Source organism: Wolffia australiana, chromosome 2 (assembly GCF_029677425.1).
Source record: "Wolffia australiana isolate 7733 chromosome 2, ASM2967742v1".
Taxonomy (NCBI): domain Eukaryota; kingdom Viridiplantae; phylum Streptophyta; class Magnoliopsida; order Alismatales; family Araceae; genus Wolffia; species Wolffia australiana.
In genome coordinates, this window is record NC_135836.1 from 4,268,880 (window position 1) to 4,340,968 (window position 72,089).

Genomic DNA, 72,089 nt, shown 5'->3' on the forward strand with positions numbered 1-72,089 from the left:
ACAGAGAGGCAGAAATTCAATTTCAGAAATTTTCTCAAGATTGGGGTGAAGACAATGATTATAAAAGTGAAAATATAATTTCTGGGATTTTTCTAGATTTTTAAGAAGTTTCTATAATTTCCTATGATTTAAGTAAAAGCCAAAATACAAAGAAAACATAAAAAATATTTTTACACATTTTCCTAATTTTTTTTCACAAACTAAATCAAAAATAAATATTTTTAGAATTTTCTGGAATTTAATTTACACGAAAAGCCACTAGAAATGTTAAAAACGAGAGTTAGATATGTTTTAGAATTTTTTTTGGATGTTAAAATGACTATAAATTGGTTATATGATTTTCCTGGGTTTTCCTAATTTTTTTGGAATTTTTAAATGCATAAAATAATTTTTTCTATTTTTTCTGATTTTTACTGATTTTCTGATAATTTTTTAAATACTAAAAATATGCAAATTACCTGTTCCAGCGATCGTCGACGGCAAAGGTGGCGGGTTGCGGTGGTGTGGCGGCAGCAGGTGGCGGTGTGGCAGCAGCAGGGGTGGAGCAGTGGCGGTGGAGCAGCGACGGGCGGCGATGGTGTGGCGGCGGTGGGTGGTGGTGTTGTGGCGGCGGCGGCGGCGGCGGTGGTGCGGCGGCGGGCAACGACAATACGATAGTGGTAGGTGGCGGTGCGGCGGCGGCAGAGGCAGAAGACCAGATGGGGCAGAAGGCTTGGTGTGGCCTGTATAGGGCTGGTCTTAGTGGGTCAGCCGACTAAAGTTTAGCACAATTTGGCTAAGTGAAGACTTAGCCAAATGGGCTTAAACCTTATTGGGCTTAACCCAATGGTCAGGACGTAGCCGGTTTGGCTAAGTCCTGCACAGGGTTACCCTGTGCCCTGTGATCGTGTGTGCTGCCCGTGAGCAGACCGGCAGCCAGAGGGCTATCCCTGCTGCACAAGCATTGCACGGCAGCGCACAACGGCAGCTAGAAGAGTGAAATTTTGATTTTTGAAATGATAAAAGTGATATTTTAATGCGATTTGTTTTGGGGATTCAAAGTGGGGAATGCTTGAGGGTCTGGAGAGAGGTAGGGAGATATTTTAGAGGAATAAATAAACGTGTTTAGGGAGATAAAATGTCGAAATGAGAGGATATAGAGAGAAAATGAAGTGATAGAGAGAGAGAAAATGAATAGATGGTGTAGAGAGAGTTTGAGAGGGAATTTGAAGCTCTAAATGAAGGCATTTTTTATAAAATTTTGAGGGAATGAACTAGGAATATGGATAAATTCCTAGAGAGAGAAATAACTAATTCTAGAGAGAGAAAATACCAAAATGAGGAGATAGAGAGAGAAAATGAAGAGAGAGTGTAAAAGGAGTTTTAGATAGAATTTGAATGTGCAAATGAAGAAGATTTTTTATGCAATTTTTAGGTGAGTAAAAATACCAAAATGAGGAGATAGAGAGAGAAAATGAAGAGAGAGTGTAAAAGGAGTTTTAGATAGAATTTGAATGTGCAAATGAAGAAGATATAGATGAAGGTATAGAGAGAGCAAAAACCTTTTCTAGAGAGAGAAAGTAGAGAAAATGAGTGTTTAGAGTGGGAAAATGATGGTTTTTAAAGGTAAATGGATGGGAAATGATGGATAAAGTAGAAATCTAAGATCCTAAAGCCTCAATGCAAGTCCAATGATCCCTCAATGCTTCATCTCAAGTCTGGATCCTTATATTTCTCCAGGATCAGGCATTTTTCAATGCAAACAAGAGATGAGATTAAGTGAAAACTTCAATAACTTACATGAAAATACCTTCAATAAGCAGGTTGAACAACCTGGATTCTGAAAAAGGCCTTGTCCTTCTGGCCAGCCACTTTCTAGAGCACATCTAGAATGAGGGGAAATGAGGGAGAAATACTCTATTTATACATTGGGAGAATTATTAAAATACCCTTTTCTGCATTTTCTATTATCTTTTCTTGCCATTTTGCCTCTTTTTCTCCATCGGTTGGGAGCTTCCTCTTGTAATCTTTAGCATCTTTCTTTAAAAGGTTTTTGAGAGACCAATGGAAAGGTCAGATAGTGGCCCATCTTCCTCAAATTTCTCATTTGAAGGTCCACAACTCTACTTGATCCTTTCAAGCCTCTTTATAGAATCACTAAGCTCACAAAATTCTCCAACTCTTTAAGAGTTACCATCTTCTCATTCCTGTAAATTTCTGCACATGTGAAACTATAGAATACTCACCAGTACTACAATTGCTTGAATTCAAAGAAGTCAAGAAGTTTAGTAAAAAATAACCATGATGTGCCAAAAATAGAATGTATAGCTAGTGCATAAATATTTAGTTAATTAGAGTGATAAGATGATAAATGCTAAATTAATAATACCAAAAACATCTAAAATCTATGAAAATATACATGCACTCATCATGTTACTAGAGGTTCGATACAGTAGAACCCATCATGAACTATTCGGGTGAGGAGCAATTCCCCCGTTGTGTGATCCTTTACATAAAAGACATTAAGATGAAATTCAACAAATACATGATTATCGGATGTTAATTTATGAATGGAGAGAAGATTCTTTGAAATTTGGGGAACATGGAGAACAATTTTCAAAAGCAGAGTGCGATAAATATGATATGAAGAAATTTCAGTTGAGCCAAGAGATTTTATGGGCAAACCTGAGCCGTCGCCTACATACAAGCCCTGTAGAAACTGTGTACATCAGATGTAACGTGGTGAGTAGCACCATTGTCCAAATACCATGCTTGATGGTAAGGATGCGATCGTGGAGTCAGCAATGGGCGAGGCAATGGAGCGACTGATCCAGCAAATGTTGTGGCATAAGTTTGTGGAGGTCCTCCAAATGCGTGCACAAGGGGATGAGCCATGACTGTTGAAGGAGGGTTGGAGTGCGTAGGTCGATAGGACGCAAATCGACACTTTGGAGCTCAATGACCTTGCTTAAGACAGAGTTGACACATGGGAATGAACCAGCCATTGCGTCCTCCCGACCATGACTGTCTCCTCCACGATAGCCATGGTGTGTACCACGTTCTCGATGAGAAGTGGACTGCTGGCTGTTGTAAGAGGCCTGGTTGGCATGGGTTGTCTGGACTTGATTTGCCATTGGGGCAACAGGTGCATCCATGGCCTCATTGTCACTTTCAAAGTTATCTAGAGAAACCTCAGAATAGAGGGCAGCTAACAAATCATCAAAGGAGAGGTTTTCGTTTCAAATAGTGACACCAGTTTGAAATGAACAAAACTTAGATCCAAGGCCTTGGAGGAACACAAACTTCACGGTTCGTTCAGCAACATGTTCCCCTGCATTCATTGACTCAATTAGGACTTGCCAAAATTTAGAAATGTAGTCGTCGAGGGATCTATCCATCATTTTGATGGAGTGAAATAATGAAGTTAACTCCATGATTTGGGATTCGGACATCGAGGAAAGTTTGGCAGGGAGCTCCTCCCAAGCTTCTCGTGCTTTAAGACAGCTCGTGTTGAGAGGAAGAAGCTCAACTGACATGGATGAAATAATAGTAGATAGTACATGTTGATCACTTCATTTCCATGGAGTAGTTTCATTGTTCGTATCTTCTTCTTTGGCTGGTGGAGGATGAGTGAGATGCCTTCACGATGGGAACGATCTGGATTTTCCAAATCAAATAGTTGGCTTTTGTAAGCTTTGTCGACATTGCGAGAGTCGTTGACACGGTAGATGCTCGTGGCGGTTTTGGATTGTGGCCAGCATGCGCTTCAATGACCATTCGTATCCCTTTAGTGAAGGCACTATCGGCCTCATTCAGCTCTGATACCATGAAAGAAGATGGAGTAGTAGCAAAGGAGAGAGAGGAAGATGAGGAAGAGATTAAGAATGAAGAAGAAAATCCCATACATTCTCAAGCTGAGTGTTCAGCTATTTATAGGCGTTAGAAGGTGGTTCGGGGCATTTATGGCAATATTCAACTGCCTCAGCATCACCACACCGAATGGCATGATGATGCACATCGAGCTTCGTGGCGTCTCTGGCCGGCAAGTGAGAGTCTCTTTGGGACCATGCGACAACTGTGCTGGAATGACGTGGTCGTGGCAGAGAGTTACTTGTCCCAAGAACATTGGCAGAACCATTCTAGGTTAGAGAAGCTTCGATGGCTTCTCGTTAGTCGATGTGTACGGATGGTGGTGGCATGCGGCAAACGCTTCCATGAGATGCGTGCTTGGTGCCATACGGACGTCGTGACATTCCTTTTGGAGCCAGTCGCTTGTCAGTGCATTAACAAACCTGTCCCCCCTTCTGTCTTTACTCCTTCCCACTCATATGCATTTCTTTCTCGGCATGCCGCAGTAAGCTCCCTTCGTCAACGTAACAGTTCATCCAATAGTTGAGGTTTCACCCCGTCCCCCACATTAGATGATGCGAAAAAGGAACCATATATGACAATGAGGTCCTTGGTATCCGTAGGAAGTGCCCACCATGTCAACTCTACAGCTACGGCCAATCCCGAAGGCTATGTTGCTGCCGGGGGGGCTTGTCAGTTGCAATGCTATTTTAATATTCCCTAGTGGGGCTGACCGACTCCCCCGATGACCTCGAGCCAATTGCCCATCCCCGGTCCCAAAAAAGAGCCCGCTACCACCCACTTGGGCAGGGCTTTGAAAGTGGGTCAGACCCCAACCTAAGAAGGGGTGTTCATCCTTGTGCAACCGGCCGCAGAGCGATGATGGCAGGATAGACATAAACAAAGGTCTTGCCGTGGCCCATGGATATTTCCTTACATTCTCAGTTGTTGCGCGAAGAAATGCCCGTGCTTAAGACTCCTCAAAAGCTTTCAATGAGTCGTCTGCGAAAGAGATGGGTACACAAAGGGAGGTTGCACATTGCACACTCCCAGCTCCGGCAGCCACATCCCCCAACCGCCAACCCCTACCTGTGGCCTTCAAGTTGGAAAGTCCTCGGCGTCTCCACCAGCACTCCGGCCTCCTGTGAACTCCATATATATAATAGTGCCACTGTCGGAGCTGACCCACCCATGCCTCCAAATTATCCTCTTACCTTCTCTGCTCCCTCACGCCTCGTGGTCCTTAGCTTTATACCCTGGTGCGATAGGCGGCAAAGACTCAACTAGTGGCCACCTTCCTGCTCCTGAACATGGCTTTCTTCACATTTGCGTCTACGCAGATACTCGGCACTGTTCTCGGGTGCGTTGGTGACATCACCCAGGCCACCACGTGTAATGTCGCACTCAGTCTTGTCAAATGCGACGGCATCACCCCCTTTTTCAAGGACGCCTGTTGCAAATTGATCATAGCCCTCGCTTCGGAAGCGGCTAGCAAGTGCCTCTGCGCACTGGCCAATGCAAATCTTCTTGGGATCAAGCTCACTGCCAACATCCCCGATAGCATCAACCTCATGCTCAGCGCCTACGGCAAGCCAGAAAACATCCTCAGATGCTAAACTAATCTGTCACGATGATCTGTGAGCCAATGTCTGGCCTTGCTCGAACCTATCTGAAACCTATCTAATAAAATTCACCCTATCGCAAGATCCCCTAGTCTCTCATCGTTGTGCGTCGTAATATTCTCACTCCCGTGCGCTTCATCCCGGTACCTCTCCAGTCCAACCCTGTAGACCCGCGTGATCTCATGCACAAATTATGAAGGCACCTCCCGTGCAAATAAAGTTCGAACCCTTTCCCTCCTTCTCGTGAGCTGATGCCTCCCATGCACCCCCGGGTCTTTCCGCAAACCGAGGAGTCTATCCACGTCCCGAGTAGTGAATCGATATGTGCTCTTTCAAGACACTTAACTCCTAGGATCACGACGACGTCAGCTTTTACATTTAGACATATCCTGGAAGTTTTAACGATCTATGTTTCCTGCTTAATACATTGTTCATCAATGTGATATTTCAACGCCTAGGACTTGAGCAGAAAAGGGGGACAACGAGGCGCTCTATTAAAGTCCCATGAGAAAGAACATAAGGTTTGTGGCTTCTTCTTGGTCAACTAGGGTCTCAGGGAACTGAGTGAAAAATATCAAATTGTAAATGCCAGATAAGCTGAAAAGCCAATCACTTGATTTGTTTCCTTCTCTATAGTAAATCCAGCTGAAGAGCCAATCATTTTATAAAGTCAATCACTTAATTTTTTCCCTTCTCAACAGTAAATTCGAAAGCCATGTTAGGGAGGTCCGGGCAAGAGGTGTCAATCCATCGGCACACGTGCCGAAAATACATCGTAAAACACTTGGAGGCTAGAGGGAGGTAAAGAAAATAACAAAACTACGGGTTCCGCACAAAATAAGAATAGTAATATCCGCACACAAACGGGGAATGACAATACGCATGTCATTTTGAACAGCGAAACGCTTGTACCATGATCCAAGAAGAGTAGGCCGGTCGGGGGCGACACAAAAAAAAGACTTGTACGGAAAAGGGGTTGACATAGGAAGTCTAATATGAGGGCTAGCTGAGATTTGTTTTAGTCGAGCGATAGATGAGACTAGGGGTTATGCCCGCATACTTTTCTGTCATGCTCCCATCCGTCAAGCCTCTAGACTACCGCTCTGTCATGGCATACATCTCGCCACAAAATTTAGGACACGGCGGTCATTTGTGTTACGTCAGTGTGCCCATCGTGCAACACCTAGCGCCTCTTGCCCACGCGCTCAGCGCCCTACCCGCGCACACCTCCGCCCCTGCGCTGCACGCCCCTTGCCACAGAGTGTCTAGACAACCGCCCACGATTGACTAGTGTCTTCCAACTGTGCCTCCATTGCTCAACTAAGCATGTCATCAATCAGCACCTCGCTAACTCATCAATTCCTATTACCATAGACTTTCGGGTTATGACCCCATCAGTTGCCATCGTTTCCCCATTTTAATTGCAGTATCATTATCTCTTGCAGTGCCGTATAGAATTTCTCCTCTGTCTAGTGAGTTACAAAATCTTAGGATAGCCATCTTTGTCGAGACATAGAGATTTCATTGTGATAACAGCTAGGATCATTAACCATGGAGGTCGTGGACGTTGTTGGACACTTCGTTGTCCCTCACCTCATAGGTCGTTTAGTTGATCTGATTCAGGTCATTGGGAGTCTGAGCGTGGTTTAGTCCCTCTGACTCCTTAATTAATCATCGATCCACTCAACAGTTGCCTCGTGTTTTCTCATTACTTTCTCATTGCTCCCGCATCCATGTGAAATCGTTACGTTCATATCATCGTTATACCTTGTGTTGTAACACGAGCGGACCGATCCCGGCAGTCGTGTTTCATCACAGGTTGTTAAGAATTCTTTAGTATAAAAACATACAATATTTACACCTAATTTATCTGAAATATGTAATTTGATTTTAAAAAATCCTTTGAGACCCTGTATTCAATTTTCCTTATTCTAAGGTCAGCTGGTTACCCCCAAAAAATGTTACACATCTATTTTAAAAAATAAATGATAGAACTTTATGGAATCAATGAATTCAAATAAAGGTCATTGAGTAAAAAAATTAAGTCAAAGAAATAACAAACCTCTCCTTTGTACTCTAATGCTTTTGTCTTTATATTTAGACCAAATAAAAGACCCCAAAGGATAAATATTTTAGTCTATAGTTTATGAACGTCTATTTTACATATAATTTAGTATTTTCTGAATCTTTAATTGTCATGGAATCAAAAAAAAGTTCTTGATAAATTAGAAAACTCATTTGGATATTCTGTTACTTAAATGAAATTTGATGAGTGTAAGTATCTTGTCAAAAAAAAGAATAAATAATGATGCAACATGGACAGATACAATCACTGAACTTTCATATCATATGATTGACGCTATATTTTTTCTCTCTTATCCATCAAAGTTCAGCCTCCAAGGTCCCCTCCAGATATCCTTTGTCATTTATGGAAGCATTAAGACCTTTTTCAAGTGCCTTAATTTTTGCCTTCTTTCTTACATACCTCATGAGCTAACCCTGGAGAATGGATATGATGTTTTAAGTTTTAAGCTTCCTCTTCCAAGGGTTCTTCTTTCTCCTTATGAACTAGAAAAAATCCACCAACAGAATCAGGAGATCTTTGACTACGTTAAGGAGTTTCCACACCTTTAGAGATTCCCACCTCCTCTTTGGGGCCATGGAACCTAACCACCATCACTAGGTCAATTTGGTCTAGACATAAAATGTAACCTGAATTAATGTGTTGTCAAAGTTGGCGTTCTAGTACTAAAAAAATAATAGAGTTCCATGTAGTATTTTTATTGGGTAGATGCTACTAACACATACTTTATATGGATTTATTTGTCCAATTCACAAAAGTTATGCTTACTATATATGAAGTTCTGAAGGCCAGCATAGTTGTATTGGGTAACCTCTAGGGGATAGTGTGTCTACAATGAGAGCAACCTATCACCACATGGGTTGCTTCTAAGGTAAAGCTTTTTCAGAAATACATTTTTTATAGTAATCACTCTTTCCTGAATGAAATATCACAGAGAATATGCCAAGACTAAATAAGTTCAAACATTTATATCGTATAAAATTCCATTCATTAACTCCTGCTGTGTGCGGTCTCTAGGAATTTCTGTATTTAACCGTCTCGCAATTCTGGATGAGGTTAAGATACACTACTTGTTGGAAATTTCCCTCTATCATGTGGAAACTATATAAGACACTTATGGTAATGAAATGAAATGCAAAAAGATTATTTCCCTAAAAGCACAAACATTCCTTTTCAAAGGTGTACCACAATATGTATCATTTATTATCAAGGGATTCTTTGATCTCTGGATAATTCTTCTTCCCCCTAGAACAAGCCACCATGGGGTCTTTTAGAACCAGAACCCTCCAACACTTGGTGTCTCCTATTACAAGGGACTTCTCATGAGGCAAAGGTTAACATAGTAGGGTTTTTTTATGTGACAGCAGCCCATGAGAGAATCAGAGTAGTTCAATCTGCCTGTGTTATAGTTGCAAAGGATATGGGCATTTAATCTGCATCCTGACCTTCATAGGATCTCATAATTGCTTAATAATATTCACAAGTGGTAGATACCCCTAATGTTAAGCAATGTTTTGAGAATGAAGAGTTCAAGGCGGAGCGCAACTTCATCAAGCCATCTAAAGAAGCTGCCAATCTCCATCTCCTATAGTACCTACTTAATTAGTTGTCTGGCACAGAACCACACAGGCACATCCATTCTCTACACCTTTAAATGCATGGACAACACTCATCACAATCTCATAACTGACAACAAGAGTAGCATGAACACCATATCTAAAGATGTAATCACAAAATGAAATTCCCTTCAAAAGCATATAACCTTGGGTCTTGTGCTACATATCCTTCCTTTTAACATGATATTCAAAGATGTTCGTCTAGTCCCTAAAACTTTTTTTCTAAAATATCCCACATTGGTGACAACAGCTGAACCACTTTGGGAGATATATCCCATCATCAAATATCTGAAAATAGAGTTTCCAAACATTTTTTCAGTAATTTTCCAGGTGGCCTCCCCCTCTTTGTGATATTCAGCACGTCATTGACATCCAGATCATTGTTCTTCCCTTCTGAATCTGCCTCACATGGTCTTGCACCTGTAGAGCATGATTTTGACTCGATCATGATTTTAAAGAGGAAGTCCCACTCCATATGTTTTACTGTTATTTTTATATCCACTAGGGATGGGTCCTGACTATGTGCATTGATTGTGGATAGGTCAATTAGATCACTCACAACAAGATTATTTTACATTCCCCATCTGGATGATTTCATTGATTTGCTGGTAGGGCTTGACTTTTCTCATAGATCAACTTATGGAATAGATATGTCCAAGTCTCCATTTACAAAGGGGATGAATGGATGACTACTTTCAAAACGAATGATAATTTATCTGAGTGGTTGTTATGCCTTTTGGCTTATCCAGCGCACCCTACACTTTGATGTGTATGACGATGCATATCTTTTATGAGTATGTGGGAAACTTTATTCCCGTTAACTGCTGATAAACTATTCATGCATTTTTTAAAGTCCTATTGATACATATTGATTCATAAAATTTCTATGAGGAACACAAATCATGTATTATTTATTGACATTTACTTTTATTTTATGGAATAAACTCTAAGATTCTTTTGTGGATTAGTTTATACATTTATTTGTAGTTTTAGAAGCACCAATTTGTAACCTCCTTTATTGGTTTTTATATTTTATATTTTGAATTAGAAATATAAGATGTTAAAAGGAGTAATATTTTATCCCCAACTTCACATTATATCCAAATGAATGCAGATTCCTATTAGATTTATATTTCTAAAATTCTAATCTTTTGCGCCTCAGCCAACTTCCTATCCTAATAACAAAGTTAGAAGTTATAAGTTCTAACCTCCTTTATTCTTCTTTGAATTTAATTTATATAAGCTTAACTTACATACATTTGCATCCAACCTTATCTCACCCACTAGCTACTTTAGTGATGATGTAATATTCATTTAGTAGTTTGGATTGAACATCTTAGAGTTTAAAGAGTATACTAATTCAGTTTTTCATGATCAAGTTCATAAAACTGTCTGGACATAGAAAAACTATGTTCACATATTTTGGTCCAGTTCTTTAAATTCAAGGACTTAGTGAATTTTAACAAGAATATATGGACTGAAAGGGGAGAAAAGACGAAAATGATAGTCATGACCTGGAACGGACAATGAGGTCCAAGATACAAAAGTGATTATTTGAAGCCAAATAAAATATATTTAGAAACTGAGGGAAATGGAGGTCTTTACGGATATGTGGAAATTTTGGATCTCAAACTTATTTCCCATATATATAGGCCTTCAAAAGATATAGATGTGAACTGAATCTCTAGTCATCTTGGCCTTCCAATTTAATCAAAAGTTGACAATCATGAAAGTTGACCAAATGCAATTCCACAAAATTAAATCCAAAATCATGAAAGTCTAAAAAATTAAAAATGGGGAAGTTCATTGTGTGAACTTCTAGAAGTTCCAAGAAAATTCAGTCGATAAATGTGGACTTCATGTTTTGGTTATTATGAAGTAAAATATGAAATTTAGGCTCTAACTTATGCATCAAAATGAATTTCCCTAATCATTGAGTTCAGGAAAATAGCATATGATAATCAACTATTCCAAATAGTTAAATATAGAAAACACTTACTTTAAGATTCACGATTAAACATTTAATTATGACTGGAACTTAATTCTAATAAAAAACTATTTTTTTATTCAGATTGGCACACATATTAATCACTATTTATGGGATCCCACTAGGCCTTTCTACTCTTTTGAGAAGTACATGAAAAGGTTAAACAAAAAAATGTACTTGTCTTGATGTTCTCTAATATGGATTTGATATGGGCCTACCTACGAAGTTAGCCTTTTATTAGTAATACCTTGTGATTTAATATTTGGCAGGCTAGAAATCCCAGTCCATCTTACGAGGCGTTATGTGAGACTTGAAATTTACAATGATAAACCCTCAAATTTTTTAAAAGAAAGAGGGAGTATAGAGACATGGAAGGAGTAAGAGAGAGGGATGAGAAAGAGTACCTGGAGAAGCAATTTAAAAAGATATGCTTCATATTTGTTCCTTTATTTAATAAACCATAAATTTATTTGAGTCAGCCTTTCCTAAAGAATTTTTACACAATACTGCCTTTTGAATTAAATTGTGATAAGAGAATCAAGAAATCACAGTATATCTTATCTGGTTTCATGTAAAACAAATGAAACTTTTATTTCTCAGTAATTATAACTCTTTAATAGAAAGATGGGTTTATGCAAACTCACTTGTTGTCGAATGAACAGGAATTTCGATGCTGACATCGTCTGTCACAAATAACCGTAAGCTACAGTTGTCTTCCAGATTCTGGCAGAAACTGATGCAGAAAATAGTCGCTGAAGACTGGAGAAACTGGGGCTTGGAGGAAGCCCTAAGAATACGGACGCAACAAAAAGATTTAGTGCAATAAAAAAAATAGTACCTAGCGGTTGATCCAGCTCCATCTATAACCAGGGTCACAAATCCAAGGAAAGAAAATGCTAGGTTGGAGGGAGGGCTCGCTAGGTTGAGAAGTGAATAAAAGATACCAGGAAGAAAAATAAATTTGAAACCAATAGTTGTCCCATTTTCCGTACAACACCATCCTTCTAAAGAGAAAATTATCTTTAGGGAATTAAATAGATAGTATGGCCGGTACCTACCGGTAAGGCCGATAAAGGAATCTTAACTCTGCCATAGATAGGATGTGTCCTAAGTCAACTCCCATGAGTCACATAAAGTTCAACTCCATTTGAATCTGATGTGGCTTCAGTAACAGTTGAACCACTGGGAACTGTCGAGAAAATCTATTCCTTGAGCTAACCGTTACCACTGTTCGCAACAGAGAAGGTGGTAGGCCTAGATTGTTGGTAGATATAGGTGTTTTTATGAAAGGCTGGGAGATGACATGGCGCACCTCTCAGATCAAATCCTAGGAAAAGTTGTGAACTGCCCAAAATTGAGGATGGTGGAAACAATCAGCTGGTACCTCATGGTGTTCAGTCGTGGGATGTATGAAAAGCTAGAGATGTGCGAGTAGACGGGCTTGACTTTCCTTAATCAGCTCTTGTTGGTGAGTAGTCCAAGGACGCGATCGTGCGGTAGACCGATGACACAAGATGTCAGATTCAAAATTTGAAATGCCAAGAATAACTTCGTCCACTGGATTATTATAGGCAAGTAGTTGGAGTAGCAGGCAAACTCTACAGCGCTGGATGTAGTGACTACGTCGGGGTTGTGCTTCCTCCAAGTCGTGGTGCAGCGAGTATTCAGTGAGGTTACTTCCGTTGAGACAATGGAAACCTCAGTGTGAAGAGCTTGAATGTATACCACCAAAGATTTCGCTATGAATGAAGATCTTCCCAGTCCATCAAGAGGTTGTAGGTCAATAGGTTACGGGGTTGATGACCGTACAGTATCATGAATGGGCTCTTGCTTGTGGATCAATTACTGGTGGTATTGAATGCAAACTCAGCATGCGGGAGAAACTTATTCCATGGGGCTGAGGTATCAAGTACAAGACAACGCAACAAATTTCCCTAACTCCTGTTGACAACATCTATTTGCCCATCAACCTGCAGATGAAAGGCGGATGAAACTGTAGTTTGGTGCCCATATGATGCCATAACATTTTCCAAAAGTAACTCATAAATTTTGGGTCTCAATATGAGACTATTGTCTTAGGGACTCAGTGTAGCCTGACAATGTCGACAAAGAATAGTTTTACTATATGAGATGCATCTGATATCTTACGGCAAGCCAGAGAATGAGCCATTTTAGAAAATCTGTCTACAACCACACATATAGAAACACATTTGGTGGCCGTAGGGAGAAGCCCAAGACAAAGTCCATGCTAACATCTTTCCATGGATGTGCGGGAACACGTAAAGGTTGATAAAGACCCTGACTGGTCTTGACGATCTTGCCTTCGACACATGTACGGCACTACACAAGCATTCTATTGACATGACGATCCATTCTTAGCTAGCAAACCTCTCTTGAATTGCCTCTAGGGTCTTGTCTCTTATTGTGTGCCCAGAGATACCTACTTAATGCACCTCCCAAATGATAAATTTCAGCATAGATGTACGTAGAATAGATAGGCGATGATTCTTCAATAACAAACCATTAGTGATGCATCATTGATCGATAGGCGGCACTGATGCGGTGGCAAGCTGCGTGTAAGCTTCTAAAGTAGGGAGGCCATCAAACCCTACAAGTTGACGGGACACAACTGGCAGCAAATGACGACAACACGATTGTGAAGGCCAGGCTTATGCTTCAAGTTATACTGAAAAGACAGGAGATATTCAACCCGTATGTAGATGGCGTTGAGTATTCAGATATTTCAAAGCTTCATGATCCGACTATAACACAAACTCACGAGAGATAAGATAATGCTGCCAATGCTTCAAAACACGTACCACCACATAGAGTTCCATTTGGATGGTGGAGAACTTTTGTCTAGTGTCATTGAGCTTTTCACTAAGAAATGATGTAGGATGTCCACTTTGGCTGAGGACTCCCCCAAATCCTGTACTTGAGGCATCACATGCAACCTCAAATAGGACGTTAAAACCTGGGAGTCGTAAAATGGGCGTACTAGCCATCATAGATTTAATGTGTTCAAAGGCAGCTTGGGCTCTCGCATCCCAAGAGAATTCCCTTTTGTGGAGGCAATTCGTGACCTGAGTCATGATGGTGCTGAAGTTTTTGATGAAACAACGATAAAAAGTTGCCGACCCATGAAAAATACAAACATCATGAATATCTATAGGAACTGGCCAATCAATGATGGTGCGTACCTTTTCGGGGTCAACAACTATTCCTTTCGCAGAAAAAATGAATCCCAAAAAGAGAATGAAATTTTGGAAGAATTATGTAATCGTAAGATGCCACAGATGACAAGAAGGTGCTCAAGATGCTTGTCGGCCGAGGGATTGTATACAAGGATGTTGTCGAAATAGACCACCACAAACTTTCCCAACTGCTCACGGAAGACATGAGTCATAATCCGCATGAACGTGTGAAGTGCATTGGAGAGGCCGAAGAGCATCACTAACCATTCATATAATCTGTCTTTGGTTTAGAATGAGTCTTCCACTCGTCTCCTATGCAAATATGGACTTGAAGATGCCCACTCAGTAAGTCAATTTTCGAAAATACTTGGACCCCTGTCATCATATCAATCATGTCATCCAAATAAAAAATTGGGAATTGATACTTCCCCATGATTTTTTTAACTGCTCGTCTATCAATGAACGTCTGTCATGTGCCATCCTTCTTAGGGACCTGTAACGCTGGTATGGCACAGGGACTGAGACTTTCTCAAATAAAACCCCTCTCGAGAAGTTCTTGTACTTGCTTTCTTAACTCGTGGTGCTCTATTGGTGCCAAATGATAATGGTCCATGTTGGGAAGGGATGCCCCCAAGTGTAGATCGATGATGTGTTGGATATTTCTCAAGGGTGGAAGCGTTGAAAATTCTTATTCTGCAAAAAATTCTGAAAACTCTGCCAAAGTTGTTGCTCTCGCGGGTTGCAAACTAATGGACATGCTTATGAAATATTTAGTGTTGGATACCTCAGGAACAAGGGTGCTACTTCGGTGCAGACTTCCCAGATGATGGCATGTACGGGCATGGCCTATTTCTGCAATCCCACTACTGGTCTAGGGGCCTCCGGCTTGTGTTGAAGCAGGAATCAATTGATTACCACCCTCTTATCACAATGTATAATGTGAATTTGTTGCTTCGCCCTTGTAACGTAGTGTCCGCATCATATAGCTAGGGACAACCTAAGAGCATTCTGCTGACTTTCATGGGTAGGACATCCATCCATACATCATCTTGATACGATTGAATTTGTAAATTGTATAAGCATATGTGATTCACAGGTATGGATTGTGAATTTACCCATGCCACTTGCTATGGTGATGGATGGTTCTGAAGAGGTAAATGCATTTTTTGACAACTTCTTGAGAAATAGCATTGACACTGCTTCCGTTGTCGATAATAAACTCATAGTTCTGGTCTCCCACACAAACATAAGTGCTCAAGATAAAGGTAAGTACCAGATCAACAACCTTCGCTTGATGATAGAGTGGATGTAACATATGTAGGTTTTCTACCTCTTCGTCAAGTGCAACAAAGTTGGGGTATATTTCATACTCTTCCTCATCCATATCTTTCTCAGCCATTGGAGGGGTTTCCTTGGGTAATGGATTTCCCAAAGAGTCTTCTTCGGAAATGATCAAGGTTATGTTGCGGCAGTTCCCGACAAAATGGCCATATCCCCCACAAGAGAAACATCATCTGCTCAAAGTTGCAGGTAGTTCTCAAGGCCCGGGTAGGGCTTCTATTAAACCTTGCTTGTCTTGAGACATAATGGTCAGGGGCGAAGAGGGCTGGTGGCCCCATGCCAAGTGTAGTCACATTCTCTTGAAGTCCGTTTATGTTGTTCCTAGGGGTGCTGTTAAGGATGCCTTTGGCAAACCGATAAGGACCATCTGGGGTTCGATAACTGCCTGGTCGTGGTCGTCACCCATCGACCACCTAAGCCTCCATTATGGGCCCATGTGGTTGTTTAGCTAAGAACACATCATACTCCAGTGTTGTGCGATAAGCTTCTTCCAACGTTCTCACTCTCCAAAGCCCTAACTCTCTTCTGATGGGAGTCTTTAACCTAGTCTGAAACCATGACATAATCAAAGATAGGTCTTCGTGAAGTTCGCAGACCAACATCAGGGTGTCAAATTCTTTAATATAGTCCCTAGAACTCTGATTACCTTGCGATATGCGTTGCCATATGTCCACAAGACGGGAAGGATATCCTTCTGTAATGTATTTCTCTCTCAATTTTGCCTTGGAAGCTTTCCACATAACAATAGGCCTATCTCTCCGTTGTGCCATCACTTCTAGCAGATTCTTCCAGAAAACCTTTGTTGGTCCTCTCAGTTTAATGTTCAATAACTTGAGCTTGCGGGCTTCGGATAGCTCCACCCATCCAAAGTATGCATCCATAGCATCTTCCAAATCATAATATTCCTTGGGGCCTCGTTCGCCATCAAGTTTCAGGATATCCACTTTGATGCCCTTGTAATCTCGTCCACCATGTTCCGACCTCAGGGGTGGTCTGTCTTAGTGGGCAAACAGCCTCGGTCTAACTTGCGGGAGGGTTTCTTCATCCTAGTCATACTCTGAATGTAGGGGTGATGTTGGAAAATTTTCTTCTAATACAGAAAATCAATTGCCCACATGTCGTAATCTGCTTGTCATTACCTATCGTAGCGTACGAGCCCATATTGGTATATCTTCTTCAGCGGTCATTGACGGCGTTGGGTTCCTGGTCAACTCAAGAGGTTGATATGACGTTCTGGAACGCAAGGTGAATAATGGTATCGACTGGATGTCATTGCTTTGATACCACTTGATGCAACCCACATGTGGTCGAATGAACATGAATACGAATGCTGACATCGTTTGTCACAAAAGACTGTAAGCTACGATCGTCTTCCAGATTCTGGCAGAAACTGATGCCCAAGTCTGGAATAGTCGTTGAAGACCGGAGAAACTGGGGCTTGGAGGAAGCCCTAAGAATGCGAACGCAATGAACATATTTAGTGTGATCAACAGAAATAGTACCTAGCGGTTGATGCAACATCACCAGGGTCAAAAATCCAGGGAAAGAAAATGCTAGGTTGGAGGATGGAGGGCTCGCTAGGTTGAGAAGTGAAGAAAAGATACTAGGAAGAAGAAGAAATTCCAAAACCAATAGTTGTCCCGTTTTCCGTACAACACCATCCTTTTAAAGAGAAAATTATCTTTAGGGAATTAAATAGATAGTTTGGCCGGTACCTACCGGTAAGGCCGATAAAGGAGTCTTAACTCTGCCATAGATAGGAATAGTGTTTGCCCGTCCCGATACCGGTACTGGATGCCGGTATCGGGACGGATGCTGTATCGGATACCGGAAAGCCAATTTCTGATATCGGTTGCTACAGTGTCGATATCCGATACTGATATCCGTCCCGATTCGGCATCCATCTCCATCTCAAGGGGACAGATGCCGATATCAGATATCGGGTGCGGATATCGAAAACAGATATCCGCATCGAATTACAATAAAAATATTTATATTTATAACTTATCAAGCATTTCGCACAGATGACGTGGACACGGGTGTACCAAGATAGCTTTCTATTTGGTCATTCATCTCATTTGTTATATACAGTCTCAGGTTTTTAATTTCTTCCATATGGGATATAGGGTTCGGGTTTTGTTTTAAACTCGAAATCCCTTTATCCCATATGGAAGGAAATAGAAATGTTTTTCTCTATATATTGGACGGCGTACTCATTATTTAATAAATTAATTTATATATATGACGCTCTTTAAATGCAGCGATAATAGATATAAATATTATTTTAATATTAAATAATATAACGGCCTCATTTAATTTATACACAGAAAATTTTCGAATATCTCCCATGTGGGATAATGGGATTCAGAGTTTACATTAACTTTGAATCCTGTTATCCCATATGGAAGAAAAAATAAAATTGCACACTATATATATTAATGGGCATTGATCATAAATCAAGAACTATACAATGCGTTTAAAACTAAGAGGTAGTGTTGAAATAAATTTTATTTTTATCGGTCAATACCGGTTCCGATATCCGGGTACCGGTTCCGATATCCGGATATCAAAAACCGATATCCGGCATCCGGTATCCGTCTCCGACGTCCGAATATCAGAATTCCGATATCCGGTATCCGGTATCCGCCTCGTCCTCCCCCCCCCCCCCCCAATATCCGATATCGATAACCGTCTAACCCCTTCTTGACGGATATCGACAAACATCCGATATCCGATATCCGGCACCATCTCATTTTTTCCCGAATATCGGATGTCGGTTGTCCGATACCGGATGACGAACGGAAATCGGTTGGGCGAACACTAGATAGGATGTGTCCTACGTCAGAGGTAGGGAGAGATAAGAGATAGAGAGGGAGAATAGAGAAAATAGAAAACCAAAGAGTGGAGAGAGATAAGGGAGAGGGAGAAGAGAGAGAGAGAGGAGAGAAGAGAAAGTGGAGAGAGAGAAGCGAGAGGGAGAGAGAAAAAGAGAGCGAAGAGAGATTAAGAAGAGAGGGAAAAGAGAGTGGAGGGAGGAGAGAAAAAGAGAGTAAAAAGTGAGTGAGAAGAGAGGGAAAAAGAGAGTGAAGAGAGAGAAAAGAGAATGTGGAGGGAGGAGAAAAAAACGAGTGAAGAGAAAGTGAGAAGAGAGAAAAAAAATAAGAGTGGAGGGAGGAGAGAAAAAGAGAATGAAGAGAGAGTGAGAAGAGAGAAAAAGAGAGAGAGTGTGAGGAGATGGTGAGGAGAGAAGAGAGAGGGAGGAGAGAGAAGAGAGAACAGAGAGTGGAGAGGGAGAGAAGAGAAAAAAGAAATTGGAGAGAGAAAGGAGAGAAAAAGAGAGAAAGTGGTTAGAGAGAGTAGAGAGATACGAGAGAGAAAGAGAGTGGAGTGAAAAGAGAGAGAAGAGCGAAAAGAAAGAGAGGAGAGAGATAGAAGAGAAAAAGAGATAGCGTGTGAGAGAGAGAAGAGACAGAGGGAGAAGAAAGGGAAGAAAGCGGGAGAGAGTGAAGAGAGAAAAGAGAAAGAGAGTGGGAGAGAAAAAGAGAGTCGAGAGATTGAGGAAGGGGAGAAAAAGATGTTGGAATTCAATTTTTGATGTGGGCTACAACCGTTGGTTTTCTTAACGGTTGCAACCTTTGGCATTCAGCAGTTGCAAGCTCTTGATGGAGGGGCTTGCAAATGCCACCCTTTGGAATCCCTTGGGATCCTATTTAAGGGGTTTCGGGTCCCCTTGATCCCCCATCGAGAGAGTCCTCGAGGTGCCATCGTCCTAAGGAAGAAACTCTTCGGTGAAGGATCAAGAAGGACCCTCCACCCTCAAGAAGAAAAGAAGAAGGAGATTCATCAATGGAAGGTATGTTTTAAGTTATTGATCTATCAAGTGGTATCAGAGCATGATAGGTCGACGAAAATCGATCACTCTGAGTGATGATCGTCATCGTTTTGGATCTCCATAATCCGTTTCCGCATTGAGTTTTCGCAGCTTTCGTTTCGTTTTTTTTTGGGAAGACGAAGGCTATTATGGTTTATAATATATTAAATATACCCATTTTCGTAAAATGATGGTGGCTGGGTTGGTTAAGGTGTTTGAGGGAATGGTGGGTTGGGGGAGGTCGTGTGTTCAAGGCCCCCCTTCCTGCATCGATTTTTCTTCTTTTTTAAAAGGAACTGAAAATATAGCCCATTAAGAAAGGTCCATCCGAATTGGGCTTCATGAAAGGGCATAAGGTCATCTTCAAAACCATCCCAAAACAATTTTTTTTCTTTTCTTTGGAAATATATATGACATTTTTTTTAATGCTCATATTGGCCTTATAATAGTAGCCCACTAGAGTTTATATCAGCATAGAAAAGGTTGAATGCAACATTGAAATATTTCCAAAATAATATTTTGTTTAAATTCTTTTATGTTAAAATGACATCCTTGTTATTTTTTAAAGTCTTTTCTTTTTTTTAATTCATGCAAATATATCCTAACCCAAAGGAGAGGAAATATTTGGCAGAATTTATTGCACACTAGGTCACTAAAATTTGAAATGGATCTAGTATTTTCGCATGCAATGTGATGGCTATATCAACCTTAGTTATTTCTTAAAATACTAAGATAAAGAAATGATTTTGTTCATGCAAGCACTTATTGGCCCAAAGGAAAATGAGTGCTTGGCCGAATATAAGCCATGTTCATGATAGAAAATTTAACGATCATTATGTGTAAATGATCAGGATAAGTCATCCCAAAGGAGATCTTACCAATGATTATTTATGATTGTTTGAATTTAACTATCTTACGAAGTGGATCGCCGAAGTTGATTATCATCCAAAGATGAAATTGATGTTGCATTTGATCGCTTGTGCCAAATTTCACTATTTGGTGTTGACGTAAATTTTGATTACGTTCTTATGTGAGTTTATTTATTCTTTTTATTTAGGCTCAAAATTTTCTGATATTTGCACGAATTTGAATTCCATTCCTATGTTAAGTGGTGCAAACTTTAAGAAATGGAAGGAATTCTTATCATTGTACTTGGTGCTTGGATCTTGATTATGCCCTCCGGAACGCACAACCACCGGCCATAAAGGAATCTTCTTCTCCTGAAGAAAAGAAGGCCCATGAAACATGGGAAAGGTCCAATAGGATGTGCTTAATGGTAATCAAGTGCACCATTCCTGAATCCCTAAGGGACACCTTAGCGGAAGAGGCAACAGATGCCAAAATTCTCATTCAAGAAATTGAGAAACAGTATCATAAAGAAGATAGAGCTGAGATTAGTACTCTCATGAATCGCCTTACGAATATGAAGTATACAGGAAAAGGCAATATACGAGAGTACATTATGGAAATGTCTCACATACGTTCCAAATTAAAGGGATTAAACTTGGAACTTCCGGAGGAATCCATTGTTTACATGGCTTTAAACTCTCTCCCACATCAATTCAGTCAATTCAAGGTGAGCTATAATTGTCAAAAGGATCCATGGTCCTTGAATGAGCTCATCTCGCATTGTGTGCAAGAGGAAGAGAGACTGAAGTCAGAACAATGTGAAAGTGCTCATCTTATAGTTGCTTCTTCTGACAAATCTAAGGATAAGGGAAAAAGGAAGGGCAAACAAATTGCTGGCGTTCCACCTAAAAAGAAGCTGCATAAGGAGATGCGTTGCTTCTTCTGCAAGAAAGGTGGACACATGAAGAAAGACTGTGCCAAGCGCATAGAATGGTTCAAGAAGAAAGGTATTTTATTTTCTTATGTTTGTTCGGAAGTTAACTTAGCTTCTGTACCAAGGTACACTTGGTGGGTAGATTCTGGAGCCACTACTCATGTGAGTGTATCCTTGCAGGGCTGCCTCAGCCATCGCAAACCGAATAACGGTGAAAAGTTCATCTATCAAGGTGACGGGAAAGCGAAGGAGGTTGAAGCCGTTGGAGTCTTTAAAGTCGTTTTTAAAACTGGTTATCATTTGCTTTTAAATCAGACCTTTGTTGTGCCATCTTTTGGACGTAACTTAATATCCGTTTCAGTATTGGACAAATCTGGTTACAATTGTTCATTTGGGGATGGAAAATTTGGTCTTTATAAGGATTTTGTACTTCTAGGTACAGGAAATTTAGGAGCTTATGATAATTTGTATTTGGTTGACACTAAAGTCTCTTCGGAATATTCCTTTCAATTAAGTACGGTTGGTACAAAGCAAAAGTTGGGTGATGAGATTTCATCATTTTTGTGGCACAAAAGGTTAGGCCACATTTCTCAAAAGAGAATTGAAAGGCTTGTGTCAGATGGAATTCTTAATTACATAGATTTTAAGAATTTTGGCACCTGTGTCAAATGCATTAAGGGAAAACGGACAAATATTAGAAAATATGGTTCATATCGAGCTTCAGACATCTTGGAATTGATTCATACTGATATTTGTGGTCCATTTCCTATACCCTCTTGGAATGGCCAACAGTATTTTATCACTTTCATTGATGATTATTCTCGATATGGTTACTTGTATCTCATTCATGAGAAATCTCAAGCCATTGACGTGTTCAAAAACTTTAAGGTTGAAGTTGAAAATCAACTCAACAAAAGGATTAAGGCCATTAGATCTGACCGTGGTGGAGAATATTACGGCAGAAATAATGGATCGGGAGAACAACGTCTAGGACCTTTCTCTAAATATTTGGAAGAGTGTGGGATAGTCCCTCAATACACGATGCCAGGATCTCCTAGCATGAATGGTGTTGTCGAGAGACGAAATCGTACACTCAAGGATATGGTAAGAAGCATGATGAGCCAGACTTCTTTACCTGAACCATTATGGGGTGAAGCGCTAAAGTCAGCAGTTTATTTGACGAATAGAGTACCAACAAAGGCAACAGAAAAAACCCCTTATGAGCTTTGGACGGGCAAAAGACCTAGTCTAAGACATTTACGTGTTTGGGGTTGTCCTGCTGAGGCAAGACCTTATAAGCCTAATGAAAGGAAACTTGATTCTAGGACATTAAGCTGCCATTTTGTTGGATACTCCGAACGATCCAGGGATACAAATTTTATGATCCTACAACTCGAACTATTTATGAGATGGGGAATGCTATATTCTTTGAGGATGATGAGTTTGTGGGGGGAGATAAGGTTAGAACTATCGTCTTTGAAGAGGATTGTTTAACAATGCCTCCTATTGTTCACAACAATGCTCAAGATAAAGAAAAATCACTTGACATTGGTGAAACAATAATTCAACTACAAGATGATAATCAAGAATCCTCCAACCCTGAAATTCAAACTCAACAACCTCAAGAATCAATACCATTAAGGAGATCCACTAGAGAGAAAAAGAGAGCTATTCCGGATGACTACTTTGTGTATCTTCAAGAGCATGAAGTAGACATGAGCATCGAGGAAGATGACCCAATCAACTTCCGTCAAGCCATGGAAAGCTCAGATTCTCAAAAGTGGATTGATGCCATGAAGGAAGAGATCAAATCCATGCATGATAATGGCGTTTGGGAACTTGTTCCACTACCTGATGGTGCAAAATCCATAGATTGTAAATGGATATTCAAGACCAAGAGGGATTCAAGAGGTAACAAGGAGAGACATAAAGCACGTCTCGTAGCCAAAGGATTTACTCAAAGGGAAGGTATTGATTACAAAGAGACTTTTGCTCCAGTTTCTTTAAAAGACTCTTTTAGAATAATAATGGCACTAGTTGCACATTACAATCTTGAGCTTCATCAAATGGATGTAAAGACCGCCTTTCTCAATGGAGACATTGAGGAGACGATATACATGAAGCAACCAGAGTATTTTGAGTCCAAAGATTCAAATAATTTGGTTTGCAAATTAAGGAAATCCATTTATGGACTCAAGCAAGCTTCTCGTCAATGGTATCACAAATTCCATAAGGTTATCATTTCATATGGTTTTGAGATGAATAAAGTTGATAATTGTGTATATCATAAGTTCAGTGGGAGTAGGTACATATTTTTAGTTTTGTATGTGGATGATATTTTGCTTGCATGTAACGATATGGGATTATTGAGTGAAACCAAATCATTCCTGTCAAGGAATTTTGAGATGAAAGATCTCGGTGAAGCCTCATTTCTCTTAGGCATAGAGATATACCGAGATCGGACTCAAAATTTTATGGGGTTATCACAAAAGACCTATATCAATAAAATCCTTAAGAGGTTTAACATGCAAAATTGCAAACCAGGAAATACCCCTGTATCAAGAGGAGACAAATTTTGTCTTAGTCAATGCCCTAAAAATAATCAGGAGGCAAAAGCAATGCATACTATTCCTTATGCATCAGCTATTGGAAGTATGATGTATGCCCAAGTTTGTACGCGTCCGGATATTGCATATGTACTTGGAGTGCTTGGAAGATATTTGAGCAATCCAGGAATGGATCACTGGATAGCGGCCAAGAGAGTCATGCGCTATTTACAGAGAACTAAGGATTTCATGCTCACATATAAAAGGTCAGATCAATTGGAGATCATTGGATATTCTGATTCTGACTTTGCTGGATGCCAAGATTCAAGAAGATCCACGTCAGGTTATATATTTCTGTTGGCTGGAGGAGCCATTTCATGGAGGAGTGCAAAGCAACCACTTGTAGCTTCATCCACTATGGCCGCGGAATATATTGCTATGTATGAGGCATCTAATCATGGAGTATGGTTGAGGAATTTTGTCACGGGGCTTCGAATTCTAGATCGTGTCGAAAGACCGTTGAAGATATATTGTGACAATAAGTCAGCCGTTCTGTTCTCCAACAACAATAGGATCTTGACAAAGTCTAAGCATATAGACATCAAGTACTTAATTGTCAAGGAAAGGATACAAAATGGAGAATTGTCTACACAGCATATTGGAACAAACTCAATGATTGCGGATCTGCTTACGAAAGGTGTATTGCCTAAAGTATTTATGGAGCATACTACTCACATGGGCATTCTTCATTGGGAAGAATAGTGAGTTTAAGTGGGAGTTTGTATGAAGGGTTCTTAATGTGGACATGTATACATTTTCTGCAGAATTAAAGTTTTTTTTATTGTCCATTTTGTTTATAAGATCTCCATAAAGTGGGACTCGTATAAAATTTAAACTATGTCATTCTACATTATAGCATTAGTGATTGTGATGGCTGAATTGCGCGATAATGTGATGAAAGCTGTTCAGTCCTATGCTAAATATGTTGATGGACGAGATGAACATTTGTACTTTGACAAGTAGTAACCGTTTGAGCTCATTAAAGGTGGAAAGTCATGGTGTGTAGCCCAAGTGGGAGATTGTTGAAATTCAATTTTTGATGTGGGCTACAACCGTTGGTTTTCTTAACAGTTGCAACCTTTGGCATTCAGCAGTTGCAAGCTCTTGATGGAGGGGCTTGCAACTGCCACCCTTTGGAATCCCTTGGGATCCTATTTAAGGGGTTTCGGGTCCCCTTGATCCCCCATCGAGAGAGTCCTCGAGGTGCCATCGTCCTAAGGAAGAAACTCTTCGGTGAAGGATCAAGAAGGACCCTCCACCCTCAAGAAGAAAAGAAGAAGGAGATTCATCAATGGAAGGTATGTTTTAAGTTATTGATCTATCAAAAGAGAGAAAGCGGTGAGAGAGCGTAAAGAGAGAGGAGAGAAAGAGGGAGAGTGGAGTGCAAAGAGAGAGGAGAGAGATAAGAGAAAAAATGAGAGAGTGGAGTGAAAAGAGATAGAGGAGAGAGATTGGAGAGAAAAAGAGAGAGCCTGTGTGAGAGAGAAGAGACAAAGGGAGAAGAAAGAGAGAAAGAGGAAGAGAGGGTAAGGAGAGTGGAGGGAAAAGAGAGTAAAAAATAGAAGAGAAAGAGAGAGTGGAGGGAGAGAGGGAAGAGAAAAAGAGAGAGAGGAGATAAAGGGAGAGAGTGGAGAGAGAGAGGGAAGAGAAAAAGAGAGAAGAGAAAGACAGAGAGTGGAGGGAGGAAGGGAGACACAGAGAGAGAAAGAGAGAAAAAAGAGGAAGAAGAGAAAAAGAGAGCTGAGAAACAAAGAGAAAGAGAGTGCAAAGAGAGAGAAGAAACGAAGAGTGGAGAGAAAGGAGAGAGAGTACATAGAGTAGAGAGGGAGAAGATATAGTGAAAAGAGAAGAAATAAAATATATAGTGAAGAGGGAGTAGAGAAAGAATATATAGTAAAGAGAAAGTAGGGATAGAAGAGATAGTGAAGAGAGGAGAGAGAGATTACAGAGGAGAGAGAGGAAGAAGAAATAGTGAAGAGAGTAGAGAGAGAAGATATTGTAAAGAAAGAAGAGAGAGGGAAGAGATAGCAAAGAGAAAATAGAGAGAGAAGAGAGTGGAGAGAGAGAAAGGAAAGAGAGTGGAGAGAAAGAGAGGAAAGAGACTGGAGAGAGAGAAAGAGAAAAGAGAGTGGAGAGAGAGAATAAAGAGACAGAAGAGAGGAGGAGAGAGAGAAGAGATAGAGAAGAGAGAGAGAGAAGAGACATACAGCAGACAGAGAGAAGAGACAGAGAGGAGAGAGAGATAAGAGAGAGAGAGAAGAGACATAGAGCAGACAGAGAGAAGAGACAGAGAGGAGAGAGAGTAAAGAGAGAGAGAGAAGAGACATAGAGACAGAGATAAGAGAGAGAGAGAGAGAGAGAAGAGACATAGAGGAGACAGAGATAAGAGAGAGAGAGAAAAGAGACATAGAGGAGACAGAGAGAAGAGACATAGAGGAGACAGTGATAAGAGAGAGAGAGAAAAGAGACATAGAGGAGACAGAGAGAAGAGACATAGAGGAGACAGAGATAAGAGAGAGAGAGAGAAAAGAGACATAGAGGAGACAGAGATAAGAGAGAGAGAAGAGATATAGAGGAGACAGAGAAAGAAGAGACATAGAGGAGACAGAGATAAGAGAGAGAGAGAAGAGATATAGAGGAGACAGAGATAAGAGAGAGAGAGAGAGAGAGAGAGAGAGATAAGAGAGAGAGAAGAGACATACAGCAGACAGAGAGAAGAGACAGAGAGGAGAGAGAGAGAGAAAAGACATAGAGCAGACAGAGAGAAGAGACAGAGAGGAGAGAGAGATAAGAGAGAGAAGAGACATAGAGCAGACAGAGAGAAGAGACATAGAGCAGACAGAGAGAAGAGACAGAGAGGAGAGAGAGATAAGAGAGAGAGAGAAGAGACATAGAGCAGACAGAGAGAAGAGACAGAGAGGAGAGAGAGTAAAGAGAGAGAGAGAAGAGACATGGAGACAGAGATAAGAGAGAGAGAGAGAGAGAAGAGACATAGAGGAGACAGAGATAAGAGAGAGAGAGAGAAAAGAGACATAGAGGAGACAGAGAGAAGAGACATAGAGGAGACAGAGATAAGAGAGAGAGAGAGAAAAGAGACATAGAGGAGACAGAGAGAAGAGACATAGAGGAGACAGAGATAAGAGAGAGAGAGAAGAGATATAGAGGAGACAGAGAGAAGAGAGAGAGAGAAGAGACATAGAGGAGAGAGAGAGAAGAGAGAGAGAGAGAGAGAAGAGATATAGAGGAGACAGAGATAAGAGAGAGAGAGAGAGATAAGAGAGAGAGAGATAAGAGACATACAGCAGACAGAGAGAAGAGACAGAGAGGAGAGAGAGATAAGAGAGAGAGAGAGAAAAGACATAGAGCAGACAGAGAGAAGAGACAGAGAGAAGAGAGAGATAAGAGAGAGAAGAGACATAGAGCAGACAGAGAGAAGAGACAGAGAGGAGAGAGAGAGATAAGAGAGAGAGAGAAGAGACAAAGAGCAGGCAGAGAGAAGAGGCAGAGATGAGAGAGAGATAAGAGAGAGAGAGAGAGAGATAGAGGAGACAGAGAGGAGAGAGAGAAGAGAGAGATTAGAGAGAGTGGAGAGAGAGAAGAGAGGGAGAGAGAGAGACACTGGGTCATACATCCTCTTATAACACTGTAAGCCCCTTAAACCCTCTGTGGCGTAACGACAGAGTACCCTTCCTAGGGCAATCATCTCCTCTTCGATCTCTCTGCTTCTACCCTTCGTCTCGATTGATCGCCTGCATCCGGCTTCACCCTCTACCGTGATTTCAATTCATACTCTTGTTCGCTGGCGTGTTTATTTGCTCAAACGATTGGAGACTGACAAATTCTCGCGCTTCGTCTGTGTCAGGATATTGTTCATTTCTGGGTATGTATATATTGCATATTTATATGTTTGAAAATCGAGGAAAGTTATTGTTCAATTCATTTGCATGAGCCGAATTTAATTTCCTTTTTTTCGTTCAAAACAGGTCAGCTCCACTGGTGTTTTGATCAGAAAGATCGAGTCTTGTGATTTAGACAAACAATTTTAGAACGATGGGATCGAAATCAGACACAATTCTTGTCCCGGGTTCTGCAAACCCTTCATCCTCATCTGCGACGAGGACAATCTGCCTTGTGTATTTGCGCCTATCTTACGGCTTCCTCTCTTTCATCTTTTTTCTCCCATTGAATCATCTGTAATCGTTTATGGTTACGTTTCAGGTGCCAGAAGCAATTCTCCCAATACACTTGCCCTAGGTGCAATACTCGATATTGTTCCCTAAATTGCTACCAGGTAAGTGTATAAGATTTCCAGCCCTGGTCTTCATGTCTCCAGATAAAGATGTACCTTATTGATTAATTTCGTCTGCTAAATTACAAAATTATTGGTGTTCCTTTGGTTGATGATCTCAGAAGCACAGCATCCGCTGTACTGAATCGTTCATGAAAGAGAATGTGATGGGGGAGATGAGGCAGATGATGCAAGATAGCGAGACAAAACGCAAAACCCTAGAAATGCTCAAGCGGGTGCATCTGCAGGAGGCTGAGGAGGAACTAATTAGTGATGAAGCTGAAGGTGAACCATTGAGATCTCATGAAATACTGAACTGACCTATCAAGAAGATATTTCTAAAGAATTTATTAGATTTTCAGTTATTTTCTAGGTTGGATTTATATTATTTCCTTTTGTGAAAGAGCTAATCTTTTCATTGACTGAATCATTTTTCATTATTTTTTCTTCCAGAAACTGTTTTATCTCAGGAGACAATCGACAAAGTTTTAGCTGGTATTGTCTGATTAAAACTCTCTCTATATTTCTATCTCCATCTCTCTAAAAACTTTGACTTGGTTTAATAGGGAGTGATCTGAAGCTGGAAGATCTTTCTGTTGAGGAGAGAAAGCTGTTTCAGCGGGCAATTGCGTCTGGCGCTCTGAGCAAGATGATCGAGCCGTGGGAGCCGTGGTGGCTGAAGCCATCTGCAGGAGCAATTACTCTCAGAGAAGATGGGTCTCAGAGGGTGAGACCAGTCTCCGGCCCCGACCCAGTGGCCAGCTTTAGTGGGATACCGCTCGGACCGGAGACGCCACTTCCACCTCTCTCTGAGTTGACCAGCAGAGCTCCATCTCCTCTCCTGCCAGTTCATTTCCTGGAGATTCTCTACAGCTACTGCTTCACTCTCCGCCTTTACAATGGCGATTGGGGCGATGACTATCTCGGCGCGGCTTTGGTGGCAGTGACCATGTCCCCAGTGTTGGCAGAAGAGAGAGACCTCTCGACTGTGGCAGAGGTTCTCAGCCTGTGCCTGGAGAGGACCTGTTCATCAGAGTTCAAGCATGCTGGGGGTGTTCATCTTGGCCAGATCATCCTCAATGATATCATATGCTTGCTGCGCCTCGGAAGAGCTGCGCTGATTTGCCTTCTTTGTGATCTCCGAAGGCTGGTCGACGCGGCAGAGACTTATCTCAAATCGGAGAAAGTGAAGGTGCTGAAGAAGGGTGAGACAAGGAGGAGGCTGAAGCGTGCAGATAAGAAGGTTTATTTTCTCATGTGCTGGATCAACGAGCAGCAATTTGGGGAAACCTATTCTGCCTTGGCTGGACAGGTTCAGATAGAGATGGCTTCCTTGACAGCAGTGTCAGTGGCAGCGGACATCCCGAACCCAAAGGAGTTTAGAAGGGGCGCTTTGATTGAGGAAGTCTGACTCCAGAGTAAGCTTCTCTTAAATAATTCTTTAGATTTCAAGTGAAAGAAGTTAGGATGGAGAAACAATGATGTGTTGATCAAGAAATATACTCCAATCGTAAACTCTAACTCCAAGATCTGTAGACTCTTGAAGCAGGCGCCTTAGTTCGGCAGCACGGAAGCAGTCTTTGGCGAGGAGCAGAGCAAAGCCACCGCCGCCAGCACCGACAAGTTTGTATCCAGAGCAATACTCGTCTGCAAAACAGAAGAGCCTGTCGACGAGATCGTTGCTGCAGTGAGGATCTAGCTCCTGGTGCAGCCTCCATGCCTCTGACATGATCTTCCCTAGCTCGTCCAGGTCACAGCTCATTAGCGCCTCCCTCCCTGCCTTCGCCATTGCTGCAAGCCTTCTGATGGTCGAAATAAGCATGCTGTCTCGCCGGAGGTACCGGATGACCACCTTCTGCAGCACCTGGTGAGCAAGCCGTACCTTCACCAGAACCCAAATTCCAATGATGATGATGATGATGATGATAGCAACACCACAATGGTGGTTCTAGAGTGACAGAAGACTGACCTGGCCAGTGAAAACCAGAAGAAGGCGATGTTGAAGCTCTGAAACAAGCTTCGAGGATGCCACGAGAGGGGAGATCTGCAGTCGTAGTGGCTGCTCCGGTAAGCTGGTGGTGCACTTGATTCCTGGGTACAGGCCTCCAATCTGATCCTGCCAACCTCCGCCAGTGCCCATCACCTGTTCTATGACGAGGACGATCCTGGCCACATTATCATTGCTGTTGTCTTCTTCCATCAGCTGGAGCAGGCCTTTCGCCACCGCTGCTGCCAGTATGCTTGATGTTCCCAGCCCACTGCCTCGTGGAACCTTTGCCCAGGTCATGATCTTCATCCCACATTGCCCCCATACCCTCTTATTCTTGACCATGCCAGTGACAATAAGAGCAGACTTGACCAGCCTGAAGGGATCATCCTCACCAAAAGGTGCTGTAATGGCAGAGGGATCTTTGATCAGGAGATTGTTCTGCAGATCATCACAGATGTGAATTCCTCGAAATTCTTCTGTGATTTCCATGTCGGCACCAACAGGTAAGCTGCCCCCAAGGCTCACAGCCATGTTCAAGACACAGCCTGGACGCTCCAAACTCCATGGCGGTGTATCACTCCATCCTCCTACAAAGTCTATCCTCACAGGCAACTCGACCCTCGCCTTCTTCCCTCGTAGAGCAGATACTGCAGCGGTCGATAAATCTGACGCAGAACCAAAGCTGAATGTGAGAAATCAGGAAAAATCTTTCTAAACCTATGAAAAATTGTCTATTGATTTCCCTTTTCTCACCTCCAAAATCGTGCTTAACGGCTGCCGCAGTCTCACTGACAATGGCAGCCAAGGCCTCCTCCTCCGCTGCCGTGGCATCTTCACCTACAGTGGCGAGCATATCTGCCTGAACCTGGTATGCTCTGCTCCGTGGCAGAATGCAGGGGCTTTGAGCAAAGAGAGAAGGAACCAGAGAGAGAAAATCTCTGCAGATACCCACACCGGCTATCTCATTCTGCAAAATCTCTGCCGACAATTGAGCCAGATTGTGGCTGATCAACCCATAACTGATGCAAGTCCTGTAAATCTCGGCCGCAATATCGGCCTGGTGGTTGGTTGAGCCCATTAGCAGCAGCTCAAAGTCAATGCAGCAGTGCAGCTCCTCCAGGCTGATACGTGGCGATTCTCTCCACATAGTGAGATAATCTGGTTCAACGCTAGCTGAAGAACCCATGAGCCACATGGCCATGCTCAACATCTCAGAGTAGGAAGATCTTATGGGGAAGACCCTTGCATTCCATAAAGATGGGATTTTTGTACTCGAGGGTGATGCCCAGAGCTCATCTTCCTGGAAACCCAGCACAGAGAAGACACTCCTCCATGGCCTACCACAGAAGGTGCCACCGCCATTGACAGTGGCCTTCGGGTTGTCGTGGAGGCCGCAGAAGACGATGACCCTCCCCCTGTGCCCCACCAGAGGGACCTCCCAAAGACAGTGGCGGCCAGGCAAGACGAAGCTGAGTCCCACGTGAACTTCAGCGTTGACCCCGACTACGATGGACTGTGGCCCGATATGAATGTTTCCAATCAACTCTGAGTCATAGACCAGGGAATCATCACCGATGGCCACACCTGTGGAGATTCTGCTGGAGAGGATGATGGCAGAAGGGGCGATGTCGCAGGCTGTGGTCCCAGGCATGGAGGACAGATGCCGCCGGCCCACGAGGCTTGAGTTGGGCCCATTTAAGTGGTCTAGAACCTCGCTGGATGTTCCAAAATGCAGGAATATGAGATCATCTGCAGCCAATCCAAGGGAGTTGTCAGTGACGATGACACCAGTGCCAGCACATGCGAATATTTAGAGATAGAGATAGAGATAGAGATACATATAGAGATAGAGATAGAGATAGAGATAGAGATAGAGATAGATATATATATATATATATATATATATATATATATATATATATATATATCTGTATATTTATATAGAGAGAGAGAGAGAGAGAGAGAGAAAGCTTACTTGCACAGAGACTGTACAATCTTGGGCCAGCCAAGCCCTCGAGTAACTTCTTACCCAGAGGACGAGTTTTCAACCATTCATGTCTTGCAGGCACCCATGCTGCCACCAGATCTTCGTACAAGCTTACCTGCGCAGAGGAGAGCACCCATTTGACAAGCTAAACCCTTTCAAGCAGTTTCTATCAATGGAAAACAGCAAACAGAATTAATTACACGTAGCAGTTCAACAAAAAACCTTCCGAAATAGAAAATTCAGCGCAATATTGGGAAAGTAGACCACGATGACATCAGATTTAATGCCAGTGAAATTAAAAAACTGACGGCCTAGGTATCAAAACACTGATTCCATTAAAGTGGAGTAGGAGGTTAGAAATCCAAACGCCAAGCGCAATAAAATTTCAAGGACCAGATCTTTCAACAATGACCCTCCAAGAGCACGAAATTTAACTTGGTGATGGGAAAGAAGCCACAACAAGGACATCAGATTTAATGCAAGTTAAATTTTAAAAACTCATAAATTAAATTACAAAATATTGATTCCATAACATTAAAATAGGGGCCCACATTGGGCTTGGCAAGGATCTGATTCGCCAAGCACAAGAAACTTTTCAAGGAGCAATTCCTTCTATAATAATTAATTTGATGGGAAAGTAGCCTCAGCAAGGGCATGTGATATAATGCAAGAGAACTTAAAAACTGGCAATATTGGTTTCAAAACACTGATTCAATTTAGATTTGAATAGGAGTTGGCAATTGGATCTGATAGGATCTTACTGAAAGATTCCAGCAGTCTATCAGCTCTGATCATTTTCGGATCCAGTAGAATGAGCCTGGATTGAACAATTGGGCTGTGACTGACAACTCTGACTAAAATCCATCAGGTCCATCATGACCTTCAATTGGATCAGGATGGAGAGACCAACTGCAATTGGATCGGATCGATCGACAATTTCAATCAGTCAGCCTTACTTGTGATCAGATTGGCTCAATCATAATCAGATAAATCCCTGCATTACAACAAAGGTACTGCTGACTTTTTGCAAAGGGGATAATCGGATCAATTTTCTACCGGGAAAGAGAAATAGAAAGATCCCATAACCCTACCTCATCCTTGATCCTTACTAGTTCTTGAGTCATAGTGTGGCTGGATCTTGCTAATAAGAGAAGCTTCATCCAGGCCTTGCCCCTGACAGCAACTATTCCTGTGTCTAGCAGCGCTCTACCGTCGCTCCTGACAGCATTCGATTCAATAAGCTCTTTAATACTAGGCTTCTGAAGAAGATTCTCAACCAAAGAAATTGAGCTCTTGCCACAAGAATTTCCATGTTCAGTTTCAGAAGCTACAATGACCCCATGATGTGAGGCAATGTCTAAAGTGATCGGAACAGTAACAATGCAGGGTGAATCAGTTGGAATCACCATCATGGATGCATCAAAACAAGGAAGAACATCTCCTGTCATGATGAAGATCCCACCTGCCAGTAAAACCCTAAATTTCAGAGTTAAAAGAAATGATTTTTTTGAAGAAAAAGTTAAAAGATAATATTTCAAAATAATGGCATCAATCAGATCTTTCAACCTTCGTTGTTAAAAGCCTGCCTTGCACAGGAGGAAATTGCGAGAATATGATCAAAGAGAAGAGGAACGGGTGCATCAGGATCATCAGCAGCCAGATAAGGAAGCGGGAGGAAGACTTTGCCCATTGGATTTGCCCATGGAACTCTTTTAGAGTCTCCTCCAGCGTGTAGCAGAAGAATGTGACTCTTGGCCAAGAACTTCATCGCTGACATAGGCATGAGGTCAGATTCAGCCTCGCTCAAGTCATTAGAGTGCTCCTTCTCCTCGTCTAGCACCTGCTGTGGATCGATTGAACAATAAAAATTCCCCAAAAAAGAAAAAGAGAAACTGGGTTTAGAATTTGTTTTTCAAAGAAGTAACTGGTTTTAGAAAAAAAATGACGCTGTTTACTTTCTGACCAAATATAATGAAAGAAACTTGCTTTTTCATGGCAAGCCAAAATGAGAAAATGAACATCTTTTTCAGAGGCTGGATGAGTCGCTAAGGGAACAAGGTATTTCTTCAGACTGGTATACAATGGACAGAAGGAGAAGGGTTTTGAAGATTTTTTTTTTACACTTCCCAACCAAATTTTGAAAAAGAAAACTTAAGAAATTGCTTATTTTCAGGCAAGGATAGCACAAATAAGAAGCCGAGCATTTTTCTCAGAGCTTTGATGAGTCGCAAAGGGGACGTGAAATTCTTAAGAATGAAATGCATGACACAGAAGAGGAACTGGGCTTTGAAGAAAAATGTAATTTTCATAAGGTTCCAACTCAATTAAAAAGAAAGAGAACTTATCAGATACTTATTTCACTCATGTTTATCTAAATGAGACAACGCGCATCCTTTGGAAAGGTTTGATGAGTTGCAAAGGGGATGGGAGATTTGTCCATCTTTGAATGCATGGGTCAAAATAGAAAGGTTTCGAGAGAAAGTGTTTTTTTACTTCCTAGTTATGTTTAAAAGATCAAATTTCAGAAAAAAAACGTGTATCCTTTATTGAGGGTTCATGAATCGCAAAGGGGACGAAGGATTTCTTCAGATTTGAATGCACGGACTAGAATAAAACAGGGTTTTCGAAAAAGGAAAAAAAATCAGTTTGCAAACAAGCTCTAAGAAAAAGAAAATTCCAGAAAAAACGCTCATGGTTATCAACTTCATCAAACTTTTTTCAGGTTTAATGAGTCAAAAACAGCCTCGGGATTTTGTTCAGATTTGAAATGCACTGGACAGAAGAAAAACTGGGTTTTGAAGGAAAAATGTTTCTTTTAAATTTCTAATCATATCTAAAAGAAAGAAAACTTCAAAATGTGTTTCTTTTCAGTAAACGAGAAAATGACCACCCTTTTCAGAGGTTTGATGAGTTGGAAAGGGGCGGGGGATCTCTTCAGATTTGAAGGCATGGAGAGAAGAGAAACTGGGTTAACGAAACTTTTTTTTTAAACTCTCCAACCAAGTTTAAAGAAAACTTTTGTAAATTGCTTCTTTTTTAAAGAATTTCTTCAGGTCGCAAGATATAGTAAAAACTTTTTTTTTGGGGAGAGCCTATCTAACCAATCGATTTACAGGTCTTTGACACACTCATTATCCATAAGAACTTCCAAAACGTGGCAAAAAATTTCTATTCAATTTCTTTCAAAAATTTCCGCTCTTCAAGGAAAAGAAAAAATTCAAATCAAGAAACGAATGAAGTTCTAAGCCTTGAAGCGATTGAAAGGTCTCTCACAACACTCATCATCCAAAAAACTTCCAAAAACGCGGCAACGAATTTCTACCCAAAAATTTCAAAGCAACACGAATTACGAGTACAAACGAAAGAATGTCTGCTCTAAAACGAAAAATAAAACAAAAAATACAAATCAAGAAACGAATGAAGTTCCAAGCCTTGAAGCGATTCAAAGGTCTCTGACAACACTCATCATCCAAAATGCGGCAACGAATTTCCACCCAAAAATTTTAAAATCAACCCAACACGAATTACGAGCACAAACGAAGGAACTTCTACTCTAAAACGAAAAATAAAGCAAAAAAAAAAAAATTCAACTCGAGAAACGAGTGATGTTCTTTCAAAGCCTTGAAGCGCACCTCCTGGACAAGGCCGAGCCGGGCAAGATGAGCGGCGAGCTTGGCAAGAGCGTGACACGTGGCGGCCCCAGAGCCAATCCGAGCGCCGTCAGGGTCTGAGACGGCGAGGGTGACCGTCGATTCGGCGATTCTCCCCATTCGCTTGGCCCGGCGCAGCTGCCATTGGAAGAGCTCCGCTTGCCGCGGGCTGGCCGCGGTCAGCAAGATCACGTCCCACGGCGGAGCCCTGCCGGGGTTGCGCTCCGACAGCCGCAGCCTCCACCATGACCGCCGCAGCAGCGCTGCCAGATCGCCGTCCCCCATGAAAAGCCGCTTGCCCAGTTCTGAATCGACCCACCTCGCAAATTTCATTCAAATCTTTACTGGGCCAAAAACCCACTTGCCCGTGTTGATTTTGGTGGGAAAGATTGGATCTTTCTTCCTGTTATTGGCCCAAGCCCCCCCCCCCCTCCCCCCTACTTTCATCTTGAGAGCTTACAGGTTGAATTTGTGTAATTACTTATTAATTAGTATCTTGAAAGCTGGTGAAGTTATCAAGTCTGGAGAGAAGTGCTTAATAATGTATGGTATCCTCGTCACAAAATCCCCCCTACTTATTAATTCCTGTTCTTGGCCTCCCCCCCCCCCCAACTTTCATCTTAAAAGCTTACAGGTTGAACTTGTGTAATTACTTCTTAGTTAGTATCTTGAAAGCTGGTGAGTGGTCAGTTCTGGATGGGCTGATGAAATAGTGAATTGCAAGTTTCATTCAAATCTTTACTGGGCCAAAAACCCGTTTACCCATGTTGATTTTGGGGGTAAAGATCGGATCTTTCTTCCTGTTCTTGGCCCATGCCCCCCCCCTTTCATCTTGAGTCTTTCTCAGCTCAGCTGAATTTAATAATTTACTTATTTTAAATTAGTATCTTAAAAAAGGGTGTGGTGGGTTCTTCTGATGGCTGATGAAATAGTGAATTGCAAGTTTCATTCAAATCTTTACTGGGCCAAAAACCCGTTTACCCATGTTGATTTTGGGGGGCAAAGATTGGATCTTTCTTCCTGTTCATGGCCCACGGCCCCCCCCAACTTTCATCGAGTGAGCTTACTCTTCCTCAGGTTGAATTTGTCTAATTATGTCTTAATTAGTATCTTGAAAGCTGGTGAAGTGGTCAAATCTTGACAGACGGTTGAAATAATGTATGGTTTCCTTGTCACAAATTTCATTCCAATCTTTACTCAGCTACAAACCCATTTCAACGTGTTGATTTGGTGGGAAAGATGAGATCTTTCTGCATGTTCTTGGCCCAAGGCCCGCCAAACTTTCATCTTGAGAGCTTACTCTTCCCCAGGTTGAATTTGTGTAATTACTTCTTAATTAATATCTTGAAAGCTGATGAAGTGGTCAAATCTGGACAGAAGTGTTTAATAATGTATGGTATCCTCGTCACAAAATTTATTCAAATATTTACTGGGACTAAAACCCATTTGCCCGTGTTGATTTTGAGGGGAAAAAATTGGATCTTTCCTCTTGTTCTTGGGCCCAACTTTCATCTCGAGAGTTTAATCTTCCTATGGTTGAAAGATAGTGAAATGGTCAGTTATGGCTCCGCTGGATGGGCAAGTTTTATTTAAAACTTTACTGGGCCAAAAACCCATGTACCCGTGTTGGTTTTGGTGGGAAAGATGGGATCTTTCTTCCTAGTCTTGGCCGGATGATCCCAACTTTCATCTTGAGAGTTCAATCTTTCTTAGGTTGGAAGACAATGAAATGGTCAGTTATGGATCGGCTGGATGGGCATGTTTTGTTCAAATCTTTAGTGGGCCTAAAACCCATTTGCCCTTGTCGATTTTGATGGGGAAGATTGGATCTTTCCTCTTGTTCTTGGTCCAAGGTCCAACTTTCATATTGAGAGTTTAAACTTCCTCAGGTTGAATGTGTATAATGACTTCTTAATTAGTATCTTGAAAGCTACTGAGTGGTCAGTTCTGGATGGGCTGATGAAATAGTGAATCGCAAGTTTCATTCAAATATTTACTGGGCCAAAGACCCACTTACCCATGTTGATTTTGGGTGGAAAGATTAGATCTTTCTTCTTGTTCTTGGCACGCAGCTCCCAACTTTCATCTTGAGAGTTTAATCTTTCTTAGGCTGAAAGACAATGAAATGGTCAGTTATGGATCGGCTGGATTGGCAAGTTTCATTCAAATCTTTACTGGGCCTAAAACCCATTTGCCCGTGTCAATTTTGATGGGCAAGATTGGATCTTTCCTCTTGTTCTTGGTCCAAGGCTCCAACTTTCAAAGAGAAATTCTATCTTCGGAGCTTAAATCTTCCTCAGTTTGAATTCATATGATTACTTCTTAATTTGTACCTTGAAACCAGTGAAGTGGTTGGGTATGGATGGACTGGTGCGATAGTGAACTGCACCCTTGTCGCAAGTTTCATTCAAATCTTAATTGCGCTGTAAACCCATATACCTATGTTGATTTTTAGGGGAAAGATTAGATCTTTCCTCTTGTTCTTGGACCAAGGCTTCCAACTTCCAAAGACAGAGATTCCATCTTGGGAGCTTATTCTTGTTGGGTTCTAGAGGCCTTGATCTAGATGAACAATTCGAAACGATTCGCAGCAGAAGACTTGACGAATCAAACAGCATCAACAAAAACATGAAACAACGTACCTTTCAACAGATCGCATTCATGATTTCTTGGATCTCAGAGTGAGATGAGTCGTGTTGCTCACATGTGCAGCCTCTAGATGTATCCAATGCGATCCTCCTTCTCCTTGACAAGCCCTGTTCTACCTCCACCATCGTCGTTACACCGTTCTGATCGGATCGGGCATGGAGAGGGGTGTGGGAAGAGTGGAGAAGAAGGGGAAAGCCCCTGAACAATTTTGGCCTGGGTAAATTTCCTTCAGAGTCTTCCCCTATTTATACTAAGTGGGTATTTTTCATAGAAGCCCTCAAAACTTAAGTATATCTTTTGATGTCCAAAAGACCAATTGTTTGTGACCCTCTAGGCCCATGTATCAGTCTAGTTAACGACTCCAGCGGCCCAATAACCTTTATTGGCCTTCCAAATTAATTAACTATATCAACATATAGATAAATAAATGTCGGATCGATTTAACCCAATCGATAGGTCGAGTCTCCAACACGTGGGGTGTCAAGCTACACCTTGTGCTCTAGAAGGTACAAAGGAGTGTATATCGACTCACTCATGAAACCTATTCGTCATTGGTTACCGTGTACGTATAATCCCTTATCCACCTGACACTCCTCGGATGAGATAGGGTATGGTCCACTGTCAAACCCTAATCTGTCATACGAGTTAGTACTTATGCATTCGGAAATCATCGGAGAACTCTTCTCTGATATTTCAGTGCCTTGGCCAAGGACATCATCGCATCGTCTTCCTTGAGCTCTCACCTCTTATAGCAAGGGTAGACGATCCCATCTTGACCACTCAATCGTCGTCGTGAACTTCTTGATGTACCCGAATTAAGACCGTTTAGAATCCCATGATTAGAGACTCGTAGGCCATAGCCAAAGTACAACTGTCCGTCCACAATACATCTTTGGTGTCTCAAGTCTAAGGACCACTTACACAATCGTGATGTGAATCAACCTGATAGAAAATCAGGTATAATACCATTTAGGGATTTGTACGGATCAATTCAGTGAACTCTTTCTACTAAAGAGCACCCACTATCTATCCTTAGTGTCTCCACACTAATTGCTACGAGACCGGCCACACTCATCACATGAGTGAGGCTAGATAGTGATAGTCTATTCGGATACTTTGATGTCCTTCTCGCGTAGCCTTTGAATAGGGATGTTTAGAACACATGCTTAAGAACTAATGATCTCCGTATTACGATCTCATCATAATTCACTTAGTCCGATCATGTATTTATAGACTTCATTATAAGCATCACAAGTGCACTATAATGAATATGTTGTATTAATGAAAATGGAACGAGATGTGGAATGTGTGATTGGCTTGCCGACCACATATATTTCCATCAATTCTTCCCTAGGTTAAATTTTTATAATCACTTATTAATTAGTATCTTGAAAGCTATTAATGTGGTGAGTTCTAGACAAGCTGGTGAAATAGCGAATTCCACCCCCGTTGCAAGTTTCATTCAAAAAAAATTTGGTCTAAGAACCCATATACCCATCTTGATTCTGGAGGGAAAATATTGGATCTTTCTTCTTGTTCTTGGCCCAATGCTCGAACTTCCAAAGATATAGATTCCTTCTCCAGAGCTTTACTTCTCCCAAGGTTGAACTTGTATAATTACTTCTTAATTAGTATCTTGAAAGCCAGGAAAGCGGTCAGTTTTATTCGAGGAATCAGGAAAAAAATCTCAAGTGAATGTGTGGCTAACAATTATGGTGCAATATTTAAATGATATCTTAAATATAAGAAATAGATATCGATATAATGGTGAGAGGGAAATACTATAATAATAGATAATATGTGTGTTACGCATATTATATGTTAATTGTGAAAAGATGGGTTCGCGAATTATGTTTTGTGAATCTAGATCAAAATTCTAAGTTGGATGAGTGTCTAGAGATTACAGTGTCAACATCAAAATGTTATCTTATATATTTGAAATTGAGATAAATATGATGACAAGAGGAGAACATGATAATAAAGGATAAATTGAATAATTGTGAAAATATGGGGAATATAGACATAGTAAAGAGATGAGGGATAATATATAGAAAGGTTAAAGGAGGACAAGGATGAAAGGTAGGGATTTGACACATGGTGGCGTAGATGCCACCATTTGTTGAGAGGCTGGAAACTTGAACAGTTCAACATGACTAATTTGATCAATCGACAATTTACAGATCTGATCCTTGAAAAGGAGATTAAATCATCAGGTTTTAAATTATTTTAAAATGTGTGTAATGTTTCTTTTTTGGCTTTCATTAATGGATCATGTTGACATGGTCTCTGAACCCAGCAATGTCTAAAGAGAATTAAGTTTTTATATTCAATAGGAGGGGTATATTCCTACATCCCCAAAAAGGTTAGTGTATTGATTGTCTTCAAGGTTATTGATAAGCCTAAAAATGATGTGTAACTACATCGTTGATTGGGTTTTTAGACTTATGCAATAAAATTATAAATACCCTTAATCACTAAATATTGTGTATAGAGCAAGCAAGGAGTCGAACCACAGGGAGGCAACAAGCAAGAATTTTTATCCAATTTTAAATAAATTAATTCAAGAATGAATTAATTTTCCAATTTAATAAACCTGAATTATATTTAATTATGATATTATTCGTAAAAACACTCAATATAGGATAATTTTAATTATAATATCAGATTAATTCGATTACTACTTTACCAATTATTATAAATTTTAAGACAATTTTATGAATTCAAATTGGGAATTAATAATCAAGAAGGGGGTTTTGAAATTGGACAAAATTGAGTGTTTTATATTAAGTTTTGGATGAAATTTTATATTTAGGTTTTTTATGTATTGAATTAAATTTCCAAGCGATCAATTTTGAACTCTAGAGAGAGAAAATAAACAAATTAACCTAGAGAGAGAAAGTGAAGAATTTGAGGGAAAAGTGAAATCCGACCCTAATTTAAAAATCTAAAAATACAAAAATGTTTCAAATCTATTTAAAACTAAAGATTAAAAGCCAGATCTCGGATCAAAATCAAAATCCAATGCTAATTTCATTTCAAAACAACTTCAAGGGCATGTACATTTTGCCCATGTCTTGGCATTTTAGAATCGGTCAAGAAGAAGTTTAAAACACAAATTAGAAACTTACAATTTTCAATGATGAATCCAGATCTGTCGACTTCCAAAGCAATTCCTGTGTCCTTCTTGGCAAATCCTTGGGAAGAACTTCAAAAAGTGAATTTTGCCTTTGTCCCGAAACCTATTTAAAGATCCGACCATCTACGTTGTACAAGGGGAAAAGACAAACATGCCCTCAAAGTTTCAGCTCAATCAGACGGGTAGATCTCAAGATATCCCCATTTTATTGGCGTTTAATCTCAACCGTTGGATATTTTAGCTCTCTTCCAATAACATTTTCTCAAAAAATGTTATTCCTTGTTTAATCTCAAAAAATAACATTTTCTGATTGGCTGATGCTTTTCCTCATTTTCCCCATCCGCGGGTCGTGCACTGCCACTGTTTTGCGTGCTTCAAAAGGCCCAACCATTGCCGTTAGGAGAGTGACAAAAGATGCCTTTTTGAACGGCTAGGAGCGCGCCACGTCACCCTGTATTTTCATTTGATAAAAAAAGCATAAAAAGAAAAAAGATACCTTTTGTTTCTTTTCGTGAAAATTAATAACACACAGTCGATTTTGGCGTGCATTTAATACGCGCGACGAATCGACTGCGGGCATGTATTAAATACAACGTAAAAATTCCATTTTAATTAAAGCACATGTGTCGGTAGCCGCGCGCAATCAGTGCACGCGACTACTCAACTGTATGAGGATTCTATTTCAATAAATGCACACGGAGATCAATTCACCGCGTGCATTTATTGCACAAAAAGAATCATTAAAAAAATGTACCTTTTCTTGTTCTCGCCCACAGCGCCACATGTACATGATTCGCTCACCATGGCATCAAGATGCACGATCCATCATGAGCCTATCATTTGATAAATTTGGCGCTTCCAATCAATTGCCCAAATTTTTGGGCGAATGACGAGGACGCCACCTATTTCATAAAAACTAGTATTTAAATATTAAAAAATTTAAAAAATCAGTTCTTTTAATTCTAAATTTATTTCCTGGCAAATATTGGTCAGAAAATTATAAAATAAATGTAGAAAAATTCCAAAAAAATTAGGAAAGCCCTCACCAACCTTTAACCAATTATTTAAGGCCCTGTAAAAAATATTTCTTTAATGAAATGATGTTAAATACCATGTAAAACGGTACTAAAAATTCAAAATAATAATAAAATCAAGGTGTAAGTTATTTATCTTCATTTATATATAATAACATGCAAATATAGCCATTAAAACACATAAATGTAATGTAATATATATCAATTAAACATGTTAATCTGCAAGTTATCAATTATTCATACAAAGCATGTGATTAAAATCTTGAACAATTCATAGACATGTGATTGAAATGTTCGAAGAATGAATGGATGACCTAAAGAGAACTTAAGGAACATTATTTAGAGACTATCTATGATTTTAATATGGGAATTTTAAAACACTATAATGATTGCATTAATATAATGAATTTTAGAACTATATTTGCGATGAAAGGATTGTAAATGCCTTTTACCGCATCCTAAAATGATCAATTTATGGCATCTATATGTTGGTGGTTTTTTATATATTTTTGGTAATGTTTCTGAATTTATGGCTTCTAGTTTCAAATAAAATCATTTTTAGTTAAAAATATATTTTTTGGAATCAATGAAAGGCTTTTATTTATGTCTTTGTGATTTATCATGATTTAATCTTTCTTTTCCGGGTTTCAGCTACCTGATATAATTGTATTGGGTCCAATGATTGGTAGGCAAATAACTGTAAGAAGATGTCATTATTGCATCCATATTTATGATTCAATTGTGTACCAACCATGTACTCAGGTTCTATATTTTATTACGCACAAGGACACATGGCCTCAAGGTGGAATCTATAGAAAAAAATTATAATAAATCTACGGGGACAGGAAGACACTAGCTGTTGCACAAAATCCCACACATTAGTACCATAATAGACATATGAGGTGGAGCGCTACCTGTTTAAATTCTAAATGAAAAGAAACATGATAAGGAGCAATAAATATGAGTCTATAGATAATGCATAGACTAAGTGAATTATGAATAGATCATAATACAATGACCATCGGGGTTTAAACATGAATTCCAAATGTTTCTCTTTGAGGATACTCAATATGTACATCAAAATATGTGAATAGAATTCCAATATCTCATCCTACTTATGTTGAGTATGCGGATAGCGATACAATCTCTGGATAGAATAGACATACTTCGTTTGTTACGTATGGATGACCAAACAATTATTAGTAATGAGACATTAAGGAAGGATAGTGGGAGATGTTTAGAGGAGAGTTAGGTCTGTATGAATCCGTGAGTTTTATTGTATCTAACTGTTATTTATGTATATTCAAGTGATACATGCAAACACCAAAGATACCTTATAGATAGACAACAGAATTTTGATGTATGACTTAATGAGTCTGATGGAGCACGAGACCCCGCTCCATCGAGGACAACGCCGAAGCCCACGCCGTCGCCAGCCACACCTGCAAGATCGAGCCCCGCCAGATCGGGCTCGAGCTGTGGCACTGCCCGAAACGAGGTCTTTTCAGGCCTCCCAGACCATCCGGGGCCATCCAAGGCACCATCAGGATGGCGCTAGAGCGCCGCCCTCGCCGGGAATTGCCCAAGCCACCGCCTAGGCCGCCGTCCGCGCTGAAAATTTTCACCCCGGACGCCCTCACCGGCCGACGCCTTCCCAGGCCATCCTCTGCGATGCCACCATGGTCGCCACCTCTTCAGGCCGCCCCACCCATCCAGTGCCGTCCTGGGCATCGCCAGGATGACGCTAAAGCGCCGCTCGCGTCAAAAATTGCATAGGCAACTGCCAGGCTGCCCAGTACTAGACCGTCGTCGTCGTGCTCATTCGCCGTTCGCCCAATCCCACTGCTTGGAGAAGAGGCCAACCCAAGTGGCTCACACCCAAGCCGTGTCGGTGAGCTGCCCTACGTAGCGCCCGCCGCTCGCTGCCAAGCCGTCCGGCGCTGGGTCGCCGTTGCCATCCGCGCTCACCATCGCCAGGTCACCGCCATGTGGAGAAGAGGTTGTCTGGGAGCTGGTCACTCCCGATCCATGCCTATGAGTCACCCTGCACCCGACTCGAGCCACCCGTGCCGTCGTCCGCGCACTACTGGATGCCACTTTGTCGCTCACACCACCACCATGATGCCGCTGCTCTGTCGCTCTCATTGCCATTGTGCCACCACCGCTCGCACCACAAAGCTGTTGCCCGAGCCGTCATTCACACCGCTGTCATCGCCGCCGCTGCGCCGCCACTCGCGGCGCTGTCACCTACACCACCGCGTCGTCGCACATTCGCCGCTACTGCCTGTGCTCCATACCCTGACCTTCCTTCTCCACTTCTAGAATCAGCTCTTGAGTTGCATCCCGCCACCAGTTGAGCAACGTCATGCCCGTCTCCGGCACAACTCCACCAACTTCGCCTGTCGGCATCCTGCATTGACAAGTGCGATGACTCTGGGATGACATCACCAAAGAGGTACCTCGCTCCCCTAGCCCCCACCGGCTAATCTATCTTTTGTCGTATGCCTTTTCGATTGCACTCCACCGCACGTACATTCACCCAGGACTGTATCGCGTCACATAGATGCATCTCCATAGGTTCACACCGACGAACGACATCATCGACGACGTTTGCGTTAAACCTAGTATTCGAGCATCGTCTCGGTACCCCTCAGGACGACGTCACCGACGTCGTCCTGCATCAGAGTCTAATTAACAAGATTCTAATAAATCTTATCTCAAATAAATTATGGAGTCCATGAAAGTGATAGGAAGTATGCAACCTCGATTGAGAGGACATTGACTCAAGGAAGAGGATGCATTTAATTTATGGGCTACGATATAGAAAATTTGGGAAATGTGTGCTCCAATAATTTGTTCAATGGATGAATAATAACTAGAATGACTGCTCAGAATTTGACTGTTGGTGAAATCTTATGTCATTCGAAAGTATCGTACAATGAATGATTATACATACAAGAAAATTATGTACAGTAAAATTCTATGTAAGAGTTGATGTAGTCCTTTATCTTGTAGGCAAGCACACCACAAGCTTTATACTAAACCTATTGATTGGGTTAAACCAGTCCTTGATTAATTCATATACATATTATCATATTTTTAATTAATAAGGATGGTCAATAAATTGTATTTGGCCATTAATGATATTTATCACACTGATACATAGGCTAGAGGCTTACATGCATTAAACCTTTTACGCTGGTGTGTATACTCAAATTGTACGGACTTTTATGAAAAATTCACCAGAGAGTATGAATAAATATGGCACTGATTTTCAGGTGCCCATGCAAGTCAGACTTGGGTTACTCCTCCCCATTTCTTTTTTTTCTCTTAAAACTTATTTTCTAGTGACTGGATTGTGAGAAGATCAACATTGATCTCAAGTGATGATGTTCAATAACAGTGAGGACATTCACCATCTATTAATTGGTAAAATTAACCGCTCAAAGAAACTCATCCAATGAATCATACTATAGAGGAAATTTCACCGACAAGGTGATGTAATCATTCACTGTTTTAGTTTTACAAATAGTTTTGATTCACACTTCAAGCATAAATATTGTAACAGGTATGTCGTAGATCAAGCTTGAGACATTTGAGGGAGATATGGAGTTAATCAGGGTTCACCAATCATGCATTCCTCTTAGAGAAAATGAAGATGTGGTCCGACTCGTAATTCGCAAGTTTCTATACAAAAAGCGTATAACAATATAATACAACATATATTAAGTCTGAAACTTGCCCTTGTAAAAATAAGGGTTTTGCTTAACCATGAGTAAACGAGGTGTTCTCAATCTGAGAAAGCTCTAAGGCCTGAGGTGATCTCTATCGGCGATGCCTCTAGGTGTTCTCAATCGGCAAAGCCTCTAAGGTGTTCTCAATCGGCAATGCCTCCATTGCCTTTTGCTAAGGTGTTCTCAATTGGCGAAGCCTCCTTGGACTTAGCTGAGGAGTTCTCAATCGGCGAAGTCTCCAAGTACTGAGCTTAGGATTTCTCAATCAGCGAAGCCTCAAAGCCTAATCCTAACGTGAATTTTCAGCAGTGGAGAGAAGAGAAATGAGAAGATCAACTACTGAAAGTGGTCTTAATGATGAGACCAATATATAACAATGTAAAAAGATCTTCAGGATAAAATTTTTGGAATAAGTGTGTCTTTGAACCTTCAATACATGTATGCTGTCGAGTCTAATATGGAACACTGAAATCTGTGAAAAAATCTTTTAGCCGCACATCGACTTGTTGGCCAAGAGCAAAAAAAGAATCATGAAATCATTACCAATGGTCAAACATTAGTTCGAGTGATTTTTTCATTATTTATTTTTTTATTAATTTTATAATGCAAACTGTCAGGCTTGGGACAGTGTAGAAGATCATCATATTTTATTCAAAATCTCCAATAATTGTTTTGGTTAAACAAAAATACCAAGGCAGATTAGAATAAGATCTTCTACTTGTTCGGTATTTGATTTTCCCATCATGATAGTCCTACATTTCATCTTCTTCCTGAACTAAAAATTTCATGATCTTTCTCTCATTTTTATCTAACTTTTCTCTAAGAGGAATAATATATTGATCCCCTCACTACCTTCATTCTATTAGAATCACCTATTTCACTCATGGTTCTCTATTTTTCCTCTCTTTGGAAGAAATTAAAATTCAAATTGATGCATCATCCAATTTGTGGTAGGACTCCTTATATGCTTTATTGATGTTAGGTCTGATGGAAATATATGTGGCCATCAAGCCAATCACACATTCCATATCTTTTTCCATGTTTATGAATACAATAACATTGCACGTGTGATGCTTACAATGAAGTCCGTGAATGTATGATTAGACTTAATGAATTATGATGAGATCGTAAGACGAAGATCATTACTCTTTAAGCATGTGTTCTAAACATCCCTATTCAAAGGATACGTGAGAAGGACATCAAAGTATCTGGATAGACTAGCACTATCTAGCCTCACTCATATGATGAGTGTGGCTGGTTTCGTAGCAATTAGTGTGGAGACACTAAAGATAGATAATGGGTGTTTTTTAGTGGAAAGAGTTCATTGAATTGATCTGTACGAATCCCTAAATGGTATTATACCTAATTGTCTATCAGGTTGATTCACATCACTGTTGTGTAAGTGGTCCTTAGACCTGAGACACCAAAGACGTATTGTGGACGGACAATTGTACTTTGGCTATGGCGTACGAGCCTCTAATCATGGGATTCTAAACAATATTAATTCGTGTACATCAAGAAGTTCACGACGATGATTGTGTGGTCAAGATGGGATCGTCTACCCTCGCTATAAGAGGTGACAGCTCAAGGAAGACGATGCGATGATGTCCTTGGCCAAGGCACTGAAATATCGAAGAAGAGTTCTCCGATGATTTCTGAATGCATAAGTACTAACTCGAATGATCGATCACACCCTAGGTCTTCCAAGGAGTGTCAAGTAAATGAGGGGCTATACATATACGGTAGTCGATGACGAACAGGTTCCATGAAGTGAGTCGATACACACTCCTTTGTATCTTCTAGAACACGAGGGGACTCGTCCTATCAATTGGGTTAAATTGAGCCGACATTAGTTAATCTCTATGATGATATAATTAATTTATTTGGAAGGCCAATAAAGGTTATTGGGCCGCTGGAGTCGTTAACTAGACTTATACATGGGCCTGGAGGGTCACACGCAAATGGTCTTTTGGACGTTGGAAGATATAATTAAGTTTTGGGGGTTTTATGAAAAATGCCCACAGAGTATAAATAGGGGAAGGCTCTGAATGAAATTCACCCACGCAGAATTGTTCAGGGGGCCTTCCCCTTCTTCTCCTTTCTCCCCACACACCCTCTCCATGCCCGATGCTATCAAGACAACATCACGATGAAGATGGATGTAAAATGGGACTCTCAACGAGAAGGAGGAGATCCGATGTGCCGAGGATCGCATGGATACATCTAGAGGCTGTACATTTGAGTAGATCAACTTAGCTCACTCTAGGATTCAAGAACTCCCAGATGCAATCCGCGTAAAGGTACTTCGTTTCATACTTTGTTTCATGTTCGATTTCCATTCAACTCTTACGCTGCGGAATATTTTGATACATTCATCCATATCAAGGCCTTTAGAACCCAACAAGGTCATGTTAAGATACTTTTTGAATTAAAAGAAGAGTATAGTTTTATACTTAAAATGTACTTATCAATAGTCTAATAAAAACTTCAATTTTAACTAACCAAAGGTAATGATCATCTGATAAAACCCTAAACTAACTTCAATTATGTATTTATTTCAAGAAATAAGCACAATTTTATGCACTTAAAGAGTTTTAAATGGGGTTGTTATCATACCCGTGTTAATTAATTTTTCCAAGTGAATTCTGATTTTTCCCTAATTTTTTGTTAATTATATGAATTTTATGGAATTTATTTAAGCTTGGAATAATTCTATTTAAGTGTAAATGGCAGGTTTAAAACTTGATTTTGATGTTAATTAATGTGGGGAAGAATTGCTGATTTTTCTAGAATTTTATAGGATTTTATGAGATTTTTGGGAATTTATTCGAGGAAGAAATGAATTAAATAAGAAAATGATATATTTATATGGAAAATATTAGTTTTAAACAATTTCTAAAGTCAAAGGGGTTTTTATTAATTTTTTTTCTGCAATTATGCCCTTAAAACAGCTCTCGGTCGTGGTTGTATTGCAATTAGTCAGTATTTTTATTTAATGTTTTTGGCAAAAAATGGAGGAGAGAGCGAAAAGGATATATACATAAATGTTTTTGGGTGGCGTCAGTTTGCGCGTGCGTATTTAATCATGGACTTTTTGCACAATTCTTGGCCATTCTCTCTCTAGGAGGTAAGTTCACCTCCCGTGTTGTCCATACAAAGCGTACTCATGGAAGGTGACGTGGCACTCTATGATTGAGTTAAACTTTGAAGGCACACAGGTAAGTGCAAATCGCTTTGTATTATGTCTATTTTTATTGTTTTTTCTTTATTTTGTTTTTAGGACAGGGAGTACGTGGCACGCGGAGAATCAACCCGCCATTTTAATTTCAAAATTCTCCACCCTACCCGTCATTTTAATTTCAAAAATCTCCAGCATGTGAAGAAAAAAAATAATTAAATAAATGAATTTTGATCCAATGGCTAGGAGATTAAATTGCCCCTTTTATTACATAATAATTTAGTAAATTTTGAATTACCAAGCCTCCAAAACCAACCAACACCAATCAAATTTTGTTCTTAATCCCTCTAATTGACTCCTTTCATCCTTTAAATTGGATCAAAGAATTCAATTTAGAGCTCCCTATTTCTTCTCTTCTTCTCATCTCTTCTAAATTCATCACCTAATTAGGGTGGTTGAATCTTCATTGAAGATCAAATTAACTCTAAATAGGGTCAAATTATATACGCAGATCACACTTGAAATTCCTTAGTAGCTTCCCTTGGACGATACCTGTACTTATGATTATACATCCTAAGTGAAGGTTTTATAAATTCTATTGTATAAGCTAAAATTAAAGACAAGATAAAATTACAAAATTTACCCTATTTTTGGCTTATCATCATCTACAAGGATTTATCTAGAAATGAAAATATCAAATTCTACTTGCATGAGAAGTTTAAGTCCATGGCAAGTCCAAAGAGCATGTGTCTCTGTATTGTAGTTAAATAATTAAGGCATACCCCTTGGTCTTTATAACAGAGAAAATTGGTGTCTTTCAATGTGTAATTATGAATAAATGGATGCCTTTCTTGGAGTTAGTTTGTTAGAATATAGGGCTTGAAGGGGTCAAATGTGGTTTTGGGCCTTGAATGACCCTAACCATTTAGTCCTCATATACTTTGGAAAAGAGGTTAGTAAGAAATTTAGAAATTTAAGCTCACAAATAATGAGAAAAATTAGGCAAAGTGATATTTAAAGAGGATAGAAATTATCAGTATGCATAAATTTTATGTCTCTCTTTTCTCCTAATTTTAGAGTGCTCTTTCAAGTGGCTACTCATAACAGGATAAATGTGTATATATTACATGCATTTGTATGAATTTAATCATTTAAAATTTTAATTTATCATGTTAGTGAGTAGATTATCTGAATAGTTTTGAATTTCATCATAAATACCTCTTTATTCACATTTTGGGTATCATAACTAACCTTGCTTCACTTTCGTGTCAAGAATGCATTTATAACTCATGAATATTTTCAAGTTACATACGTGCGAAATTTTATAGAAATTAAATTGGATGAGGATCAATGGGCTAGAGCATACCATGTGATTTCTAAAGCTATTTATTTGGGCTATTGGGATAAATTGGAGCAACTTTGGTTTTGGGCTTCAAAGGAACAGTTATAGAGGTGTGGCTCACATCAAGGATCCCTCAAACGTTCTCTCTGACTTCCCTTTTCAAATATAAAATGAATTACAAATGAAGAACTTTGCAAAATTCATATTTAATCAATGGGAAAAGAGGAAGGAATGGAAAGGAGCAAAAGTAGGAAGAAAATAGAAGGGTATTTAAAATCATACCCAATGTATAAATAATCCCTTATTCTATATGTCTCTCTACGTCATTATAGATGTACTTGAGCAGGGCTAGACTCCAGGACAAGGCTCTCTAGGATCTTGGTTGTTCAACCTGGTTGAAGTAAGTGTTTATAGGTGTTCTTCCTGTGTTCATCCTTTGCTTGGATAGAAAAATGCCTTATCCTGATGAAATATAAGGATAAAAGTTTTGGAAGCTTCATTAGGGTTAAATACAACAGTATCAAAACTTTAGGAGCCTAGATAAAAAGTTTCATCATCATCCTCGTCCATTTTCCCCACATTTCCTTCATCTAGAGCGCTTTCTCTCTCTAGATGCTCATTTTCTGTAATTTTATTTTTTCAGAACCCAAAATTTTCTCTCTATAAACCTTTCACAACCTATATTTCATCACTCAAAATTTCATTAGAAAATTCTTCCATTTACCTTTCCAAAATTGTGCTTTATTTCATACATATTCAAATCTCATTCTATTCTTACTCAATTTTAGGGGGTTCCCCTCCCGTTCAATAATTCAGACTTGGCCAAAATTTGGCTAAATCTGGGCCTCTCTGAGGAGTGAATTTGATCAGGAGATCCCTTTGACCCTAATCCCACAATTGCGGGTCCGCCTGAAATTAAACAAAAAATTAAAAATCATATCTATTATTTATGGTAATGTTAAATTAAATTCTAGGAAAATATTAAAATTAGTTTTATCATTTTATTTGTTTTGCCTTTGCATTTATATCTTAGGATAATATATGGATCCCAACTAGAGAGAAATCATGGAGGGCTCAAGAGATTGTCATTAAAGCTTTAGGAACTTAGACATACATTTTCCTATTGTTTCCTATTCATTTCCCCCTTCATTCGATCATTTTCTTTATCTAAATGCTTACTTTCTCCTCTTTGTCTCTCAAGATTCAATTATTTATCCATTTATATATTCATTCATATCTTTATTTTATTTCCTTTTAAGGTTATCCAAATACTCAACCAGTTGCAGCTCAAATCACATCCCATAATTGCCTTGATCACTTCTTCACTTTCTCTTTTTATCTCTTCATTTTGGTCACTCTTCTGTATATAATCCATCTCTTTCTCCCTCTATAACCTTCCTCAAGTCTATCCATATAGAAAAATACTCACATCACGTCATTAACCCTTCATAACTATGGTTTCTCTGTCATGTTCTGTCGCCCAGATTGCATGTGTTGCATGGGTAGCAAAAAAATGCAGATGCACTCCTTTTCCTTCCAGCCTGCTTGAGGGTCAAGTCCATGCCCCCTGGGTGAACTGGTTTTATCATACTAAATGAGGTTGAAATAGCTGGACTGGACGAGCTGAGCTAGACGCTCGAGACCACACACCGCCCTGCTATTGCTATATGTTGCCACCACCAAACTCCAAAAGGGTCATTTGGAGTATTTTATGGATTTAAGATTTGTAAAACAAGTATTAGGAAATAATCCCTGAAATTATAGTTCTCCTTTTAGCCTTAAAATACAATATAGAAAAAATCCCGAATTGAAAATATAAAATCCATATTAATATGAAATATATATATATCATTTTGAACATTGAATAAAATTAGGAAAACATAAAAATTTTAGTAGTTTTCTTCCATCCCTACTCTAAAGTAAATAATATACATTAATATAAGAATACTGAAAATTCATTAAACACTTCTTAGTTTTATTTATCTCCGAAACTCATTTATTTCATTTCTAAGCATAGAAAGTTTCCAAAAACTTATGCCTCCCGGTGGATCTATTCCTGTCTCATATTAATTATAGATTTTGTAAGTGTAAAATTGAACAAGTACCCTAGTGATCAACAAAATTGCTTCATGAAAGTACCCAATGATTTATGCCCTTAGGGTCGATGTGTTCAAGACAAGAAGCAAGATCAATTGATCACAAGCTGTCACAAGATGCACTTGGGAGCATCCTGCTTTTAGGTGTGTGAATTTATGCATATGATAAATCTCTATTCAAATTTTATTCATAAAATGGTGATTTTATTACTTGATGATGTAACAAGAAGGAGCACGGGGATCAAACGGCTCATGTTACACCACAAGGGAGGGAGGAGTGATAAGAGATGCAACTGGATGGATGATGCAAAGGTAAGTAAATTCTTTTTTTTTTTTAATGGCAAAAACACGGTGCCGGGTACGGCCAACCTTACGGTTGTGCCCATAGACCGATCCATCCATGCCCTGCATGCCACCCAGGGGGGTTTTATATATAAGTGGAGTGTTCATAAGTGTTTATATGCGTGGAACGAGTATAAATATCCCAATTACACTCGGATCCCACTCGTCCATGCCCATGTTCAGAAAAGGAAAAGATACATAAATGATACCTGGCAGGTGCTCAGATATGTGCTCGCGACGACGTCCCACCGGATCCCCCCGCGATAACAATGATGGAGCAGTGTTGAAGATGTCCGCGCCTCCGTCAAGTGGTATCGATGAAGTGTGTTGCGAGGTCTTCATTCGAGGTGGGCACAGTCCATCCCTTTGGTTTGAGATGATCAATGGATTAGGCAGGAGGGTGAGCAAAGGTAAGTAAATTCAATGGAAATTTACGTCGAAAAACCCCTGACCTAGGGAGAGGATCCAACAAATGACGCAAGGGGTCTAGGGCAGCGTACAGGCTCCCGATGATGAAATAGATCAGCTCAAAGGTGGACAAGGTGGGGAACATCGACTGTCCACAAGCATTCCCAACCGTTGATGAGAACAGGTCTAATCCAACACCCGAAATGAAAATCCATATCTCTCAATTTGGTGGCTAAACCTACATTTTGATTCCCCAGCAGTGGAGGAAGTAACGACGGCACTAAACGAGATAATAATACTCAAAAAAAGTGGAGAAGGGTATGACAAGTGGGCTAGGGCCCAAACGTTTGCAATGTATGTAAGTTATTCGGAAGGGAAGTCAAGACCGATATGGGTCTGTGACAACCCGCCACGCAAGGCTGGGCAACGTAGGTGGCCAGACATGCAGGACATCCTGACATGGGTGATAGGCAAGGTTGCCTTCTCGGCGAGTGGGGTGATCGAAACGGGCAGTCGACTATTGGCTTGAATGATCAGGTGGAGGCCGATCAGTTGGCCGACCAAGGCGTGATCGGCTATCCACATGAGAGACTGGCAAGCTGGTGGCTGGCGGAGGCGTGGGCAACCGAACAGGTTCGATGGCTGGGGCCATGATCATTGGTTGGCACGGGCATCCGAAATGTCTATGGGAGCCTATCGACAGGGACAGGTTGGTGTCAAGCAAGAATGTTGACAAGGCAACGTTGCAGGGAATGCCGACCTGGTGAGTAATGTGCAGGGACGCGGATGGGATGATTTCTTTGTCCTAGGACAAAAAAATCATCCCGTCCAAAGATACAGACAAATTTTGGGATGAAAATTCATCCCGCGGACTACCAGACAAGATGGATTTTGTCCCATGGGAGCAAAAAACTATCCGTCCAGAGGTCTCGAACGTTAGACGGTCTCGAATGCCAGATTCACATCTTTCGGTTGAGATGTAGCCACGTGGCCTTGCAATGACAATTTCCATCAAAGTCCCTATTTTTTTACTTGCATGCAAACGGACGCCGCTCAGAAATAATTTTACGTATGGCCCTTTGCATTCTTTCTCTTCTGTAATTCCCTTAAAAACTTAGAAAAATCTATATTAATATAATAAAAATAGAAAATGGGTTTTTTTGTTTGGGAGGAAGGATGGGACGAACGTTAGTCCCAAGAGGACTGGACAAGACAAAAAAATTGTCCTAGGAGGATTGGACAAGAAGGTCTTCTAGCCGTCGGATGAAAATTCATCTCGTCCTTACACTCAATCCGGACGTCGAATGAGATGAAATTTGTCCCATCCTGTCCATTGTCAACATCAGGGATGATCCGGGTTAGCAGCCTGCGAACAGCTCACAAGGGGGATGATGGGGGACCATTGCGTCGACACTGACATGGGAGATGTTCGACCGCTCCGAGCCGCTCGTGCCGACGTCCGTGACCTAGAGTTCAAGTACCCCAAGTAAGTTTTATTTTTATTTATCTAAAAGTGTTAATTTCGGACCGGGTCGTGTATTGGACCGGTCCCGACTTTGATGTTTTGTTCGTTCTCATGTAAAGAGGAGGGCCACGTCACGTGACAGACCCTCCCCTTAGCCTCGTCTCTTGGCACCCTCCCTTCCCCTCCTATATAAAGGGGAGGCATGCCCAAGGACTGCCTTAGTGAATCTTTTGAAAAACCAACCTTTTGCATTGTGTCAATTCCTATTCTGCATTATGAGTTCGAAAATAGCAAGGTGTCTTCTTCTTCCTCTGGTCTGCGACCAGGGGTCTGTTCATCTTCCAATGCCAGATCCAGTGCCAGGTCCATCCCCGTCTTCTTCCCTGGACTCTCTCGTCTAGCCCAAGGAGATCTCGGTTCGCCCCTGCACCTGGACCCGTTTCCCGCCCGCTGGTATCGCTTGCCAGCTCTAGGATCGCCGCCCGCCGAACCCGACGACCTCGCCGGTCGGATACCGCCGGTTCGAGCCACGGGCATCGCCATCAGCTGCCCTGTTTCCCCTTCTGGATCTTCTTTGCCGGTCGGACGCCTTCGCCGCCCGAAAAGTGCCGCCATCCGCTCCCCGCGCCTGAATACGTCCGCTGCAACTCGGGACTACTCCACCGTTTCGTGGGTACCGCTGGTCAACACCGGTGATAACACCCTAATTTCGGTCTTTATTTCATGTTATTAGCATGATTTATGCATTTAAAAGGCTTAAAATTGGGTTGTTATCATATATTTACACGAAAATAATGCTTCCAAGTAATATCTGATTTTTCCCTAATTTTCTGTTAATTATATGAATTTGTAAGGATTTATTGAAGCTCGAAATAATTATTTTTGGATGAAAATGGCACATTAAAAAGTTTCTTTCGACATTTATCAACATGGGAATTAATCAGGGAATTTTCTAGAATTTTCTAGAATTTTTTACGAATTTTTAGGAATTTTCTGGGATTTATTTCAAGAAGAAATGCATTTATTCTATTAAAAATGGCATATTTATAAGAGAAATAAATGTATTTATGTAATTTCTAGACTTTTTGGGGCCTTTTTGCAACGTTTCGTTGCAAAAGACCCTAAAAACAGCTCTCGGTCGCCACGGCAGGCGTAAAGATCCAATTTAAAATCATTTAGGGTTTATTTGCAATTGCATTATTAATTTTAGAGAAAATTGGAGGAGAGAGAGTGCCGAAAGGGCATATACACGAATATTTTTGGGCGTTCGTTTACAATTGCTTGTTTTATTAAGGGCTTTCTTGGAAAAAAACGCAAAGAGCCTCCCGCCTTGTCGACGTGGCGCAACTTTAGCCGTTGGATAAAAATCCAACGGCGATTGCACATGTGTATGTGGCAGGAGGTAAGTTCACCGCCCGTGCGGCGCATACAATGCGCGTGCACGGGCGGTGATGTGGTGACACACAAGTAGGCAAAGGAACGAAAAAACGCACGTGTGCGTGCGTATCAAAACGTACGCAAAATGCGCACTAACGAAAAATTAATTGTTTTTTTACTCTCTCGTCAGGGGTACGTGGCACGATGAGAGAGTGCCCGCCAAAAGGAGTTGAAACGCCGCAGCCAATAGGAAGTCGACACGTCATTGCGTGTATTAATAAATAAATCAATTTTAAATCCAATGGACTAAATTGGTTTAAAATTGATTTATTAATAACTTTTGATCCTGATATCCGATTGAGATGATGTTTTTATGGATTTGCTCGTCTTGATCCCCTCTTTCTATCTGGATGGTTGGATTATTCAGATCTAGCCTACATTGATAGATAAAAATTAATTACTAAACGGGGGTAAAATGGTGATTTTCACCATGTGACCTAGGTATAAAAGCTGAATTTCGAGAGGAGGGGCTCATTCTTGATGGTGCTCTATCACAGCTGCAAGACAGGGAGGAGCTCTAGCTTGGATCAACCTATCTGGTACCATTTTGCTTGTTGTATTTGAACTTTTAGTGTATTTGGATGTTGTTTTAGTGACATTTCTTCTTCATTTTTCTTGATCTTGGTATGAACTTCTAAACCGCTAGGCTTGAGCGAAACGTACAAGCCCTTACTGAGATTGAGAGGAGAGATTGAGAGATTCACCTAGCTATTCTGAGTGCACATTAATAAAAAACTCTAAAAATTAGTTTTAATTCTTAGGAGATTAAAGTTTCCCCATTTCATTTCTGAATCAGCAAACTAAAAAACCAACCAATCTGACATCAAAACTCCCCTTTCAACCCCTCTAATTGACCTCTTGGATCCTTTTATTAGGATCAAAGAAGCCAATTTAGAGCTCCCAATTTCTTCTTTTCATCTCATCTCTTCTACCCCCCTTCTCTAAATTTCTCTTCTAATTAGGGTGAATGATCCTCGTTGAAGATCAAATTCACTCTAATTAGGGGTAAACTATCAAGAAAACTACCAAATCGAATTCCTTATTAGCTTCCCTTGGACGACACTCGTACTTATCACTATACGTTTTAAGTGGAGTTCTTATAAATTTTATTGCATAAGCCAAATTCCACAACGACAAGGGCTAAAAATTGCATAATTTCTACCCCTATTTTTGGCTTATCAACCGGCGTTTGGCACTAGCCCCCGCGCTCGCGCGCAATCCCCGACCGTCGCCGCCGACGCTCCTCCGCGTGCTAGCACGCGCCCTGTAGCTGCGCCTCGCCCGCCCAACAACGCGAGTGCTCACGGCCGCGTACCCTGTCACCGCACCCCCATGCGTCCCTCGATCAACCGACGCTCGCCAAGCCCTGCAATGCTCTCTCGGCACTCTCGCGCGCCTTGCAGCCGATCTTCCTCAGCTCGTCACGGTGCGACCGTCACCGCACTCCGCGACTGGTGGCCCCGTGCATCCGTAATCTCTACAAGCGTTGCTACCAGTGTCCCTCGCTCGTGCCAGAGCCCTGTCGCTAGTCAACGTCGCCGACATACCGCAAGTCAACCAGGCTCGTGGGAATCTTCTCATAAGCTCCTACGGATTGGATTGTGTACCTGACGCCAGTATATCCTCGATTGTTCGTCGCTGACGGAGCAAGACCTGGTTCCTGCTTACTCTTTTCCCCCTCCATTTTACAGTATCATTACGTCTTACAGTACTGTCTGCCCCTATCATTTCCGCTGCCGTTTAATCGTAACACGATTCCTATTAGGGTAGCCACTGTCGTTGAGTGATAGGAATTTCCTTGTGATTGACGATCGGCTCATAATCGTCGTTGGCGAACTCTTGTGGGCAGTAACATGCCCCTCATGTCGTGCTCGATCGTGAGATTCAGCGGGTCATTCGGAGTCGACCCTGACCTAATCGTTCCCCTTTGGATTTACTAAATCGCCGCCCCACCGTCGGCCCGCCCTCGTCGCTCTAAGAGGAAATTTGAACGTGCATTCATCTTCATAATTGACACGCATCGAACATCGCCGTGACGTAGCACGAGCCGTTGATCCCGGCGTTACCGTGTTACATCAGGCGGTCGCTGAACAGGTTACGAGCGCGAGAGCAAGGAGGGGCTGGGTGGCGCGCAACAGGACGATGCTCGGGGTTGTGTGGTTGACTTGGCACTGTGCATGCGCGAGTGTTAGAGAGGCATGGGCTGAATGGTGGCCTGGTGGCAATGGGTGCAATTGGGTGTCAAATTGGCCGCGCTGGAGAGACGGCGGAATAGGAAAGATGAAGAGCCTTAGCGATAGAGGAAGCGGCCTGGGCGGTAGCAGATGGCATCTTCAAGCATGACAATGACAGCTGGACAAGGGTTGGTGTCAGTTGTGAAGGTTGCACCGGTGGTGGGCACCAACTAGAAACATCAAGGGCAGTGACGTCTTGGAAAAACAAGCACTACTAGTCATGGAGGGAAGACAACGATAGTGAGCTGCAACGGTTGTTCTTCCAGCAGCAGTTGCAACTTCGACAGTTGTGAACGTGGCAGTTGCAGGTTGTCCAACGATCACCTTCATCAAAGCTACTCTAGAAAGATGGAAGATAATTCTCCATGGATGGAGAAGGGTGGGAACCCAAAAGAGAGAAGAGACAACTCAACTTCAAATTTCGCAAAATGGAATTTCAATAGTCTCATGGGGCATCGCTTCCATTATATAGGGTAGGGAGGGTTTCCCTAATGATCCAAGTTAGGGGGAAATGTCCAAAGTGGCAAGGATATCCCCTTAATGGCCCAAATCCAACCTAAAAAAAGGGTAAAACTCCGAGAGCCCAATTCACGGGGGTCCTCCCTTAAATCCATAAAAACTCACATAAAAGAAAACAAACCCTGAAGCCCCGTTGTCAAGCCTGATATTTGAAGTCTGGGTTCTTTGCGTCGGCTCGGGCTCCATGGCGCAGCTGCTCACAAAGTTGGGCTTGGTCCTCAAGATGATCCTCCATCACTTGAAAGGCTTCATTAAATTATTACTTTTCTTCCAAAATTAGTGGCAAATATGTGAAAATGAATGCTGATTAGTACTGTGGATGGTCGGGAGAGTCTACATCTGTTGAACTTGCATATGAAGTTGACAAAGAGCTTTTTAAAATACTAGGACTTAATTTTTCAAATACAATGGTACACACACATGCACATACATATAATATATGTATATACATATGTATATGCATATGTATTATATAGTATATATAGTATATATATGTATGCGTATGAGATATGCACTATGGATGGTAAAGCTTTTATTCCAAGATGATTTCGCTAAGAAATTTAGGTCAGATATCCATAGGACAGGAGTAAAGGACTAGCTCTCATCTGTATAAAATTACATGTGCCGATCTACTTAAACCCTACTTCACCAAATAGCTATAATATCACATATAGGCCTGGGGCAAAGTGACGAGCAAAGGGCGCGTGGTGGAATTATTTCATTTCCTTTCTTGACACATAGTCCTGTAAATACATCAGAAGTAAATAAAATTAATCAGAATAAAATCAGATTCATACTCCAAAGAATGCTGAATGTGCCTTCTATTTAGGATAACATGAGCGAGACCAACAGACCAAGACCCTCTAGGTGATGCTAATTATTGAGGTTATCCGAAGCTTACAAATTCCTCTAAGGATGAAACAATCATACATACCACAATGTGTATGAAGAAGTGTAAATCCTGAAAAAAGAGATCCACTTACATGTGGTCTTCAACACTAGTGGAATTCTGATTGTTTAGTCAACACTTACTCAATTGAATACTGAAATAGATCAATGTAGTTCCATAAACACATAAAGAAGTTTTATTGAAGTTACTTGATGAAGGTGATATAATGCCAAGTTTTTTGAAACTGGCATGAAGCAGCACCCATAGCTTTGTCTATGCTTTGTTACAAGCTCATGAAGCCAATTTAGGAGAATGTTTATTAGAACTCTAAAGTGGAAACTCTTTTGTGTAAATGGAAAGCCACTTTTCTTGACCTGTTTTGAAATAAAAAGGAATTTTTTCTCGGAATTGGTCATCCTATGAACTATATGCTACAAGGTGATCCAAACTCATTTAAAATAGGCTATCCTTATGCATCCCATCTACCCTGAATATTACAGCTTCCTGGGAGGGTACCTACTGCATAATAATATCATTATGTTTCAAGAGATGAACTAGGTAATATATTATTAACTTCCAGGTTCAAATATTATCATTCAGCTGAATATAGAGAAATTTTCAATCCTTAGATAAAAAGAATGTGCGTAAATAAAAATGGAAAATAGGGAAGAAAATTTCACCTCCCCCTAGTGTGAGTTCCATTTAGTTATTTTTCCTCCTCTTCCATTCATCCACATCAAAATTCCTCAATGAATGGCTTAAAATAAAGACAAAAAGAAAATGTCTTTTAAGTCCGGTCAAGATCTCACCAAAATGACCTACAAAGACCACATCTAAAATGTCATTGAAACCTTGCCTTTAGTTGGTTGTTTTTTCCTCTAAATCACCTCTTCAAGTTAAACAAGTCCAAAGTGTTCATACGGAGTAAAAGAAGAATCCCCAAATATTTTCAAATTTAGCTTAGTAAATGTTATAATATCATTCAGGGATTCATACAGATCAATTTGATGAATGCTGTCCACTAAAGAGCACTCACTACATGTTCGTAGTGTCTCCACAGTAATATGTGGCGCTGAGATCAGCCCTACTCATCCTATAGGTGGGACGGATGGAGCGCGTCCTAACGACCCCGACAAATCGTTAGCAGAGCCGTCGCCGATGTCATCATCATCATCAGCATCGCCGCCAGTCCGTGTCCAGCCCGACCGGCACGCCAAAGCATCCGCGAAGACACCCGGGTTTAAGTACCTCGGGTAAAGCACGTGTTCGCACCCGTTGTTATCAGTTTTTTCCGTTGTTTTTATTCTCTGTTTTGTATTCGTTACGACGAGTCCCCCTACTCGTCGTGACACATCCATATTGTTTTAATTTTGTATTGTTTTCTTTCTCTTTCTTAGTTTTCTTTCTCTTTCTTAGTTTTCTAATTATGCTGTAAAATGAGGGGTCCTTATTGGGCCCCTTGTTGAACCCTTGTGTAAGGGGCCCATCATGGCCCTATATAAGGCCATGATGGCCCCCACGTTGTTTTTTCAGATCTGGAATTCAAGTTGGCAGTTACCATAGTGTTCCAGGTCTCACCCCTCGTTCTGAGAGAAGAAGTGGAAGGAGAGGAGGAGAGAGGAGAAGGAAAGGGCAGGAAGGTAGAGAAGAGCCTACATCACAGAAATCTCCCCAAGGTGATGTTCGATCGTCCCCATTCACACACGTACACGTTGACATATCGTCCAAGAAAAGCAACGAAACTTCGGGATTTCTTCATGGTGCGATTCTCATTTTGTCATTCGTGCTTACGCATTGATTCTTCAGCAGAAAAGAATCCGCGTCTCCCAGGAAATTTCCCGCGGAGGTGTTGATCCTTTTCATTCGCACGCATGCGTCGACGCTCTGGTGAAGCAGAAACAACGTCGCTCCGGGATTTCTACGCGGTGCCATTCTCCCGACTCGTTCAAGCCCATGCGTTGACTCGTTGGCAGAGATTCCATTGCAGCCGCATGCACGTTCTGATGCTGCACCATTGCTGAAGAAGAGAGGCCTCTGGACAATCCACGTACGTGCTCCATGATGGTCGGCGCCTAGTGAACATCCTATGGGTGTTGAATATTCACGAAGGCTGGTCAGCTGTTCGGCCGCCAAAGTGGCGCACTCTCAAGATGTTGGATCACCCTTCGCGTGAGCCGCGGGCATAGATCACTCTGCGTCCCATCATTCCTTAACCGCTCCTGCGTCTGTCCGCTAGCTGAGCCATCGTTCCTCTCTGACACCTTTCCACCTCACTTCCTGCACGGCGCCATTTGCCGCCTATTGAGCTACTCGGAGTCCCTCCTCGACATCTCTCTTTCGGTCCTGATTTTCTCTGATTCTTTGCACCGACGACAACAACGACGACGCGCCTCCACCGACAAGGTACGTCGTTCCCCTTGCTCATCAGTTATATTACATCTTTCAGTATATTTTCGACTGTACTCCACCGCGCTCGGGTTAGTTTAGGTGGAATAATATCATGACCATATATATACATATTCCTTAGTCATATTGGTGCATATACATATCTCCAATGCACAATTAAATAACACTAAATGGCCATTAGCTAATAGTGAAAAGAAACACCTTATTGTCTTTTCACCATGACCCAAGTGTCATGTCGTGCAGCAGACCATTATTTTTTTGTTTCAGAAGTACTGTGGGTTTATTTAGAAGCGCATATTTTTATGCAGTTTTCATAATCCATTTATCCTCCCTTCCTTAGGAAGACACACATTTATATTATCCACCAAATCGATAAAAAAAATTATATCCTTCTTTTCTCTAGACCCTTCTGGTGATTTCTGCTCAGTCATCGATCCTTGGGAATGAGCTATCTAAATATTATGTATATACCACTAAATTTTTTCCTACATGTGCACCTTCTTCTGAGACATCCACCGTTATCTTCCTTATTTACCAAGAGTAATATAGGGGCCTCATCACCCTGTTTCCTTGATATTCATTTGATATTTTGTGCTTGAGCAAGACGAGAAGAATGTCCATCTTTAATTTTAAGTAGGAATAAGGTAGTAGAGAACCAGTGAGAGACAAGTTTAGATAGGGAGAAATTTAAACCACCTCCTGGATTATGGTATCATACCCGACGAGAAGTAGGCTTCACTATCTCATGCCAAAACTATAAAACATTTATCATAGGCATTCCTGGTATTTCATGGGAATATTTTTACTTTAAGGTTTACTTGATACTTTTAACACTTCACTCTCATGTTTCTAGGTCAAGAAGTTGAACAAAAAATCCAAGGAAATATAAGGACATTGCTAAATAACTAGCTATGACTTAACTTGGGAGGTCTAATAACACATATTACCTTAGAATAATATCATGACCATATGAATTTATCAAGACTAAAATGGTTAAACTGAATTTTAGAACCATATTATGATTTTAATTCATTTTTGAGGTATTGTGAACGAATTTTATGGCGACATATTCATAAAAGAATTAATTTTATAATTCAGAATATGTATAACGACATAATATTCAAATACATATTAATTGTTTAAGTCAAAATATCTATTTTGACTTATAATATTATTGTATTTTTGAGGATATTATAAAGGTGTCCAAAAAACTATACATGAATGAGATTTTCCACAGCCATGTGAAACAAGATATAAATCAAGGTTGGTATTGGACAGGATTTAAATGGGACTTAATCTTCAAATGACAAAATAATAAATTTTTTCTAACATAAAACCAACCTTAAAAACTATTTTTAAAATCCATAAAATAGTCCTATCAATGATTTTATTGTGAAAAATAAATTGTATAAAGAAAATATTTTTGCAATGCATATCAGCTAAAATGTCATGTGGGTGTCTACGTATTGGTTTCTTTAAACATTTAAATACCTGCTTTTTAATGAATACCTAACTTACATAAAAATAATCCTGCAACTAATCCTTATTGATTATTTTTTATGTTGCAAAAAAAATCTCCAACTGCGTCTTGTCCATTTTCCTTGTAAAATCTCATTTTGAGATAATAAAATTCAAACCATAAGAATACATCTAAATGTAGTCATAATTTGAGAATTTTCATTTTGAATGAAAATTGGGGATTCTAATAGAATAAACATTTAGAAAATATTTATGAGTATAATACTGAAAACTAATTAAATATAAAGGATAAATAAATAAATGGTATGCTTAATAATTATATTTAATATACTTATGATGATGAGATGGGGAATGTCTGGAAATGGAGGACAGTTCCATACATTTGAACTAACTCATAAATCGATTAAAAAGGAAAACCATGGAAATTTAATTTTTTTGGACATTCATATTGCACTATATGTTTCAATGACAACCATGTAGAAGAAGATTCATATTATTTCCATAATTTAGTGAAGATCCTTAATCTTTCTCTGAACAAAGGCAATGAAATCGACAACCTAAAAAAACACAGAATAACATCCAATATGAAGAGGACTATTCCACAGGTCAAAGCACCGATCTCCTTTCCATTAAGCCTAAATATTTATGTAGTATAGAGTTGCATGTATCATCTTTCATATTTGCAATTTCATAAAACAAATTTTCATATTTTCATATTTATGATATTAATATAATGTTTTGGGGGAAAATAATATTTTGATTGGTTCTCATGAAAATTTTATGCATAAGAGAAATAATGAAGGCGATGGAAATAATTCTAATATTGATTCATTTTGTAATGATATTTCATAAAATATAAATGATTTTTTCATAAGCACCTGAATAATAGTGAATGTACTATCTTCTTTGAGGACACTAAGGATCACAAACTTGTAATGGGACTATCTGTTAATATTTGTAATAGATTTTGTAATGGAACCATACTTTGTTTAAATATTATTGAAAAAATATTTTTAGTTATTGACATGACCATTTATCCGACCCAATCATTTGATAAAAATACATGTGTGGTTATGGATGACTATGAAACATGGTAGTAAACTATGCCTATCCACTAAAACAAATAAAACTGATGGCATGACATCTCCTCTCCATTAAAAAAATATCTTAAAAATTTTTTGTGCCTAAAAGTAATTTTTTTATGTTATATTTATTTCTCCAAGTCTGAAAATTGTGAGTTTCAATGTCTTGGACTAGGATGATCTTTCGCCAACATTTATGCATTTTTTTCATATGGCTATTGAGCATCTCTTACACACACACATATATTGAGGCCATGAATTATAACTTTTGGGATGTTTTTTTCATTAAAGGTAGTGGTACAATTTATAGTTTATTTTCTTGCATTCCCTCGATTTTCTTGGTTTTGATTTTATTTTTATTTTTACATTTCTTAATAGGAAAAAAGTGTGAGGATAACAAATAATAAAAATGAAGGTATGACTCATAAAGACTAACTAATCTTTTGGTTTTGCAACTCTTTTACTTTTTTATTAGACCATTTCTTATGCATTGAAGTCCACGCAAAAAATATTGGGAGGGGGTTATTCTAAGATTTATGGTAATTTTTTTGAATATCATGCATCAATCTAGGTTTCAAAGTAAAAAGCTTCATGAAGTTCAGTAACATTATAACTCCACCATTGGAAGCTCATTTATCTTTTGACATATGAATATGTGTAGAGAAGCTAAGCTCCTAGAGATAAGCAATAACATGTTTTAGCTGGTAGAAAATATAATTTAAAAAAATTTACCCATCAAGCACGCGTGAATATTCGAATTACACATGGACCCCACTTTCCCATGCCCATGCCAAAAAGTAAAAAGATGCAATATTGGTACCACTACAGGTCATCGAAGATTCCTCAGGTGCCAGCAGCTGATTAATGATCACCAGGAGTTGGTATTGCATGGAGCTGGTATCTTCATCATGTGCATCAAGTATCATCGTAGATTTCTGATAATCTAGGAACTAAGGGTATAAATTAATGATACCAAGTATCACTAACCTTGGTTGAGTGAGGTGTTACCTTGAATAAGCAATAAATTTATATTCCTCACTGATAGGGGGGTGAGGGCTGAACCACAAAGAGCATTAGACCAAGTCAGAGTGGATTTAAGCTAAAACTAGGTGTGTAAGAGTTTTAGGAATTAAAGTCAATTTTATTTTGATTAAATGTGGTGTAGACGACAATGAATTATGATTTTACCCATTAAAATGATTTTTAATGAGTTTTAAGAAAATCAGTAAGATTAGAATATGTTTTAATGATTTTTAGGTATTTTGTAATTTTTGCCTGATTTAAATCATCATATTAAATCAGGAAGAAATTCACAAGAAAATAACTACTTCTTGAACAAATCTTAATAAAAAATGAACTTTGACCATGCAAGATTTTGTTTCACCTCGCACTTGTGGAATCTGCCAAGTATTATGAGTGTAATTTGGTGTGTTCTTTGGCCATGCACACCCAATTCCCACAGGGCAGGTGGCCTAGAGAGAGAAAGAACCCTTAATCTTGATTTCTACTAGAAGAAATCAAGATTAGTAAATATTTGAAAGATGTTGTTTCACCCCATACTTGTGGGATCTTCCAAGTGTTGAATATGGAATTGGGTGTGTTCTAGGGCCAAGAACACCCAATTCCCATAGGGTAGGTGGTCTAGAGAGAGAAAGAACCACTAATCTTGATTTCTACCACAAGAAATCAAGATTAATCAAGGAGACGGGTATAGAAAGAACGAATTGGCTTACCTGGCTGTTAGGCCTCTCCTTCCACTCCACATGCCCCAGATGCTTCCCGCTTCTCGGATCCTTTGGCAGCTCCAATGTAGAGAGAGAGGAGGACTTCATGGGAGAGGGAGTCGAGAGAGAAAGGTTTCTCTCCCCCACCTAGGCCTTGTCAGCTCACCTTCCACTTGGCCCTCAGAATTCTAGAGAGCAATAGCAAGAACAGAATCTTCTCACCGTTTCATTAAAACTCCAAATGAATATTCAGGATGTCTTTTTAAAAAGGTGTCTAAAGCTTGTATAGGCATGCCTTAGATAATGGATCAATGATGGGTGAGATTTGGGCCAAGCCATAGGCCCATTAATGTCCCTTCCAGATATCTAAATCCTTTTAAAGAGCCTCTTGGAGCTCATTCTTGAGTCTTCTCTAAAGAGGGAGGCCATTAGCCGAAGGAGATCTACTTTAGCTTTATGAAGAGTCCCTTATTCCTTTCATGAGTGCAACTTTCCTTGTCCTAAAAAAGGTCCAAATTTCTCCAAAGAAGAGTATAGATTCAGGCCATTTGGCTGATTGGCCAAGTGGGTCACATCAAGTACAAAAACTATATTTTTATACTACTTAAAGGATGAATGTATGTGGAGAGTTCTAACATAATATTTCACGATATGCACATGTTCCAAGTTAGGATTTAATATGAAATATGAATAAAATGTACCTTAGTGAACTCTTATTTTATACCTTTATATTGAGTTATCAAGCTCTGCAAAGTAGACACCATCTAGGTGGGATGTCGTGTACTCCTACCCCTAGTGTGCCACTCACGAGGGCTGGCAAGTGCAAAACGGCCAGCATGTGAGGAGGGCGGGAAGGGCGAGCCTTTTGGTGTGAGAGTTGTCACATGCATCTCAAAGAAGATCATCCAAAGTAAGGTAGAAGGAAGGGTTGTGAGAGCTTCCTACACGATTGGTGAGTGCATATGTTGATGCAGGACTACTAGGGGAAAGGACGACTGTGAAGGTGAATAGGACAATGACAGATGGAGGGGCTAGACGGGTTTGGAGGGATGGATAAAACAGATCACAGAAATCCACACGATCAAATTCGGAGTTTAAAATAGATGATATGCTGGTGGTGCAGTCCCGTTCCTCGTCAAGGGTGGGAGTACTATCTTCAACCACCGCGATGATGCCGAAGCACCAAATTCAATATCCAAATTCATGTCACGAGGGAAACTCACGAAAGAGAGAGATTTTGGAAATTCTCAATCAAATCAAATCTGTTGGCGGTGGACAATTCTCGTGGAATACTGGACGAAGAACACGACGACACCAAAGAGTTCAGGCGTACCTCGACACCGTAGTGCGTGAAGAGGCCACGGGGAATTTGGATCCATGACGAGACTGGACGATTTCGGGCATTGACTGGCCCACTGGATGAGAGGATCTGGGCGTTCCGAGTGTTGTACAGCCTGGCTGAAAATGAGACGGACGAGTGCGACACAAGTAAGACAGGCACGCATGGGCAGGCTGGGGACGGGTGGTCCTAGGGCAGCCTTGGGGCAGCCCTTTGGGCAGCCCAGAGCGGGCGCCCTAGGGGTAGCCTAGGGCGGCCCTAGGGTGGCCTAGGGCGGCCCTGGGGTGGCCTAGGGCGCCCCTTGGCTAGCAGCCTAGGGAGGCCTAGGGCGGCCCTGGGCGGGTGGCCTAGGGTGGCCTAGGGCGGCCCTAGGCTGGAGGCCTAGGGTGGCCTAGGGTAGCCCTGGGTGGGCGGCTTGGGGACGGCCTTGGGCAGCCCTGGTTGGGCGGCCTGGGCGGCCTTTGGGCGGCCCTGAGCGGGCAGCTTGGGGAAGCCTAGGGCAGCCCTGGGCGGGCGGCCTGGGGGCGGCCCTAGGCTGGCGGCCTAGGTTGGCCTAGGGTAGCCCTGGGCGGGTGGCTTGGGGACGGCCTTGGGCAGCCCTAGTTGTGCGGCCTGGGCGGCCTTTGGGCGGCCTTGAGCGGGCAGCCCTGGGCGGGCGGCCTGGGTGCGGCCCTGGGCAGCCCTAATTGGGTGGTCTGGGCGGCCTATGGGCGGCCGTGGGCGGGCAGCCTGGGGCGGCCGTGGGCGGGCAGCCTGGGGCGGCCCTAGGCAGGCGGCCTGGGCCAGCCTAGGGCGGCCCTGAGCGTGTGGCCTGGGGTGGCCTAGGGCGGCCCTGGGTGGGCCGGGGTGGCCTTTGGGCGGTCCTGAGCGGCAGCCTAGGGCGGCCAAAGGAGAGGGAAGAAAAGGGAAGGGAGAAGAGAGAGAAGAGGGAAGGGGAGAAAGAGAGAAATGGAGAGGGGAAGGAGGATGGGGAGGAGGGTCACCAGCAACGCGAGGCGGTGGCGGCAAGTTGGCGAAGGGATAGGGGAGGATGGGCAGTCCTCCAAGAAGAGTTAAAAACAAACTCAATTCTTGAATAATGATTGCCTAACTGTTTCTTGAAACAATGGCCTATACATATAGGCCTTGGAGGAAAGAGAAAATACAACTTAAAGATAAGAAATTAAAGATGAGAGACGTGCTTCGTATCACGTCAAGGGGCAGTTGTGGATCTGCCGTTGGCGACGTGTCAAGATGCGTGAAGGGGCGTGCGTGCATGGAGACGTGTGTGATGCCGGAGTGTTGACTTCATCCGATGACGGTGGTGGCGTGTCTATAGCGGCGACATTGACTTTGGTTGACGGTGGCAGAGTGTCCGTAGCGGCGGCCTTGACTTCGGTTGACGGTGGTGACGCGTCCAATGTCGATGCGTTGGTGTCCTCACCATCATATGTTGTCTGGTTACCCTCTCATAGCTGGTGGCAAAAGTCGGAAAGGCATGCTCGACATTGCATGATGTCCTACCATAAACACTATAAATGCCACTCGGTCCATGAAACTGCATGGAGCATGTCAACTAACACATGTGAGTCCGATTCCACGATGCTACCATGAAGGTTTTGCTTCTCAAAGAGGAGCAATCCATCACATATCGCCAAAGCCTCAGTTGATCTATTATTTTTATCACCATAGAATTGGAAAAAGCCAAAAATGATACTGCTAATGTGGTCTCAGAGGATACCGCTTCCAGAAGTGGGGTCTGAATTATCTTTAAGCTTGAAAGAGCCCATTGGTGGTGGGTGCCAATGGGCAATCTGTAGCAGGGTGGTGATGTTGGTCAAAGGTACTGGGATACCCCAGGTGTAGATTACCTCACACATCAATAGTGAATAATATGCCATTGTTAGGACTAGGTGATGGGTCTGTCGTACTCACTACTTGATGTGTCGCATAACATATGTCATGCTCATGGTGAACCCTATAAAGTGAGAGGAATTTTGCCCTTTCCATATCTTCCCTAGTAAGTATGCTATCGTAGTGTGTAGATAACAACTCACCTTGAAATGTGTTGAACGGGTATGAGGCCAACCATTTTAATGAATAAAATGTGGAAATTATAGGGTTATTTTATCATACTTGGCAAGACGTAAGCTTCAATCCTTATGACCTCCAGCTCTTCACATACCAAGATGGGTTGTTCCACACATTCTTTAAAATTCTTTATCTAAATAGTCAAAGATAATATGATATTTTTTATGCTTGATAATCACATATAACATGCTATTTTTCACCATGATTTCATGATTATTATGTTTATTTTGTTTGAAATAATCATAAATGTATATTATTGAGGCTCAAAATGAATTATTACATTTGTTAAATGTTCTGATTTTTATCATTTTTATGATTTTTCAACAGATTTTTTAATTTAATTTCAGAGCGCAACATTTTTTATAATAAAATTTTTTTATTCATTTAAATAATTTTAGGGGTTTATTATAACTTTAGTATGAATTACAATTGTCTTAATTTTCTTTATTTTTGTGGAAGTTATGACATCAAATTTGTAAGGAAAACAGTTTTATAAATTATAAAATATTTATTTGGTTATTTAAATAATGTTAAGTATTTATTATATTTTTAAGGATATTTTAATCTTTCCAGTAATCTTGTATTCAAAACAAAAATGAACCATGCTGACAATCTGCCGCAGCTTACTAGGAAGAGAGTGAAACTGGGATGGTTGAGAAGCATTTAACTTGAAAGTATGATACCCAATAATATGGAAGGAGTTTCTTGCTGAAAATTTGAAGGTAACTTCATCTTTATCCTCTCTATCCATCATTGCAAAAGGGAACCCTTAGAAAAATTTCCTAATTATGATCAGCAGAGTGATTTGCTCACCCAAAAATTCATGTTGGGTATGTTGTTGCATTCTGAGAATGAAAGATTACAGTAGTGATGTTTTGATCAATACTCATGAAGAGAGAGCACTACTCGACATGCTTAAGATGTGAATGATAATGTTATTTTGATCTTTGTACCTTTCAAACTCATGTTGATGGGGGACCATCGCGACGACACCGCAACAGGACGCGTTCGACCTCTCCGAGCTGCTCATGCCGACGCACGCGACCCCGACTTTAAGTACTCTTCGTAAGTCTTTAATTATTATTTTCTTGTTTGCTTATCGTGATAAACATTTGGATCCGGCCGTGTGTTAGGCCTCGTCCGTTCTCTTTACGTCTCGTTCTCTTTTGTTATGTGTAAAGAGGAGGGCCACATCATGCGACGGAACCCTCCTCTCTTATGGCCTCTTGGCACCCTTTCCCCTCCCCCCCCCTGCATAAGGGAAGGCATGCCCAAGAGCACTTTAGAGAGTCTTTTGAAAAAAAAACACACAGTTGGTTTAGTCCATTTCTCGTTTATTTTCCTTAGTACCAAAAATAGCAGGGGAATCTTCCCCAACCTCTCGCCAGACCCAGGGGCCTGTTCAGCTTCCACCGGCGACCTTCAAGCTTCCCAGCTCATTTCGCCGCCAGCCATGGCCGCCGCCGATCGCCCTTGAGGTCGCCGGCCCGCCCTTGCGATCTCCAGGTCGTATCCACATTCGGGACTTGCCCGACGCCCTGCCCGGAGACATCCCCCATCCACGGGATCCCCTCCTCGCCGGTCGACCCCGGTCTCAGATCACCAGAGGCCTCGCCCACGTCCGAGACAAGACTGCGCCTTTGACCAGTCGGGTCGCCGCCGCTCAAGACCTGCGGCCGT

At 40.9% G+C, this 72,089-nt stretch overlaps 2 protein-coding genes across 4 annotated transcripts; one reads left to right on the forward strand and one right to left on the reverse strand.

The window, feature by feature from the left end:
* The first annotated feature begins 27,419 nt into the window (after positions 1-27,419).
* Positions 27,420-30,961, forward strand: LOC144716575 (HIT-type Zinc finger family protein). The gene is made up of 7 exons (XM_078591734.1): positions 27,420-27,811; positions 27,915-28,064; positions 28,150-28,222; positions 28,342-28,504; positions 28,673-28,714; positions 28,786-29,637; positions 29,756-30,961. Exons 2-6 carry the CDS (start codon positions 27,982-27,984, stop codon positions 29,628-29,630), a joined length of 1,206 nt encoding a protein of 401 aa, XP_078447860.1. The 5' UTR covers positions 27,420-27,811; positions 27,915-27,981; the 3' UTR covers positions 29,631-29,637; positions 29,756-30,961.
* Positions 29,639-36,170, reverse strand: FKGP (L-fucokinase/GDP-L-fucose pyrophosphorylase). Of its 3 annotated transcripts, none has more exons than XM_078591732.1 (7): positions 35,829-36,170; positions 33,763-34,036; positions 33,288-33,658; positions 32,185-32,311; positions 30,963-31,958; positions 30,189-30,874; positions 29,639-30,101 (listed from the first exon to the last, which is right to left on the reverse strand). In XM_078591732.1, the coding sequence occupies exons 1-7, from the start codon at positions 36,129-36,131 to the stop codon at positions 29,682-29,684; spliced, it is 3,177 nt and encodes a 1,058-aa protein (XP_078447858.1). In that variant the 5' UTR covers positions 36,132-36,170; the 3' UTR covers positions 29,639-29,681. The 3 variants fall into 3 exon arrangements, with proteins under 3 accessions (XP_078447858.1, XP_078447857.1, XP_078447859.1); XM_078591731.1 differs by having other exon boundaries at positions 33,763-34,039; XM_078591733.1 differs by lacking the exon at positions 35,829-36,170 and having other exon boundaries at positions 33,288-33,672; positions 33,763-33,900.
* Positions 36,171-72,089: the final 35,919 nt, after the last annotated feature.

Excerpts from the sequence above, each read along its gene's own strand:
- LOC144716575 (XM_078591734.1), top strand. The coding sequence starts at position 27,982 with ATGGGATCGAAATCAGACACAATTCTTGTCCCGGGTTCTGCAAACCCT. Across the intron at positions 28,505-28,672 it reads AATTAGTGATGAAGCTGAAG|AAACTGTTTTATCTCAGGAG; the intron begins GTGAACCATTGA and ends TTTTTCTTCCAG. Across the intron at positions 28,715-28,785 it reads AATCGACAAAGTTTTAGCTG|GGAGTGATCTGAAGCTGGAA; the intron begins GTATTGTCTGAT and ends TTGGTTTAATAG.
- FKGP (XM_078591731.1), bottom strand. The coding sequence starts at position 36,131 with ATGGGGGACGGCGATCTGGCAGCGCTGCTGCGGCGGTCATGGTGGAGG. Across the intron at positions 32,312-33,287 it reads TAGTAAGGATCAAGGATGAG|GTAAGCTTGTACGAAGATCT; the intron begins GTAGGGTTATGG and ends TCCTCTGCGCAG. Across the intron at positions 31,959-32,184 it reads ATTGTACAGTCTCTGTGCAA|ATGATCTCATATTCCTGCAT; the intron begins GTAAGCTTTCTC and ends GATTGGCTGCAG.